Source organism: Artemia sp. Qi Xiang Cuo, unplaced genomic scaffold (genome assembly GCF_049724085.1).
Source record: "Artemia sp. Qi Xiang Cuo unplaced genomic scaffold, ASM4972408v1 HiC_scaffold_23, whole genome shotgun sequence".
Classification (NCBI taxonomy): domain Eukaryota; kingdom Metazoa; phylum Arthropoda; class Branchiopoda; order Anostraca; family Artemiidae; genus Artemia; species Artemia sp. Qi Xiang Cuo.
Genome location: NW_028297432.1, coordinates 1,795,882 through 1,867,970, shown reverse-complemented (window position 1 = coordinate 1,867,970; position 72,089 = coordinate 1,795,882).

The following is a 72,089-nucleotide window of genomic DNA, read 5'->3' as shown; positions in this document are numbered from 1 at the left end:
CCATATTCCAGTTTTTTGAAAGCCACTCATGATGTTATCTATGCAGAACAATAGAGGAAGAGTTCATCTAACAAGAGAAGCAATGACATATTGTCAAGGTCTTCCCAGGATTATACAACATCCATTTATCTGCAGCTTTGTTATATTAGCACTTGAAGGCTAAGCACACACTGACATCTCACAGCTTCAGCTTGTGGTTGATTTGTAGCTTGATGCCTGAATCTTTTGCAAACTGGACAACTTTTAAGGAGATGTGAAATTCATGGTTATCTAAGGTTAGAAGCTTGGGGCTCTCTTGAGATACATGTGAATATTTCATTGATGTGATGAATATATTTCAAAAATAGATCATGATTGATTCGATTTGATGGTGAGTCTTCAACTGCTGAGTTAGCATGTGAAGCTTAAAATCCTTCCTTGGTAATATAAGGTAATGAGGTAAATACTGACTGATTGCAGAAACAGCTTCGACCAGTGCCACAAGGAGACCCCTCTCTGAAGATGTTGCCTTGTGCACTCATCTGACCCCTCTCCCTAAACACTTTAGGAGGAACATGAACTGGGGTCACAGAATTTTCGTCACAGTTGTATATATTTCCCTTGCAGTCCAAAGAAGCTCTTCTAGAACCGGCTTCATGTTTGAGAAGAACTGTCCAATATTGGCCCTGTTAAAGTTCGTTGCTTGGCCCAAGCTTGTGCGTTCAGGCTTGCGTAGTGACAGTTGTAGATTTCGAACGCGAACGCCTATCAGCCAATCTATCCCGGCTTCTTTGGTATTGAGAGTCTTTTTCTTATAGCAAAGTAGTTGGAGCAGTCAAAGTCACATGCTCTGACCATTGTAGTTACACGTAGTTGGGATTGCAGTCGCAATCAGTCACAGTCACAAGTATTTGCAGTTGCAAGTAGTCAAAAATTCAAACAGTTAAAATCATCCACAGTTTGAAAAAGTCACAATAAGTAGTAGTACTAAATGCATAAGTAGTAGATGTAGTAGCCCTCAAAGGTTCAATTTATTGCTTTCAGCTGCTTCTCAGATATTATTCATATACCCTTTTGACAACCTGCATGCATAGAGTGCATTTTGAATTTGTTCAATATACACTGCAACGCCCCTAATAGACTCACTTTAATGCCCTGAGCTATCCCAGATATATTGCAGTTAGGCCATTTTAACATTCGTATTTAGTTATAAATACCCCTGAACAGGTCCTAAAGTTTCAACTTAATACCTTCATCTGTTCCGAAGATGTCGTAATATTCCCTTATGACAAAACATGGATGGACATAGTGTTTTTTGATTTAGTTCAACATCCCCAAAAATATTCTCTGAATGTTTCAACGTACCCCTCTATAGGGTGTATAGCTTTTTATTTCCTGTCAGTAAATTATATAATAAAAAGCTTTAATAAAAAATTTGAATAAAAGAATGTGTTCATCAAAGATTTCCGGGATAATAAAAGAGCAAAGAAGTTGAATATCCTCTTACTTTTGGCAACTGTTCCTAAATATAAAAAAATAAAAAAATAATTAAACAAATTTTATCTACTATTGTCGAAAGTCAAGAAGGTCCATATTTTCTATTGTAACTGCAGTAGTAAGCAAGTGGATTTTAATTAATAGACAGTGAGGTGTTTTTAATGAAAAATACTACTACTACTACTAACAACTCATCGCAGCACCAAGCCGCCTGAGGCCAACAAAGCTACGCACGCTCCTCCTCCACCCCAATCTATTCAAAGCCTCCCTTTTTACACCCGCCCACGAAGTTCCTATATCCTTTAAATCTTTCTTTATGACGTCCTCCCACCCCAGACGGGGACGAACTGCTTTCCGTTTAGCCCTAGACGGTTGGCCAAAAAGAACAATCTTCGGCAATCTCTCATCCTTCATCCTCACAACGTGACCTAAACACCTCAACCTTTCTTTCATTATAGACCTAGAGAGCAGAATTGAAACACATTTTTATTATAGCCTATTGTTTGAAATACGGTCAGTCAGCCGGGTACCCAGAACAATCCTTAAGCAATTTCTCTGGAAAACATCTAGCAAATCTTCATCCGCTTTTCGGAGCGTCCATGCTTCAGAGCCATATTTGACCACTGTCATCACTGTAGCTTCTAAGATTCTAATCTTGGTTTGCAGACTTATCTTCCTATTCTTCCAGACTTTTTTTAACTGTGAAAAAACACCCTGAGCCTTGGCTATTCTATTTTTAACATCTTCACTGCTCCCACCATCTTTACTAATAATACTACCAATGTAAGTGAAGCTGCCCACCTCTATGTTGCATTAATATATTAGAAACTACATTAATTATACTATAAATTATAAAATAAGTTATGCTGTAAAATAAATTATAACAGAGCATGGTAGTGGGCTGATGTCGAGAATCCCCCCCCCCTCTGTTTAAGATCATATCTAAGCTTTTACGACAGTGTCTATGATCTGATGTACTGTACACTATAACCAGCAATCAGTTTTATTTGTACACTTTCTGTATACGTATGGAATAACCCCTGCCAAGTGAGCTATAAACAGTCATTCGTATCAAAATATAGCCATATTTTTCATCCTTGTGCAGCAGCAGTTTCACAATTGAGGAACAATACACTGAATTACGATTGCATCCAGAGCCGTTCCTAGGGTTAGTGGTGCCTGAGTAAAAATCAACTATAGTGCCTCCCGCCCGACACAAATATAAGTAAAAAAATCCGATCAAAGTAAAAAATTTGATCATAGTGGGCAATTCCCCAGACCCCCCGAGCCGTGGTGCCCAGGGTAGCTGACCTAGTTGTCCCCCTTTGGAAACAGCATTGACTGCATCTGTTCACAAGGATCTCACACAACGAACATTACAATTTTTCTCATTGTCCTTGAGTGCCGTATAACTTGAAGTTTCTCTGGCTGATTGGACATGCTCCCCACCTCTCCTCACCAAAAGATATTGATTGTTGTGTCGCTCAGAAGGACCCTGTGAAACAGTTTAGGCCCCAATACAATTCTTTCATAGTTTTAGCCTACTCCCCTGCAAAAAAAAAAAAACAACCACCCCACTAATATTATGGTTCTGTGTACCCATGGCATGTCACTTTTTTGTGTCATTGAATAAAAAAAACAAGTTTTTTAAACTGAAACTAAGGAGCGACATTAAAACTTAAAACGAACAGAAATTATTCCGTATATGAAAGGGACTGTCCCCTCCTCAATGCCTCGCTCTTTACGCTAAAGTTTTTTATTGTTTTAAAAAATAAAGTCGTGAGACAGAGTCAAACTTTAGTGTAAAGAGCGAGGCGTTGAGGAGGGGACAGCCCTTTCATATACGGAATAATTTCTGTTCGTTTTAAGTTTTAATTTCGCTCCTTACTTTCAGTTTAAAAAACTTGTTTTTTTTTATTTAATTTCTGGTCGTTTTTTAGTTAATGCAGCTTTTATTTTGGCTAACCGTCATTGAATAAGTAAACAAAATGTGTATAAAAATTTTACTTTTCTTTTGCTAAATGGATGTCTTTACAAATTAACTTACGTAACTAACTTCTATATTCGTATATTTTTCTTCTGGCAAAAAATACAAAGTTGCAGATTTTTGCAGATATGAGCTTGAAACCTATGTAATAGGGTTTTCTGATGCGCTGAATCTGAAGGTGTGATATTCATTAAAATTCTTTCACTTGTAGAGGATGTTTCCCCCCTCTTTAAAAAATCGGGTAAATTTTCTCAGGGTCGTAGCCTTTGATGAGTAATACTAAACTTAATAAAATTTATATATTTAGAATCAGCATTATAAACACATTCTTTTGATACATTTATTGACTTCAAAATTCTGTTTTTAAAAGTTTCGATTACTATTGAGCCGTATCGCTTGTTTTTTTTTATTACGTATATGTTATTATATATGAGGGGGTTCTCCCCTTAGTCAATATCACGCTCTTTAAGTTAAAAGTTAAAAAAAAATTTGATTAACAAACCCCTGAATCACAAAGGCCATTGAATTAGAATAGATAGCTCTTTTGAAAGCACTAAAAAAAAACTGTAGCGTAAAGAGCGATGTATTAACTTGGGGGAGAACCCTCACATACGTTATAATTTCTGTTCGTTTTAAGTTCTAATGTTGCTTCTTACTTTCAGTTGAAAAAACTTGGTTTTTTTTTATTTAATTTCTGATCGTTTTTTAAATAATGCTTGGAAATCCGGCGCGCCCATCAAAGAAATGTCCCTTACCCCAAAGAAACATCCTCCACGGAATTATTCTCCAGAGTAACCCCCTCCTCTAGCCCCCCTCCAGAAAAAAATCCTTCCTGAAAATGTCTGTATACTTCCCCATAACCAATAAATAATGCTGGCAAGTCCGGCGCCCCCTTCATGGCAATTTCCCTTCCCCCATGAAAACTTCCTTCATGGACAGATCCTCCAACATAACCCCCGACCCACCCTTCCCTCCTACTACCAGAAAAAAACCCTCCTGAAAACTTATGTATACTTCCCAATAACCAATACTATATATTAACATTGGGTAAAGTTCATAACTTTTAGCCCTCCCCTTGGAGACTTCAGGGGATTAAGTCATCCTAAAAGACATATTTATCATATTTTCGACCATGCTGAACAAAATGGTTATCTCAAAATTTTGATCGGGTGACTTTGGGAAAAATATAAGCGTGGGAGGGGGCCTAGTTGCCCTCCATTTTTTTTGGTCACTTAAAAAGGGCACTAGAACTTTTAATTTTCGTTCCAATGAGCTCTCTCACAATATTTTAGGACCACTGGATTGATACTATCACCCCTGGGAAAAAAAAAAACAAAAAAACAAATAAACACGCATCCGTGATCTTTCTTCTGGCAAAAAATACAAAATTCCACATTTTTGTAGATAGGAGCTTGAAAGCTCTATAGTAGGGTTCTCTGATATGCTGAATATGATGGTGTGATTTTCATTAAGGTTCTATAACTTTTAGGGGGTCTTTCCCCCTTTTTTTGAAAATCAGCCAAATTTTCTCAGGTGCGTAACTTTTGATGGGTAGCACTAAACTTGATGAAAGTTATATAGAGTTTTCTAGAGTTTCAGTTACCATTGAGCCGGGTCTCTCCTTACTTACAGTTCGTTACCCCGAACTGTTTGATAAACCAGACAGTTTACAACGTAATAAAAAATTCTATAAATCCAATAATACCCTAGAATAGTCACTTTTGATAATATTTTTGTGATAGCCTATTAATTAAATTTCTTTAATTTTCAACAGACAAAATTAGATTAAATTTCCAGTTGTACCTAATATTATCATACCCAAAAATATTCAAAAAGCTAAAAAAAAATTAATGCCATCTGATTGTTATATTAATTGCACATTCATATCCAATTTTTTAATAAAAAGTGATGATAATGACCGAACGTGATTTGTTTAGTCTGAAAGTGACCTTATTTAAAATTCCAAGGATAAATGAATTCATTTGTATTCGTACATGTCAAAAACAGTAAACGTAAGCAATAATTGAAACATGATTCTTCCACCATATTTGAAAAAGCGCGTGACTTAAAATTTGAGAAACAAAAAAATAAGTGTCATGTTCAAAAACAAGGGTAGTCGCAGACAGTTCCCTTGTGACCACCGACGCCAATTCACCAATGTGTAGGGGGGAGGGGCATGGATGTTTTTAATGAGGATACAATAGCAGGGTATATTTCAAAATCTAGTCCCCCACCTCCCTGCCTGTGAGAGGCAAGATTGCAGATTTTTCAAGGTTTTGAAAAAGATTTTTGCCAGAAAAATTAAAATAAAAATATGTAGTGGTATTAGGGGTAAGGCTGGAGCCCTCTGCTTTCTTCTGTGAGTCCCCTTACTAAGATATATTAAAGATAAATCATAGTAATCGACTATATAGGGGCGAAAATAGCAGGATCAAAACCAGAAATGTCGTCAAGTGAATTTCTAGATACCATGTGAACTGAAGCCTGCAGGGGCCAATGTTTCTCAAGAGAATCGCAAAACATAAATAAATTTTCGAGGCATTTAATAAGTTTTTTTCTAAGAGAATGTTCTTATCTAACAATCACTCATTCTTACCTGACACATACACGGGAATTTATTTTAGAAGAACAAAAGAATGGGGGATAATCCCCGAGAAAAAAAAAACAAGGGGAAAATGGGTATAATATTTAAAAAAATAAAAAAAGAGAAAATCATTGGAATAAAGATTAATCGAGGTCGTTTGTTAAATATTTTTCAGATGTTAAAACTCGATCAAGCAGAACTAATAGTAAAGTGGTCTAACTTAAGACTGCGAAAAATATGCGCTATCAAAACTACACTGTACGAACAAAATAAAATGTCAATGTCAAAGGAAAAATAAAACAACTAATTAAATGTCAACCAACAGAAAAACCAACATACATGTCAACCAATAGAAAAACATGTCAGCCTGTCACCGTTACCCAAAACGTCAATAGACTGTAATTACTTCTTCTACTTACCGGGAAACTGTATTATTCACGTGAAGACATGGTGATACCACTATTTTGAAGATGGTGTCGTTCGAAGATTATTTTGTTTATTATACATGTAGCTTTGAGTACCAAACAGGCACGCACATTTTTTGGGGGTGTAGTGGAATGATAAACATTTCATAATTTGAATAAGAAGTGCTCAAAATTAGGATTTGGCGGGGGGACTGGCCCCGATACCACCCTCCTGCACACTCTTCTGTTGATAGGGATCTTATCAGGACAGTTGAGAAATCTGGATCCTAGGGATATTACAGGATATTTTACCTGGGTCACAACACCAACTAAATTCGGTCCTCCCAAACCATTCAAAATTTATAATCCAGGTTCACTTTTTAAGCGTCAAAAGATATTGGAGGGTAACCAGTTCACTTTTTAAGCGTCAAAAGATATTGGAGGGTAACCGGCTTCCCCCCCCCCCCAAACCTTTTTTCCCAAATGCATTTAATAAACATTTTAAGATAGCTATTTTTTTTAAAAATAGTTCAAAGATCATGTAACAAAATTCCGATGTCGACACAACCCACCAGGGCCGTATCCAGGATTTTTGTTCGGGGGTGGGGGGGGGGTTACCTCATTTTTTACCGTGGACTTTGTGTAAAAACCACGAGCAACATTACATTATCACGATACCGGTATTCCGCCCCATGCGAACGAGGACGCGTCCACTAGGCATACTTTCGTATCTATAAGGGACATTTTTTTTTTTTTTTTTTTTTTTTTTTTTTTTAGTAGCGCAAAAACAAGACAAGTATTTACATACGGTTAAATACTACAAGCTATTTTTTTGTGCAAAAAGAAGCCAAATAGTAGGCTGGAAGTAGTCCATATAATTTTTTGTTTTTTTTTAGCTAAAAGTAAGGGCGAATATCTATAAAACGAAATCCAGGCGACGATTTTTCTTCCCTGCAAAAATGTCGCTGACCATGTCAGGGCAGATGTCAACGTCCCTATGGACTGCAAGGAGGGATAAGCCACTCAATCGTTCTTCTCCTGTTGAATTTCGCAGCCAGGTTTTGAGCCTTCTGAGCGTTGAGAAACTTCTTTCCGGAGTAGCAGTGCTAACAGGTATTGTCGCAAGAACAGCCAGAAGAAGAAAAACATTTGGAAAAAAGGTAGCGTCGCATGCCTGAAGCGAAGAAACAGCACAAGTAGACCTCTCTGATACCGGAACATTCTCCCACTTGATGCGCCATAGCTCAATTTCTTGCTTCAGACAGTCTGGCTAGGGAAGAATAACGCCATACAATTCAACAAATGACTCCAGCTTTAATGCCTTCAAATCGACATAAACAATTTTGGCAGGAGAAAGGACGCTGAGATTTGACAGCAGTTTCTGGTAAAGCACAAATCGTTAAGCACAAAGTTAACTGAAACTTCAGCTTCCGTTTTTCGGATACTGGAAAAATGTAGGAGACATCTGGAGTCCAAGGGCTCTTCAGCAAACGAATTTTATAATTTGAATCGAGACTGGTTGATTGGTTGAAAAAATGACCGATGTCATTTGCAAACCACGACTGGATTGGTGCAAGTGCGTGTTGCGTCGTGGTTGGTTCCAGTGTGCGTGATTCAGAAGCTTCAACGATGGCTCCAGTGCCCTTCAGATCCACAGGTGTAGATGAATGCTCTGCAGACGTCCCGCTAATGCCACTGTCAGAAACATCCCTGGTCTGCTTGGGTGCGAAAAATGACGTAATGTCACACTTCCTCTTCATGTTGAAAATCGCTCTTCTCTTAGCCAAGTTCGAAATTGGACTGAACTAAACTGACAATCTTGCACTCTCTTATACCATACCTCGAGCGCCCATTAATCCTAATTTACTATGCAAGGTCAGGTGAACATGGGGTTACCTAATTGCGTAAGCTGATCAGAGCGCATATTATTAACCCTAATTTACTATGCAAGGTCAGGTGAACATGGGGTTACCTAATTGAGTAAGCTGATCAGAGCGCATATTATTAACCCTAATTTACTATGCAAGGTCAGGTAAACATGGGGTTACCTACGGTTACCTAATTGCGTAAGCTGATCAGAACCGTTAACCCACAAAATGCAATATGATTAAGTGTGGGAGCATATTTTTTTTCTGGTAAGGTTTTGTCTTTACGGGTATTTTTTAGACTAATTTTCGACTCGGTCAAAAATTTCGGGGGGGGGGGGTCAAACCAGGTAACCCCCCCACCAGGATACGGCCTTGCCACCCACTAGGGCCCGGGGGCAGGCATTGGAAGATATGCCCTGGGAGCATATATGGATCTTATGGAAGGAATGCTCGTATTAACTTCAAAGAGGGATCATTTGATTGGAAATTGAAAGTTCTAGTTCACTTTTTAAGAGTCAAAATAGATTGGAGGGCATCTAGCCCCCTCTTTCACGCCCTTTTTTCCTCAAACCCATCTGATAAGAATTTTGAGATAGCTTTTTTTTAAAATAGTTCAAAGACCATATAACGAAAACTCAGGGGTCGAAACCGCCCCCCAGGGCCCGAGGGCAAGTTATGCCCGGGGGGAATATATGGTTCTTATGAAGGGATGCTCGTAAAAAATTCAGAGATGGCTCATTTGATTGGAAATTGAAAGTTCTAGTTCAGTTTATTAGAGTCAAAAGAGATTGGAGGGCAATTAGCCCCTCCCCCTCTCACTCCCCTTTTTCCCCAAATGCATCCAATAAAAATTTTGAGATAGCCATTAAGTTAAAAATTGCTCAAAAGTCAGATAACAAAAACTCAGGTGTCATCACAACCCCCCATCGCCCGGGGGCAGGCGTTGTAAGTTATGCCCTGGGGTATATATTGTTCTTATGAAAGGGATGCTCGTATAAACTTTACAGAAAGCTCATTTGATTGGATTTTAGAAGAACAAAACAATGGGGGATAATCCCCGAGAAAAAAAACAAGGGGAAAATGGGTATATTATTTCAAAAAATAAAAAAAGAGAAAATCATTGGAATAAAGATTAATCGAGGTCGTTTGTTAAACATTTTTCAGATGTTAAAACTCGATCAAGCAGAACTAATAGTAAAGTGGTCTAACTTAAGACTACGAAAAATATGCGCTATCAAAACTACACTGTAGTTTTTGCAGAACTATTAGTTCAAGCAGAACTAATAGTAAAGTGGTCTAACTTAAGACTACGAAAAATATGCGCTATCAAAACTACACTGTAGGAACAAAATAAAATGTCAATGTCAAAGGAAAAATAAAACAACCAATTAAATGTCAACCAACATACATGTCAACCAATGGAAAAACATGTCAGCCTGTCACCGTTACCCAAAACGTCAAGAGACTGTAATTACTTCTTCTACTTACCGGGAAACTGTTTTATTCACGTGAAGACATAGTGATACCACTATTTTGAAGATGGTGTCGTTCAAAGATTATTTTGTTTATTATACATGTAGCTTTGAATACCAAACAGGCACGCACATTTTTTGGGGGCGTAGAGGAATGATAAACATTTCATAATTTGAATAAGAAGTGCTCAAAATTAGGATTTGGTGGGGGGACTGGCCCCGAGACCGCCCTCCTGCACACTCTTCTGTTGGTAGGGATCTTATCAAGACAGTTGAGAAATCTGGATCCTAGGTATATTACAGGATATTTCACCTGGGTCACAACACCAACTAAATTCGGTCCTCCCAACCCATTCAAAATTTATAATCCAAGCCTATCTCAGTAGAGGAAACTCGGTCTAAGGACACTAAAAATATTCAGCTTATTGTGACAGAGATTTATGATTCAATCACGTTAGAATACAGTGGTAAATTTAAGCAATTTGAAAAAGTCCTAGTAGGCCTTAAAGGGCAAATTGAGTCTCTTGAATTTCGTGTTGAAAACCTTGAAGAAAAGCTGGACGATTTCGAGCAGGAGAAGCTGCTGGTTTCATTAGTATTTTCTGGACTAAAGCAAACACCAGGAGTTGAGTTAAATGTGGCTGTATTTGATACTATTGTGAACAAGATGGGCCTGTCAACTATAACTCAGTCTCAAGCGTTAAAGGCTGCCAGATTCAGACTTATGAGCCCCGCTGCCCCAAGCAATTCTATTAACACTGTGGCTCCTGTCCTTGTGAAGGTCGTGAATAAAGAAATTGCTTATGGTATATTTAGAGCAAAGTCAAAGCTAGCTAAGTCAGGAATTTTCGTTAGTGAATATCTGACAAAAAGGAAAAAGTCAATCCTAGACGGTGCACGTGAATTTGGTCAGATCGTGAGCGCATTTTTATGCGCCAGTAAGGCGATATGAACCCAAAAAGAGTGAAGTCACTTGCTGACACATTGAGTGGTTGTTTGTTAATTGTATTAGATATAATTTTGTTTGTTGTTTTCATGTACCCTCCCCCCCCCCTTAGTGTCTTTTTTTCTTTTCTTTTTTTTTCTCTTTCTTCCGTATGTGTTTTGCTGTTGTTTTTTTTTTTTTTTTTTTTTTTTTAGTGTCTGTTTGTGTTTTTGATGGTAATTATATTCCATGATGGATAATGATTCAAATAATGCTTTGGAAAGATATATAGAAAATAAGTTCCTGATAGAGGATCATGTTGAAATTCCTGTTGGACGTGATGATTTTATGCCTAATCAGTTTAAAACTCTAAGGCGAAGTACGTTTGTCAAGCCGTCAGAGAATGGTTGTAGTTCAGATAAAGATGAACGAATGCTTCGTGTTTGCACATGGAATTGCCACGTTACGACTGGTTATTTGGATATTTTACAGTTGATTGAGGATTCGCATTGCGAACTTGATACAATTGGAATTTGTGAAACGTTCTTGAGTAAGAATCAGTCTCTCTCGGCTTATTCTTTTCCAGGTTACCAGCAAGAAGTAATTTCTTGGGCTACAATGAATCGTGGTGGCCTTGGGTTTTTGGTAAGGATGAATTTGAGTTTTAAGATAAGGAATGATTTAATAATTTGGATTGAAGGTTAGATGGAAAGTTTTATATTAGAATTAGTAATGAATAATAAGAAGTTGTTAGCTGCTGTGGTATATAGGCCGCCTAGTGCTCGCTTGGAGGAGTTTTCTGATGGTTGTGAGAAACTGATGAGGGGAGTGTCAGCTAAAGGCTTAGATTTTACTTGTATGGGAGATTTTAATTTTAACCTTTTAAATTTTAGAACAGATAATTTCAATTTTTTTAATTTCATGATTTCATATTATCTTTACCCTTTTGTGAGTTTTAAAGTACCTGAATCATAGTTACGCTGATGTTATAATTTACCCTGGTTCGGACCATTTACCGGTTGTTGGAAAGATTACTTGTGTAAAGAAAAAGTATATACAATAAAAAGAAATAAAGTGCGACAGCTGAAAAAGGGAATATGGAAAAGTTTGCAGAGGAGTTGAGCAGTCTTATTTGGCAGCCAGTTCTTGAAATCGAAGGTGAAGCGTCAAAGGCTTTTGATATAATGAGTTCTATTGTCCAACCGATTTCTGATAGAACATGCCCAGTTAGAACAGTGAAGCGAAAAAAACAAGAACCACGTAAACCATTGAAACATAAAGATATTTTAAATGAAATTGAGAATCGGAATTCTTAGTATGAACAATATCTGAATTCAGAAAATGATGAGGATTTTGAGTTATTCAGACTATCAAGAAATAAAGTGAACTATCTGAGAAGGAAAGCTACGAAACTGTTTTATGAGCAAAAATTACTTGAGAATCATGGTAACATCGAAGAAACATGGGGAGTTATTAATGATATTATGGGAAGTAAGAAAAATTCTGAACTTCATGCACTTGAAATTGATGGTTTGGAAATTACAGGCAAACATACAACTGCAGATCAGTTTGGTAAGTATTTTTCAGAGATTGGGGAAACTATCCCACAAATAGGTAGAGTACATAAGGATCAGTTCCAGAAGGAGGAATTTTTTGACAATAGAGGAGAGGGCCTGAATTTTTAATTTGAGCCATGTACTATTGATGAATTAGAAAAGGTGATCAAGTCAATTAAATCTAACTCAGCTAGCATTGATGGATTGATTTTCGTGCATTCAGAGCAATTTTGACTTACCTTCTACCCTGTTTGCTTCATATCATAAACGTCTCACTACAAACTGGAACATTCCCGGACGCCTTAAAAGAAGCGAAAGTAATCCCACTGCATAAAAGAGGTGTGAAGTCGAACATACAGAATTGGAAACCTATTCAATTTTACCGTTATACTCTAAGACAATAGAGAAAATTGTGCACCGTCATTTGTAAGATTTTCAGAGGCAACGCTATAGCATTGCCTATAATAAAGGCCATACGGCTCCAACGTTTTATTATTATTTTTTTTTCCCAGAGGCCCTTCATATGGAAAGGATTGTCGTAGAAACTACAAAGGGGGCTCATTCGAATGGAAATCGAGAGTTCTAGTGCCCTTTTTAAGGGTCAAAAGTGATTGGAGTGCAACTAGCCCCGCCCCCACGCCCATCATTCCTCGAAACACCTCCAATTAAAATTTTGACATAGCCATTTTGTTCAGCGTAGTTGATTTCTCGATGGAAAATATTTTTTTGAGGAGGACACTCCCCCACAACCCTCGGGCAAGGGTTGTAAGTTATGCCCTGGGGGCATATAATTTTTTTATAGAAGGCGTTGTCGTAGAACTTCAAAAAAGGCTCATTCGATTGGAAATTCAAAGGGCTAGTGTCTTTTTGATATTCGAAAGTGATTGGAGGGAAACTAGTGCCCCCCACCCCCCCACGCCCATCATTCCCCCAAAGACATCCAATCAAAATTTTGAGATATACATTTTTTTCAGCGTAGTTGATTTCCAGATAGAAAATATGTTTTTGAGGAGGACACTCCCCCACAACCCTCAGGGCAAGGGTTTTAAGTTATGTCCTGGGGCATATAAGGTTTTATAGAAGGCATTGTCGTAGAAACTTAAAAAAAGGCTCATTCGATTGGAAATTGAAAGGGCTAGTGCCCTTTGTAATAGTCGAAAGTGATTGGTGAGGCGACTATCCCCCCCCCCCCCAGGCCCATCAATTCCCTGAACACATCCAATCAAAATTTGAGATAGCCATTCTGTTCAGCGTAGTTGATTTCCAGATAGAAAATATGTTTTTGAGGAGGACACTCCCCAACAACCCTCAAGGCAAGTGTTTTAAGTTATGCCCTGGGGGCATATAAGGTTTTTATAGAAGGCGTTGTCGTAGAAACTTCAAAAAAGGCTCATTCGATTGGAAATTCAAAGGGCTAGTGCCCTTTTTAATATTCAAAAGTGATTTGAGGGCAGCTAACCCCCCTCTCATGCCCACCTTTTCCCCAAACACATCCAATCAAAATTTTTAGACAGCTATTTTATTTAACAATTTCTGGAAATTAGTTATTTGAGGATGACAACGCCCCCAAAGCCCTCTGGGCAAGGGGTCTAAGTTATGCCTTGGGAGCATATAAGGTTTTGTATAGACAAGGTTGTCGTAGAAACTTAAGAAAGGGCTCAGTTGATTGGAAATTTAAATGTCTTGGTCCATTTTTAATAGTCGAAAGTGATTCTAAGGCAACTGACATCCGTTCCACACGCACTATTTCCCCAAAGACATCCAATCAAAATTTTGATATAGCCATTTTGTTCAATGTAGTTGAAAATTATGGAAGTTATATGTTTCAGTAGGACACTCCCCCCACAGTCTTCAGGGCAAGGGTTATAAGTTATGCCCTGGAGGCATATATGGTTCTTATGGAAGGAATGCTCGTATTAACTTCAGAGAGGGTTCATTTGACTGAAAATTGAAATTTCTAGTTCACTTTTTAAGCGTCAGCATAAAGATATTGGAAGGTAACCAGCTCCCCCCCCCAAACCTTTTTTCTCAAATGCATTTAATAAACATTTTAAGATAGCTATTTTGTTAAAAATAGTTCAAAGATCATGTAACAAAATTCCGATGTCGACACAACCCACTAGGGCCCGGGGGCAGGCATTGGAAGTTATGCCCTGGGAGCATATATGGATCTTACGGAAGGAATGCTCGTATTAACTTCAAAGAGGGATCATTTGATTGGAAATTGAAAGTTCTAGTTCACTTTTTAAGAGTCAAAAGAGATTGGAGGGCACTTAGCCCCCCCCCCCGTCCATGCCCTTTTTTCCTCAAACCCATCCGATAAGAACTTTGAGATAGCTTTTTTTTAAATAGTTCAAAGACCATATAATGAAAACTCAGGGGTCAACACAGCCCCCCAGGGCCCGAGTGCAAGTTATGCCCGGGGGGAATATATGGTTCTTAGGAAGGGATGCTCGTAAAAAATTCAGAGATGGCTCACTTGATTGGAAATTGAAAGTTCTAGTTAAGTTTATTAGAGTCAAAAGAGATTGGAGGGCAACTAGCCCCCCCCCCCCCTACTCCCTTTTTCCCCAAATGCATCCAATAAAAATTTTGAGATAGCCATTAAGTTAAAAATTTATCAAAAGTCAGATAACCAAAACCCAGGTGTTTTCACAACCCCCCATCGCCCGGGGGCAGGCGTTGTAAGTTATGCCCTGGGGTATATATTGTTCTTATGAAAGGGATGCTCGTATAAACTTTAGAGAAAGCTCTTTTGATTGGATAGTAAAAGTTTGAGCTCACTTTTTATTAGTCAAAAGAGATCCGAGGGCAGCTAGCACCCCCCCCCGCCTTCTTTTTCAAAACCCATCTGATGAAAATTTTGAGAAGATATCTTTTTAAAAATCGTTCAAAGGTCGGATAAAAAAAAATCCGATGTCAATAGAACCCCCAGGGCACAGGGGAAGGCGTTCTAAGTTATGCCCTAAGGGCATGTATGATTCTTATGAAAGGGATGCTCGGATAAACTTCATTTGATTGGAAATTGAAAGTTCTAGTTCACTTTTTAAGATTCAAGAGAGTTAAACTAGCCCCCCCCCCACGCTCTTTTTCCCAAATTCGCCCACTACAAATTTTGAGATAGCCAGTGTTTTGGAAAATGTTCAAAAATTAGATAACAAAAACACCCCCCCGAGCCTGGGGGATAGGCGTTGTAAGTGTTGTCCTGGGGGCGTATATGGTTTTATGAAAGGGATGCTCGTATAAACTTCAGAGGGGGCTCATTTGATTGGAAATTGAAAGTTCTAGTTCAATTTTAAGAGTAAAAATATATCAAAGGGCAAATAGCCCCCCCCCCCGCACACACCCTTATTTCCCCAAGCCCATCTGATAAAATTTTTATAATAGCCATTTCATTAAAAATAGCTCAAAGGTCAAATAACAAAAAATCCTGTGTCGACGGAACCCGCCAGGGCCCGGAGGCGGGCGTTATGAGTAATGCTCTAGGGGCATATATAGCTCTTATGGAAGGGATGCTAGTATAAACTTCGGAGAGGGCTCATTTGCTTTGTGATTGAAAGTTCTTGTTCACTTTTTAAGAGTCAATAGACATCAGGGGGCAAGTAGTCCCTCTCCTCCGCGTCCTAAATACATCAGATATAAATTTTGAGACAGATATTTTGTTAAAAATAGTTCAAAGTTCAGATAACAAAAAACTTCGGTGTCGAAACAGCCCCCCAGGGCCCGTGGGTAGGCGTTGTAAGTTATGCCCTGGGGGCATATATGGTTGTTATGGAAGGGATGCTCGTATAAACTTCATAGAGGGCTAATTTGATTGGAAATTGAAAGTTGTAATTCACTTTTTATGAGTCAAAAGTGATTGGAGGGCAGATATCCTCCCCCCACACTCCATTTATTTTTTTCCCAGAGGCACTTCATATAGAAGGGGTCGTCGTATAAACTTCAAAGGGTGCTCATTCGCTTGAAAATCGAGAGTTTTAGTGCCCTTTTTAAGAGTCAGAAGTGATCAGAGGGCAACTGGCCCCCCAAGCCCTTTTTTCCCAAATACATCTGATAAAAATTTGAGGTAGCCATTTCGTTAAAATAGTTCAAATATCAGATACGAAAAACTCCTGTGTCAACAAAACCCCCCCCCCCCCCAGGCAGGCGTTGTAAGTATTGCTCTGGGGGCACATATGGTTCTTATGGAAGGTATGCTCGTATTAACTTCAGATACGGTTCATTTGAATGGAAATTGAAATATGTAGTTCATTTTATTAGAGTAAAAAAAAGATCAGAGGGCAACTAGCCCCTCCCGCCCTCCACGCCCTTGGGTGTATCGGCTGGATAAACTCATCCGATAAAAAATTCAGGGGACCATTTTGATAAAAATAGTTCAACCATCAGATATTGAAAATCCAGGGTCGAAAAAAAAAACCCAGGGCCCAGGGATAGGCGTTGTAAGTTATACTCAGGGGATATATTTGGTTCTTATAGAAGGGATACTATAATAAACCAGAGAGGGCTCATATGATTGAAAATAGAAAGTTCTAGTTCACTTTTAAAGAGTCAGAAGAGACCGAAGCTTAATCTATTCCCTCGCGCCCTTTTTCCCCAAACCCATCCGATTAAAATTTCGAGATAGCAATTTTGTTAAAAATGGTTCAAACAGCAGATAATAAAAACTCCGAGGTTGACATAAACCCATTTTTTCACTTTGATATTGTTACTTTGATATCAGTTTTGATACTTTGATAAATATTTGATTTTTTTTCAAGTTTGATTTTGAAATTAGGACTTTTTTAAAACTTGAAATTTTTGCAATGAAAAACGAACAAAAATTAATTTAAAAAACTTTCCGAAAAATAAGTTTTTTAAAGAAAAGTAAAGGTCATTTCAAACTTAAGCTCAGCAGATACAAATACCTTTTAAAATTCAAACTCAAAACGGCCAGGAATTACTATTAAAGAATAAATGAAGCCCAAAACGCACAGAAATTAAATAAACAATCATAGCAAAAACATACAACAAGTAATAATAGAAATGAATAAATAGATCTTAAAGCGAGTAATGATTAGATTGAATATGAATATCAAGCTTAAAACGAAAAAAAATACTTTCCTATTGAAGTATAAATGAAACTTAAAACGAACAGAAATTAAATAAACTATCAATGCAAACAAACATACAATAGATATTTACTTAAATTGATAAATTAATCTGAAAACGAGTGAAACTTAAATTGAACATGCAAATCAAGCTAAAAACGAATAAAAATTACCACAAACAAGAGTTCGGGTATGACCTCCTTCTCTCAATGTAAAAGTCTAAAACCTACTGCGTCATTGGCGCTTCACTGAAAACTATATGCGTCTTGAACAGTCTTTTGAAAGTATAAACAACATCAAATTGAATATTTGATGTATAATGATATTAATAGTTGAAAGATCCATCAGTTCAAGAATACTGTAAGAACTGGAAAAGAAAATATTTGCAATATAATCCGTTTTCAGTTAAGCGCCAATGACGCAGTAGGCTATTGGTTTTTATTTACAGTTAGGAGAGGAGGCAGTAACCAAACACTTGTTTGTAGGGAAACTATATTCGTCTTTAACAACTTTAAAAAGAGCTAATAAATTGACAAACGAAACTCAGAGAGGAGAGAAAGTAACAAAATGAAAAATAAAATCAAAAAGGGTGAAAAAACGAGGATTGCAAGACGAAAGATCCTTGCACAATCATCTTGGTAAATTCATTTTCATTGATTCCTGCCTGGTTTTTTATTCAGTGTCTGTTCTGTCTTTGTACAGTAAGCTTCGAAAGGTTAGATTTTCGTTTTTTTTCTTTTTCTTTTTTTGTTTAGCACTGAGGACGATTTGGCGGAGGTACTTGTCGAAATATTTTATTATATTTTTTCATCTTAAGTGTTAGCAGGCTGACAAAATCCTAGTTTTTTAACACTTTTTGATTTTATTTTTCATTTTGTTACTTTCTCTCCTCTCTGAGTTTCGTTTGTCATGTATAGCCAGTGTGGTCTAAGAATGTATTTGAGCTAATAAATTAAACTGAATATTTGATGTATAATGATATTAATTGTTGAAAGCTTATCAGTTCAAAATATTACTATAATTTTAATTTTTATTTTCAATATTAAGTACAAAAGAAAATATTTTTCATAGAATTGGTTTCAAAATTCGTCAAGTAATATTGGTCAGTAAAGCGCCAATGACGCAGTAGGTTTTAGACTTTTACAGTGAGAGAAGGAGGTCATACCCAAACTCTTGTTTGTAGTGATTTTAGTTCGTTTCAAGCTTAATTTGCATATTCAATTTAAGGTTCACTCGTTTTAAGATTAATTTCCAAAGTTACATTAGTATATATTGCAAGACTGCTCGGATTGATTGGTTATTTAAGTTCTTTTCGTTTTAAATTTCATTTATACTTCAATAGGAAAATATTTTTTTTCGATTTAAGCTTGATATTCATATTCAATCTAAGCATTACTCGCTTTAAGATCTATTTATTCGTTTATATTGTTACTTGCTGTATGTTTTTGCTATGATTGTTTATTTAATTTCTGTTCGTTTTGGGCTTCATTTATTCTTTAATAGTAATTCCTGGCCGTTTTGAGTTTGAATTTTAAAAGGTATTTGTATCTGTTGAGCTTAAGTTTAATAAAATGGCCTTTACTTTTCTTTGAAAAAATTATTTTTCGGAAAGTTTTTAAAAATTAATTTAAAAAAAGGACTTCTTTCCGAAACACAATTTGGATTCAGGCACTCGAATCGACGTCCCATGCTGTGCAGTACCTGTCGGATTTAGTGAATATTCATTTTGAAAAAGTTGAACTTGGTCTTACAGTATTTGTGGATTTTAAAAAGGCACTTGATACAATGGATTTATAATAATAACAAGTAAATTAAAAACAAACAAATAATAACAAATAATAAAAACAAAACATAACAAGTAAATTAAATATGAAAAATCAATCTCTCTCGTATATATATATATATATATATATATATATATATATATATATATATATATATATATATATATATATATATATATATATATATATATATATATATATATATATATATATATATATATATTGACGAGAGAGATTGATTTTTCATATTTAATTTACTTGTTATTATTATATGTGTATATATGTGTATACACGTGTATGTGTATGTATATGTATTATATACTGAGTTATTTAGATGAAATTATTGATATTGGTTGTTGTAGTCGTTCGTCCCCAGAGCTTTGCTTCTTCTTGAACGGCTACTTGTCAAATGATTAAATTGTGTTGTTTTTTTTTGTTTTTTTTTGTTTAATAAAGTTTAATCCAATAAAAAAAAAATGCAAATATCTTCTTTTGATACTGTTCTGTTACCTGTAAGACACGCGATATTTCATATAGCGAAGATAATAAAAGAAACTAGTCAAACAGGTTCTTTTAACAAAGAATTCATGCCGAGCATTGCAAACAATGGTTTATCTCTCCGTTTACAATATTTAAACTTTAGTTTTTTGGGGTTTAGGGGGGAAAAGTACCTAGGTTAGGTTACGGATTTAATATATGCTATGCTTAACCCCCCACCGCCCTAATTTGCAAATATATAGCCGACATTTGTTTTTAAACTATTATATTTTCATCATATTTTTTTTTATTTTATTAGCATTAACTAAACTTGACAGGTTTTTATCCTATCAGATCTTCTACGCATTATCGCGTGTCTTACAGCTAATAGGACAGTACCCTTCTTTATTTATCCTTCTTCTTGTATGTGGACCGTAGATTGTACTTTTTTACGCCTAAGCTTTGGTTCTAATTAGTTAATAATGATTAATACAATTAATTAATTCATTAAAGCATTCCAGGTCCATAGACGAAGCACTGGTTTTTTTTGGAAGACCAGAAAACTACACCAAGTTCTGACGCATTTAAATTTTTACCACTTTCCTTATTCTACGCAATTCTATTTTTTTTTTTTATGTGCCATAGGTCAATGACTCTTAAACATACTCTTAGAAGCTGGGAAATAATCAGCCTCCTCACAGGTGTATCTCGACTGCGTATGTATAAATGGCGTCAGAGCAACTATGTACCTGGCTAGACATTTACAGCAGACGCATGGCTGACAATAATAGTATTGATAATAAATTTATTTTTATTGCTCTAGAGGTCACGAGAATAAAAAATCCAAAACTCCGTTCTAAGTAACTCACACCACATAAACCAAAAACGTTCAACAAATTACAGAAATTTATCTCTTATCTCAGTTGCTAGCCTGATAAATTTCCTCAGTATTCTGATCAGCCTTTTCTCGCCAAACCTCTCTCCGTCCACGTCCTTTCATAGCTTACTTATTTGTTCGCACTTACACTTCATATGACCTGCATTCTCTTCCTTAACTCCACATATAGGGCAAAATAAACGGCTAACCTTCCCTTGCCTCCTTCCTGAATATTTTATTTTTGCCCCAAGTTGAAAACTGTTCACTCTCAATTCAATAGCATTTTTAACTCTTCCTTTATTAAATGCAGCTTAAAAGATATCCTTTCAACTACGTCTCCTTTACCTCCACGTAGAGGCGTGGGGACTCAGAAAGGCTTCTTTCATGCTGTCAAACCTGTACTTCTTGACTTTGCAAAATACATCTAGAGTCAATGCAATTTCATTATCTAAATCTAATCCATTGTTTCATATTCCACCCCCTCCACAATCTTGGAAAACCCCTTTTACCTGGTACGACCACCAGGAAGACGTGCATCGAGCTTCGAAATAAGCTGATTTAAGTAGTCGCACTCTTGACATCTTAACAACACAATCCAAAAACCTAAACATACTCATTAGCCAGCGACTTTTTAACAAAAAAATCCTATATCTACAACTAAACTATTAAAATTTTTAATTACACTCTTATCCGAACTCTAATCTAAGCTTTCTAAGCTTTCTTATCCGAACTCTAATCTAAGCTTTCAGCCACCAGTTTCTCCTCTTTTTTTACTTCAAGTTTTAATTGAAAGTCACTAATTGAACTTTATTGAATCTACAGAGTACACAAACCATCAACTTTTAACAAAGATTGACAAGCTTGATGTAGTTCGATTAAAAAGCAATTTCCCATCCGTAATCTTCTTTTGGATTTGTACTCACGCATTAGGACTTACAATATCTAGAGGAACCATGCATGAGATGCCAATAACAATCCTTAGAGCAAAAGCAGGGAAGTCTAATAAACCAGGAAATGAAAGCAAGATAACTTGGTAGTAGAGTTTATTTTAGAGTATTAATACCAGGGAACCAGCTTCGCTCGGTAAAAAAAGACAGTATTTTTCAATCTCTTTCGCAAAACAACTTTGATTAATTTTTTTTTGTTACAATGCACAAAGTTTGATGCGAAGAAATTAAAAATACGAAGCTCACTTTACAGCTAGCAAACGGGATTGTCTTTATCTGAAAACTCGGAAAAACTTATTTGTCGACAAATACATTGCGTTTTATTGTCCCCATAAAATTTTTAAAATACCTTTCTTTTGGTATTTTCATCAAAAAAGCAAAATTACCCACCCCCTAGATTCTGAAAAAGTTCCTTGATTTTAAAAGTCTCCCCCCATAGATTTTTGTAAATTGGGGTCCCTCGAGGAGAGAACCCTGGAAAAGACTTGGTTATAAGGTTCAAAAAGGTAAAGTCTTACACTCTCTTCTTCTTAAAAAAAAAAGGCTAGACTAGAAATCCTTGAGTACATGAGATTTACGTTCCGTTTCCTTTTCTTTTAAAAAAAATGTGGATATTGCGGATAAAACGTAGCCTAAATAAATATAACCAGAGATCAAAAGTGATTAAATATCAATTTCTAACCTCCTGCCTCCTCAAACCCTCTTCTATATTTATCTGAAGGCTCTCGGAGAGATACAAAAATTCGGGTAAAAAGCATATTTTTTTGGCTTTAGTTTCACCCCCTCCACCTACCCAAATATCCACTGGCCCATCTCCATAATGGCCGATGTGCAACTATACACCCCTGTGTGAGTTTTGTCAGGCCTAAAATGAATAGGTTTAGTTAAATGAAGCTTTAAAAGAAATGTTGGGTCGTTCATTTTGTATGGACTATATGCAAATTTAGGGACGAATGCGGCACCGTGCTGCATTACGTGCAGCAAGTGCAACGTGCGCCACGGAATGCGCCACCGTGCAACGTGCTGCATCTCTAAGCTTAATATTTACGAACTGAGTTTTTTAATTAAGGTCCGTTTGATCATAAGTACACAAAGAATGATAATTTTAAAAAAAGTAAATTTATTTTCAAAAAGTACATACTTTACTTTATTTAAAAGCATACTTGCCATGTTCGTTGTAACACTTATCATACCTCTCAACCATTTTAAAGTAACCTCTGTATAAAAACTTGCCGCCTGTTGTGCTAACCAGGAATTCACTTCCGTTCTTACGTCTTCATTATCATTGTAACGTTTGCCATTGAGGTGTTGCTTGAGGTGAAGAAACGGATGGTAATTACTCGCCGCAACGTCAGGACTGCATTGTGGGTTATCTAAAACTTCCCAGACAAAACTGTCCAACAAATTACGGGTCTGACCAGCAGAGTGTGAGTAGATTGCTTCATTTGAATTTGCCAAGGCCCCTGTACCAAACAGGTTTTTCTAGTAGTTACAGGTCATCACACTCTTTGCCAGAAGAATGACGGGGTTTCAAAGTTCACTGTCTTTTTGGTGATAAGCCCAAAAAACCAGCACGTCTTGTTTCATAGTTATGCAATTATTTTTGTATATATTTAGATTCCATATTTGATTCTCCATCAGTTTCGAGTCGTTTATACTCGAGATAGCATTTTTTGTAAAAAGCATTTACATAGAAAAATGGATAATTCTATGCAATTTTTGGTGAGTAAAAAATATTCTCATTATTAAAAAGAAATTGTCATTAAGTTAAGGAAGAAATTCTTTCCTTACACTAGAACTAAGGGATACTTATACATTTAGAAGCCTGTTGTTTTTAGGAGTTGAAAAAACCTCTAATTCTCTTATAGGTTGAAATTTACGGTGTGATTTTTTTATCGTGATCAATGGGTCTTTTATATGTTTTTTTGAAAAAAGTTCTTAGATTTATTTTCGTAAATTTGGGAATAATAAAAAAAATTTTATTTTTAATGTTGTATTTTTTAAAATATCTTACTTTTTTATAAATATAATTGGTTTTTTTTTTATTGGCAAGGTTTTGTAAAAACATAAATGACCTTATGCATTTAAGGTGTGTTTTTTTTTTATCGTGATCAACGGGTCTTTTAGATACTTTTTTGAAAAAAGTGCTTAGCTTTTATATTGGTAATTTGGGATTATAATAAAATGTTTATTTTTTAATTTATTATTTTTTAAAAAATCTTACTTTTTTATCAATATAATTTGCATTTTTTTTTTTTTTTTATCAAGATCATGGTTTTTTTTTTAGGGATGTTTTTTAAAATAATTAAAGGCCAGTCTGAATTTATTGTGTTATTTTTTATCAAGTTAACCTGCCTTTTTAAGTATGTTTTTGAAAAAAAAAAAGTGCTTAGATTTCAATCGTTAAATTTGTATTATAATAAAATTTTTATTATTTTAATGTATTAATTTTTAAAAAATATTCCTTTTTTTTACATTGCTATTTTTTTTTTATCACGATCATTTGTTTTTTTAGGTATGTTTTTTTTTTTTTGAAAATATTTACTTGAAATTCTGCATTTTATAATAAATTAATTAAATTTATTTAATTCAAAACCCACACCCCCCGTTTCATCAAAAATAAAATTTGTTAACTTATAACACTATTTAATAAATAACATTGTTAGCTATCCTTTTTATTTAACTGACATAATTATCTCATAAGAGGGATTGACTGAGCCATGCTAATTAACTTTTCCACTTCTTAAAGTTATATTTATTTCTACATTTGATTGAAATCTGATAGTTTTACTTGACTGTCATATGCAATTCTTCTCCATATTGTTTAATAAGGAACACAAATACTGCTTTTTAAGTTTGAATTTACAAATACAGTCACGGAAGCATGGACATAGGAGGAGAGGGGGGAGGAGCAGTTTAGAAAAGGGCCTCCATCCCAATAAATAAACCACGTATTTTTAAATAAATATGTCTAAAAGAAAAAAAATTAATGTCCCAAAAATCAAAAATGCATGTTTTCGAACTTATAAATTTTTTTTTTTTTTTTTTTAAGGAATTGTATAAATTAAAAAAAAATCATGCCTAGAAGAAATAAAGATTTGATTAAACATAGTTAATAAATACTACAAGGGCGGCTGTTATAAAATTCGCGGGAAAAGTTACTCGCGAGCCGGACCATCCATCGAACACTCAACTTATAGCGACAGAACCCTCTGACCCCCGCGTTGGCTCCATGGCAAACCTCTCTCAAGTATTACAAATGAGTTCAGATATAGAAGTCCAATCAGAATTTGTAATTAAATACATATTTTTTTTTTCTATCCATATTTCCAAAAAAAAAGACAAGATTTTAAAATGAGAATATCTTTTTAAAAAATTAAAAATTTTTTTTAATATATTTAATTTTATTTATTTATAAAAATTATAGATATATAAAGTAGTGATTAACATGCATTTCTATAAAAAAAAAAAAACCTTACATCGTAACTTATAACTAAGATGCGTTCTAATACAATATTCCTTTTATACAAAAAAAACTAACTATTTGAAAAAAAAACGAAAAGCGAAAACAATTGCTGATATACAGTTAACACGCACTTTTAGACTGGTATTTTTGTCCCTAATGCATTTGAATACATCCACTATACTTATCAGATCTAGCCTCGCCTTTTAATCAGATTTGAATTCTAAGTAGGGTCGCATGCAAATCGGACTTTAAATATCAAGATGTTTATCTTCAATAAGCAATTTACACAGGGAAAAAGGTTTTTTGATAATTTCCAAATATGTCTTCGCAGCAATGTTAAGAAACATTATTTGAATGAAGGTGTTTTTGGCCATTTCATTGAAACACTTAGGTGTTTTCAAGAAAAGAATTTGAGACTATTCTATTTGAACAGTGTTGTGAAATCCGATACCCCTCCAACTCGGAAAGGGTATCGATCCTCTTACCTCGAAGGAAGCCCCCCGGTTCCCAAGGGTTCTCCCTGGGAGGGCTTTGGGGGGGGGAGGAGGGCTCTAAAAAAAAAAAAGGGGGGGGGCCATCCAACATTTTAATTGTTGATATGGATGGAGAAAAAAGTTCTTCTCTCTTACCATTATTTATTTAGACCAGTTAGAAAAAATCCGTTGGTAAAATACAGAGGAAGATATGGATTATTTAGAAAGTAACAACAACACCACTAAGCTCCGACATATGGAGTTCGTTTCCTTTAACTGAAGCCGAGGAGCAACTACTCGTACAACATACTGCATCAGTCGAACAGTGGTCAAGTTTCATCGACAGTTACAATGAATATGTTAAAAGAATATAATTGGAATAATATTTTTCGTTTTTATTTAAAAAAAAAAAAAAATTTGGAATAAAAAAATTAATTTTTTCTATCAGTATATTTTTCGAAATTACCATTATAATAATAATAATAAATTTTACCGACAAAAAAATATTTTTTTTTTAACATGTTCAGTTGACATTATGAATGACATAAGACAATTTAACTTTTTTTCTTCTTTTAATTGGTAATAGGGTGTTAAAATGACTATGATAAATTTAAAAAATTTTATTAACTATAAAAAAAAAAATAATGATTATTTTAAATAAAAAATAAAAAAACTTTTTTTTTCTGAATTTTAAAAATAAATAAATACCAACGGCAGCACCAGGGAGGGAGGATGCACCTATATTTCCAGAACAAATTATGTCACCACCAGCAGAGTTCAGGGATGAACCTATACTGGTTCTAGAGAATATAGAGTGGCATGAGGGGTTCCTTAATGATGTTTTTGGGGAAATGGCCAGCCTGGAGGACTTAACTTGTGATATTGACATGCTTGAGGACCCAGAGTGGGCAGATAGTTTCATGCGCGAATATTTAGATGATGATGCTACAAGTAAATCTGAACTGGGTTCTCATAATGAAATACCATCAGAGGACAATACAGGCTGGCTTGACCAATTGTCCCCAAACACCTTAGAACATGTGCTAGGGGATCTCATGTCACAACCCCCCAATATGATTGAACAAACTGGGTCGGGACATGCAAACAGTGCTACGTCCCTGAACTTGACTGATTTTTATCTGTTAGAATCTGCTCTATGTCATTTGAAAACGTAAAGATTAAATTTTAGCCGTCCCGAGGAAAACTCTTTAATTATTTTAACTGACACCGTGAAAAATATACATAGCTATATCAACACACTTCGAGCGCTTTATGATATCCAGATCCAGAAATGGGGGAGTCGGGAGGGTCTTAAAGAATAATTGAACCAAAAAGTTTCTTTACAAAAGTTGACATCTGTAGACATTTTTATTTTCATTTTTCGACAGGCACCCAGATTTTCTACCCAGGTCTAAACGAATTTGAAGACAACTTTTTTAACTGTTTAAATAAAATAATTTCAACTTTGAATACATTTAGCGAGAAAGGAAGTGGTTCCACAATTTTATACATTTAACTCATGGATCTGAATCTAATTAGATTTAAAAAAAAACTTTAGTTTAAGGGGAGTGAGGGATAACGAAATAAAATGTCACTCGGATTTTTCGATTACAGGGAGAGTTCTGATTTTTTAATTTGACACTTGACTTCAATTCTTCTAATATTGGTTTTTAGCAGCGGCTCATAGGAGAGGAAAACATGAGTCAAAAATGAAAAATCTCGACAAACGTGATTTCAACTAGTGAAAAAATTTCACTACAGAAAATTTTGAGTGTTTAGAGTGCCAATATCCGGAGTCCTTTAAAGAAATAAGCATATTCGAGAAATCAAATTAAAATGTTTGGGTGGGGGTGGTCGTTCTCCAGTATGGCACAGAATTTGTAGATGGGGGGAAAAAACCAAATAAAAAAGGGGTTTTGTACTCAGAGAGGACACCGATGGTGGAACATGTTAAATATTTTGTATTGGTTATTTACGAACCCCCCAAAGATGTAAATTCTTATGGTAATTTTTTTCCTGTTGCGGCAATAAGTCGGATCTTCTGGCGAGGCAGAAAATATCGTGACTGCTTTTATTGTCCCATGTGCCTCTCCCCATTGAGATCTGAGCGAAGTTTCTCAGATCACATGGGGCATTGCAAAATTCATGGAAATCAAAGAATTGAACTGCCGATAGAAGGCAAAGACATTTTACCATTTAAAATTTTCAAAATTATCTTTTACAATTTGATAAAGTGTCTCTAGATTGTGACAAAAGACTTGTTTAGGTATCGGACCCATCAAAGCAGAATATATTCCAGTGAAAGACCATAGATGTATGTTCCTATGTGCATGACCGTCGTGAAATTACACCTCCCAGGCACGGTTACGAGTTTTTTTTGACCATGAACGAGGAGAGCCGAATGGACCAGTTCGTTGTTTCCTTCATAAATACGACAAACAAAGCAATATCACGATTACGTCATATCAAGTATCCGATGATAGTGTTGGATAAAGAGCAGTTGGCGTTGGAAAGGGAGCCAATTTGTTGGGGGCGTAGGGATACCCGTGCCCTAAAAGACGTGGTGCAGGACCACCCTAAACTTAGTGACTCCAATTCAGCATCGCAAAGTAAGTTTCGTGGTTGGGATCTCAAGTCATGTAAGTTAAAAATGAAACAACAACATTTTCTGCCGGTTTTATACATAACTCTAACTATGATCTGCATGGTGTGCTACCCTCATTGGCACATCTTCAAAGAAATCGAATAGTAGATGATTATTCAGGGGTGATAGACAGCTTTACGTACAAAATCATATCTAAATCCGCGGAACATGTTCGTGTTTTTTTATTTATGTTGAAAATTGTTGAAGGCAGCTTTGAGTACTATAAAGAAGGTTGCTTTTTAGGGTCCTTCTGTTTTTTCCCCAATACGTTTTTTGACTTAAATCATTAGAAGATTCACGTTTAAGGTAACACCGCGTTACAACTTCTCAAACACAGATGATAACATTATTTATATGAGTTGTTGACTATCCAAGGCCTCTCTCCTTATGACTTTTATTGTTCCATGTCGAGATTCGCCGAGGAGGCTATTCCTTCAATTGAATCGTTATACGACAGTCTTCATGATCGTAGTTGAACCCTCGATGAATACAGTTTTTCTTAAAAAGTGTGGGTAGCGTGAGGGTGTAAAAATTGATTTGACTACTGCCCGCTATATTTGTCAAGGGACGTGTTAACTTTTTTAGATATTATGTGTAAAAATACGGATAAAATATACGAGGAGTTTATTATTGATTTGTGTTATTATTTTTCTTAGATTCATCTAGTTTTTGACCTCATACTTAAAAGTAGTTGTGAAAAAATCGGGCTGAGCACTGACATGGATCAGCATCGGGTCAGTGAAAGGTCCCTGAGGGGGGGTTTTGTTTGTCACGGAGACCGGATCTTGGACACTGAGCCTACGGGGGAGAAGACAGGGAAAAAATCAAATTTAGTTGTCCTCGATATGAAGTCTCTCTACCCCTCAGCCAGGTGCCATTATGCACGACCTGGCGGTAACTATAAATGGCTCAGTGACCCTCAAGCGCCCCAGGTCCCTACCATTGACAATGGTGTTGAATAAACTGGACTGGGGGGATGGTTTTTTGAAAGTGATGTAAAGATACCAGACGAGCGTCATGATTCAGTAAAATATTTTTTTGTCACATGTATAAAGATAAATGTGACTAAGTACTCTTTGAGCCCCCTCAATAGGCGTATAGTCGAGTTGGACTGCCTACAGAGGCTGCTTAAAAAACAAAAACTTATGGCTTAAATACTGCCGAAAAAAAAAACATAGATGTAAATCATTTATAGTTAAAAATTAAGTTCAACAATTTTTTCAACTTCACAAAGGTTCACCGAGCACTAGAATTGAGTCAAAAGCCTTATTTAAACTCATTTGCTGATACTTTTGTCAGCAGACGTTCCGCAGCACAGACGAAAGTTGAAAAATAAATTTATAAACTCATTTTAATTTCGGTTATCGGCCCAATGGGTGAGATTTTTCTTAATAGGAATCGTTGTGAAGTTGTGACCGATCCAGAACACTGTGCTCGAATTATTGCCGATCCCAATTACACTTCCCGTACAATCATTGGTCCGGACATGGTACTTTTGAATCGGAAAAAAAGACGCAGTGTCCTAAATAAAAATAGTGCAGCAGGCAGTGCTCTCTTAGAGATCTAAAAAAAGCTCAAGTTGGAGTTTTACTACAATGTTGCCAGGGTACAGTGGCCAGACCAGCGGCAAGTAGAGGTCTGCTACGGTGACATGGAGTCTCTTCTGCAGAAAGTAAGAGCCCCAAATCTACTGGACGATTTGGCGCAAGGTGAAATTATCAGCTCACGGATGGACTACACCAATTGGAATGTTGGTCTTTGCCCTGAGCTAGTAAAACGTCGGGCGCCCAATCAACTTTTATTTTTAAAATCTGAAACGGGTAGCGACTTGATTTCCCGTGGTATGTTTGTAGGTCCGAAGGCGTACTTTATACAGACACACGACGAGGAAATCAAGAAACGTTGCAAAGGAGTACCCACGCGCTATGTGGACAAGAATTTCAATATGGACATTTATAGGAATTGTATTACTCAAAATGCAAGTCCACGATTCAAATTGTTGTAAAGAAGTTCATTGAAGTACAAGAACTGTACTGTAAATGTAGAGAAAAGAGACATGAGTAACAGTTCAGACAATGTCTAGGTTTTTCAAGAGGGTGTGACAATCCTCCGCATGGGTCACTATTTAACTTCAGACCATTTCTAAAGTTCTGCCCACAGGGAATCTCTCGGTTTACATAAGGTCCTGTAAATAATGTCCTAAAAAACCTTTGGGGGGGGGGGGGGGCCTCGCGGCCCGGGGGGGGGGCGGCCGCCGCCAGCGCGGGAGGCGCTCTGTCACCCAAGTTATCTCTTTTTTTTTTGGTCTTAGAGAAGATTTTTTTTTTTCAAGTGCCATCTCTAATTTAATATTTTTTTCTCTGTAAAAAAAAAAAAAGTTTTTTCTCTCTGTACCCATTTAATTGTTGTTGTTGTATTATTATTATAAATAAATTAAAAAAAAAAAAATTTATTTTTTCAATTGCTCTCTCTCTAATTTAATGTTTTTTTTTTCTCTGTAAACAAATTGTTTTTTATCTGTTTTTTAATTTGTTCATGTTGTTGTTGTTGTTGTATTTTTTTTATTATGATATAATTTAAAAAAAAAAAGTGTATTTTTTCAATGTATTGTTACTTTTTTATCTGAATTTCAAAAAAGAAAAAATATGTTTCTTTGTCTTTTTGTCTTCGTCTTCTTTAGTAACATATGATTAGGGAAAAAAAAATTATTTAGTAAATATACAATGATAGTATACAGTTAGTTGTTCTCCATTTTACATGTGGTATTGAAAATTTATCAATTTAAAACCCAGTTCAGATCGTTTCTGTGTGGGCCCTCAATGTCGGGCAAAACAACACTCTTAACTAAAATAATAAAAAATTGTGATAATATGTTTGTAGAAAAGCAAAAAAAAATATACGATTGCTATAGTATTTGGCAGGAGTCGTACAATAAAATAAATACACTAGCTGCCATGGGATCGGTGCAGATACAGTTCATGCAAGGACATGACGTTTTCAACATTATTGAACCAAACTCTTGGCTGATCATTTACAATCTGGCTGAATCCATTGAACATTGGTCTCAGCAAATGTTGCAATTGTTCTCTGTTCGTTCTCACCATGAACAGATTTCCATTACTCTGGTTGTACACAATCTCTTTCATCCGAGCAAATGTATGCGAACACTTGCTTTGAACTGTACGTACTATGTCATCTACAGAGTTGTTCGCTATTCTCGCTCGCTAATAACTCTCAATAAAAAAATATATCCAGGTGCCCCTAAAGTCCTGCTCTCAGCATACAATCAGGCAACTAATAAACCCCCTGGTTATATCCTGTTGGATCTTAATCAAAATACATCCGAGGATCTGCGTGTTGTCACATATATTTTTGACAATGAAATTACAGTCTATCTCCCAGTGACCACTAAAAAGACCTATTAGTCGCTATCATGACACTGAAGAAACTAAATGAAAATAGACACTTGTTTTCAGTTCTAAGCACTTCAAAACCTCCGCTTAGAAAATCAATACTCAAACATTGTATTTACAATGATTTTATTAATCTAATATATGAAGTTTTTATAAATTTCACCGAGGATAATGTTCAACGATAATAATTAGTTAAAGAACAGGCAAAGCAACATCGTTCCAGTTTACGTACATGGTCATTTCACAAGAAAGGAAAGAATTTTAAAAAGAAACGACTTCTTCAGGCAGGCGGTAGCTTTTTCACGCTTATACTGCCAATAATTGCAGGACGTGTAAACGGTTTTCTCTAGTGAGAATGGCAAAACCCTATAAATTGACTCCAATAGAACTTGCTCTCTCACCCGTCGAACACTTTGAGGACAATCTGAGTAAATTCCTCGACAATGAAACTATTGATGATGATAAAAAACTGCTTTTACTTCAAGATGCACTTCGTCGAGTGGACAAACACTATCGATCAAAGCCCACTGCTGCTGCTGCTGACCCCAAGAAAGAATCATCTCCTCAAGAGTCTCCTGCTGCTGCTGGTTCTGGAAAGCATTAAAAGAAGGATTTTTTTTTTACAATTGTTTTTAATATTGTAAATATAAGGCCCAAATATTATGTTGAGAAAATAACACGACTCCTACTCTATATCTTTGTATGTGGTCAAATTAAATTTCAGATCAATGGATAAATGATTATAATTCAGGGCAATATCTGAGATATTATTTTTTTATCGAATGTCTGTTTTAAAAAAATTAAATTTCTATGAACATACGACTCACAAATACACTAAATTATAATTACATTAATAGACAAAAAAATAAATTTTTTCAATTTAAAAATTCTAAAAAAATTAAATGACCGTGCATCATCATCATCATCATCATTAAAATATGAGCTTGAAGAAGAATAAGCTTTTCATACAATATTTTTCCATAATAGACAAACCCTGTTAGATAGAAGATAGCGACTGAGAAAAAAGACAACGTCTCAACCTCCAGCAGCAGCAGCAGCAGCAGCCAGTATACAACATGGTACCGGACGTTACACAACGTGTTTACATTAGAAATGGCTAAAGTTCTGATAGATGTTTATGAAAATATTGGAGAGGCAGGGAGCTTAATTTCCCCCACAAGCCTTTCCAGAGTCAAATGTGTTTGCATTAACAGTGTAAAAGACTATCTACACAATGAGCCGAGTTACACTTTGCACAGAAATCACATACTTTATACCAATAAATACCGAAAAACTAAAGACTTTTACCCACTGGATATAATGCAAACAGATCTCTTGACTCTAGATGAGCTTCAAAGACGTCGCAATACACAGTAACAGTACATTCTAATTTTAATCAGTGTTTTTCGTCGCTATGCATATGTACGTCCATTACGATCAAAAAGAGGTGTTGAAGTTGCTCAGGTAATTGAAAGTATTCTCGAAAAGCATTCATATAAAAAAAATTCAAACGGATCACGGTTGTGAATTTGTTAATCCTAATGTTGAAAAAGCACTAGATAAATATATTAATCTGCTCCATTATAGTCACAGTCCTATAAAGTCCGCATTGACTGAAAGATTGATAAGAACTATTCGACTTTTAATTTAAACATATTGTACATTAAAAAATAAACCAGCTTTTATTCATGATCTAGATAAAATCATGTTTATTTATAATCACCGGCCTCATCACTCATTGTCCAACTCTTTACCAACGGAAGTTCATCATTCGGATCATAATACAATTGACACCTTTCTTAAACAATATTCCAATGAATCAAAGGCCAAGAAGAAAAATAAATTCACGGTTGGTGATACTGTTCGAATTAATAGAACAACTAATGTTTTTGAAAAGGGGACTTACTTGTGGTCCACTGAACTTTTTAAAGTGGCAAAAATCCTAGACACTAAACCCATAACTTATCGCCTGCGTGATACCAAAGATGAAGAGATTCTCGGCGGCTTTTATGACTATGAATTGATCAAAGTTAAAAATGCTAGTGAAATCTATCAAATTGAAAAGATATTAAAAAGACGTACTCGCGGGGGTAAGAAACAGTTACTTATTCGCTGGCTAGGATACAACTCTGATTTTGATTCTAGGATTTGTGTTGAAGATATTGACAATGCTCAATGATTTATATTTAAATTTAATGTCAAACGTTTCAGATCCTCTCTACAATGACTTGAATAAAACAAGTGATTTTTGTACAAAACTCTCATCCGCCATCAAATTTGACGGTGCATATGAAGTGGCTCTTGTCGACTGTATTCTCAAAAATACCTATGACATCCTGAGAAAGGATCTTAAATATTAAATAAAAATACGACCGTTTGAATTCGGTGATGAAGGTGCAATGGCAACTTTTGACTCTAATCAATACCCTAATGCTAAAATCCCCTACAGGGAATACAATAACATGCATGAACTATGTCGAGTTATCAACAAAAAAATTGCAAGTCGAAAAAAGGTGGTTTCACTTTCAATTACTCTACTGAACAAAGTATAATTCATGTTAACAAGACATTTGATTATGTAATTATTGTAATAAATTATTCTTTACTTTAGTTTCTTTTTTTTAAAAACATTTTTGTTAAGACAGAAAATGTCAGTGGTATGGAACAAGTTATCTATGCAGACTATGCACCCAGCTTCTCCATGGACACTTGTATATTTCTCTAATCTTCATTTGTGGAAACATATCGGGATGTTAATTCAAAATTTCCCCTCCTACGAGTTCTTGAACGAAAAACCAATCAAGAACATGTTCACCACTCCAATATAAAGCATCTTCAGTATGGTCCCGTACGCACGACCTCTTTTGAACTCGGTCAGTTAACACTAAGAGGCGAATTAGGTGATCCAATATAACTTTCACAGGTCCTAGTAGTCAGTACATGTCATGGTCGAACCCTTGTCAACGACAACGACGATACACCCGCCTAAGAAAATGAACAATAGAAGAATTCTATGTGTTTGTACCGATTTCGACTGTTATCTCGGTACTTTGAGTCCACGTCAAATAGTCAATGTAATGTACTATTACAAGGGGCGTACTAAACTGTCTTGTAATGGTCTTGGTAGCTGATTTGTTAAGATATTTCATTCTGCACTACCCCTTGCCAAAAAATATCTTCTACCTGCTGCATCAAATTTTGCTGCCTCAACACTACATGTCTGTGGGTCGGGCAAGAATTTCAATGAGATTGTTAAAAAAAATATTAGATTTTCAGCAAGATCCGTTGGTGAACACTTAAAATCCCGACAAAATGGGGAGGGGTTGAAAAGGATGCGCTCGCATCATTCACTCATCAGTCTCCACCCAGGCATGAATCAAATGACATAAACAAGGTCTTTTATAAATAAAACCACACAGATCAAGAAGCAACAGAAGAAGAAGAAGAAGAAGAAGATTCTTAGATTAAAGAAGGAGGACTTATCTTAAGGTGACTTATCTCCCCCACAAGGACTCATATCCATCACTCAGGTCCTCATTGAATCTATTTAATGCTGAAAATGTTGTTGTCAGCGTTAAGTATGGCTACTATGAACAATTTCACCCTCAACAACCCCTCTTGGACAATATACCCTTTCAAATATTTTCAAATTAATACTATTTCATTGATTGATTTAAATGATTTTCAACATTTATTGATCTAAATGTTGTGGTGAAGAAAAAAGTCAGATAATACAACTCCAAATGCCGGCGATGGTCTCTCCTATGAAAACTGTATTATGCACAACCTATTCAAATCAATTAATATATTTATTAATGGGACATTGATGAGTACTAGAGAGAATTTATCCAACTATGCAGGCTCCATAAAATTTAGTATGATGACGCCAAAGCCTTCCAAGGAGATGATAGGACAATCATTGGGCTATAAATATCAAAAAAGTGTTAATACTGACAGTGAGTTGACTCCTTCAGTGACCCAGAAGTATCATCTAGTTGTGAAATGAAATCCTGAGATAATCAATATATCCCAATGGTTTCCCCGTAATATTAAGATTGACATAAAGCGACAGAGGTCTCCATCGAATTTCATTCTCAGAAAAACACTTCCTGCAGCATCTGATGTAAATTTCATTATCAAATTGGCAATTCTCCACGTCCGAAAACAACAAGGGATGAGCTCTGGTGCTTGGGCTGTTGAAAATCTAAGAGCATCCTTTAGAACTACCACTAGTAGTGGCCCCCATCAACCAAAAACGACCAGAAACAGTTAAATTTTCGCTATGCTATCTAGCTATATATAATGTATCGAATTAGAACTACATTAACAAGTGTCGTTGGCCTTTGCGACTTGATTCCGTTTAGTTGACTCCTGTCCTGGCTCCCCCCATTAATTTATTTTTTCGATCGATCTGATTTCGTGTGTAAAGCTTGCATGATTTCACTATACGCTCTTTCTTTTCACAAAAAATCCTATAGAAGTTCGCACGTGCTGGCCATGTAATTCATAGATCAGAACTCAACTATTTGAAAATGGAATAACCGAATCAATGTGTTCAAAAAAACATGGGGTTATTGTTTTGGACTTGTCAGGCACACAGGATATGAGCATAGTACGAACAGGGAATGTACGTTTAGAGTGTACATTTGCCGATGCTCTGACTGAGAGTATCACGCTAATATCTCTGAGCCAATTCGAAACCTATTGGGAAATCACACCCGACGGCAGTGTTCTACTAGACATTGCTCCATTAACACATATCGAAGAATCTATTTATTGAGTATGGATCCATACATTTCTAAATACATGTCCAAGTGCCTACCCTCGGAATACATATTAAAAATTCAAAGTGTTAAAAATCTTATGCACCTTTTTTTTAGCAGTCAGTAAAGTAAGACTTTTTGCATTGGGCTAAGCATCTTCATCACAGCGAATAACATATAATTTTTTTTCACTCTTTGTATATTTTATAAATTATATGTTCCATACATCAGCTCCTTTATTGAAAGCAGGAGGACCAATATTATTCAAAATGAACAAAGAGTACAGGATTTAACAACTAAGACATGCGGCTTTCATGCACTACTCTTTTTCATGTTTAAATGTCTTGGCTACACCTGCAAGCAGTTTCTCAACATCTATGTTGACTTACCTCAATTGAACGAATTTATAGTGTATAATATAATTAAAACTTTATTTAATTTTTATTTTAGTGCCCTAATAATAAAATGTTATAAAGATGTATGTTAAATTGTTTATTAATAAAAAAAAAAATTATATACATCATAAAACGACTTTTCTACTCTTTAGATTTCATAAACTACTAGGTATTTGTCAACGACAACTAGCCCAGTTAGATTGGCTGAAGTTACGGGAGGCTGTTTCTTCTTACCTGCAAATTCAGTGTCTCATGTTCTACTGTTGAGAGTGACTTAACGAGGTAACGCCATAGGTTTAGTTACTGAGATTATCTGCGACTTATGTATCGGTAATACACATGCTTCATTTTTCGTCCTTTAAGATCTGGAAAGCAAAGTGTAATCAATAGTCGACTCACAATCTGTCACAGACCACTAAAAATCAGTGGGCTTATAATCAAAACACCCATTGTCTTCACACCAATGACGTAGAAACCATATTCTTTTGTTGTTCCAACAGTTGAATCGTTGACCTGGGTCCTCCTCCCAGAATAATATAACACCACGACTATACCAATCTCGTAGCAATAAACTAAAATCCCGGTTAGGATTCTTTCCAATCATACCGGGATATGTAGTCTCCCACTGCTTACATTTATCATAATGACAATTGGAGCATAGGCGACCTCTAGGATGAGAGTCACACACCTCTTCAAGACAGGAATTACAACCTTTAATTTGTACAGCATATCCTCTATGCAATTTACACGGGTTGCATAATCTACACTTTTCATCATACTCCTCAATCATTTTGCAATTTTCACATGATGACCAGCTACCCTGTGTGTATATACAAAGTGGACCTGTATGAAACATTTTGTCATGTGTTGACACTCTCACTACCACAATGAAACTGAGCTAGCAACGTCAAAAAATTGTCTGAGATAGAGAGAGAGAGAGGAGTAAATCATCCTTGAGCACCATCTTTATCGTGAAAAAAAAAGTCCTAAATTTTTAAGAAAAAGCGTTTAAAAGCTTATTCACAATATCGTTTTGCTGCGTAATGATAAATATATAAATAAATTGTGTAAATGCATTTGGACCACGATGTAGAAGCTTCATACACTAGTCTAATGATGAAGAATAAGTTTTCATTATATCAACAAGCATTCCCCGAGAAAATATCTTCCTTTGAATAGACAACTCTAGAAAATCATCATCTAGAATCAAATGTTTGTCCATAAGACTTAGATTCTTCATGATTCGATCTTTCTCGAATCTATCCATTTTTTTTTTTAGAGTCCTAACTCTCTAAAAACAAACTACAGACTAATCATAATCTCTTTTTGTACACAAAATATAAGCTTTAATAATATAGAGAAGAAAAAAGAAAAAATACCATTGATTTAGAAACATTTTTATTGAACATAATTACAATAATAATAATATTCACTTATGCATTTTGTTTTTATCAATATATTTCGACAAGACATATACTTCTCACCGAAGTTTATTTATATACCCGACATTCACTTTTAATGAAAAATACAGTTGCTCCTCCGGTTTAAACTTGCTTCATGATATCAAGTATCTAGCATACATATTGTCACATTCAAGACATAGTCTACAACCAGCGGCTATTTCCACAGCCATATTGGGTACTCGTACATCGTTGCTGCTGCTGCTGTCAGTTCCATCATTAATCTCCAAGAATGTAAATGCACCACTCATTTTTTTTCTCCACTAATATCCTTTCAAAAAAAGCTATTCTCTTTGAATATAATTCTCTTACTAATATGAATTTTATAGAAAACTATTACTTTTATTCAAATCCTAATCACCAATCAAGTTATACACGTTCCTCTTGGCAAAGAGTGTGATGACCTGTAACTACTAGAAAAACCTGTTTGTACGGGGGCCTTGTAGAATTCAATAGACCTATTCTACTAGTGTGAGGTCCTGCATTGCCAAGAAGAAGGACAATTTTCTTTGTCAGCCAAGTTTTTTCTTCTTTTTTTTTTTAATCGTTCTGCGGAGCCTTCTGAGGGTTAGGCAGTATGCTTCTGCATTGATAGTGGTTCCTCCGTTACATGAAGTCGACAAAAAAAACATCATGCCTATTCCCAAACACCGAAGCCATGATTTTGCGCTGGGAGAGAGGATGTTCGGGCCTTCAATTTTCAGGGGGGTGTTTGTGTGTTTTCATTGCATGCTCTGTTGCCTCGATCTGGGAGTGATATGCGAAACCCATATTTCGTCTCCAGTTCGCCCGGTTACCACATGAGTGGCAACCGCTAAAAAGATGACGACGACATAAAAACAGCAATGAACTCTTGGTTATTAGAGCCGGCGGCAAGTTCTTATAAAGACTTTATTTTAAAATTAGTTGAGAGGTAAGACAAGTGTTTCAAAAAACTTTGTTTCAAAAAGTGTTCAAAAAATGGAGTAAAGTATGCACTTTCTGAAAATGAATTTACTTTTTCGAAATAGTCTTTCGTTGTGCACTTAGGTTCAAACGGACCTTAATTAAAACATACGCCTCGTAGTTGTTCGGTAAATTCAAAATTTATATTTTTCATTCGATTTATTTTTGGAACCCTTTGGACGAGAAATGCTGTCGATTATACCACAAATGGCAGAAAATGCTACTTTCTTTCGGTACAGTCTATTCTTCTAATCAAAAGGATCAGCAAAACGTTAAATTTTCTTTTTTGTGGGCCTTCTTACAAATTTCTAGTGCCACTGTTCGATATGATTACCCCCACGGAAAAAAATAAACACGTACCCGTGACCATCCTTCTTGGAAAAATATAAAATTTCATATTTTTTTAGATAATGAATTGAAACCCCTGCAAATAAGTTCTCGTATGTCCTAAACTTCATGGTAATTCAACAAGATCGTTCGTCTTCTTAAGAGTATTGTCCCCCGTAAGATGGGGCAAATTTCCTGCTCGTAACTTATGGTGGGTAACTTTATATTTAATGAATTCTATATATCTAGAAAGTCCATAAAGAGCTAGTTCTTTTAGTGCATATCCGAGTATCTTTAACAAACCTTCTTTTTTAGTGTTTTGAATAGCATTAGCATGGGTTTGCAAAACTAAGTTCCTGGTGTTACTTGCCTCCCCTCCTGGTAAATTTGTTGACGGTGCTCATGAATTGCTCCCTCCCTCAAATCTCTCTACCATTTGTGCTTATAAGCATATGAATGAATGCTTTTATGGTAGAAAAGAAAACTTTTTCTGCAGTAAGAAGGGAGCTACAATTTACAGCACTTACCCTACAGCACCCTTATGCAGACTTAATTTAAGCAAAGAGAGATCTAGATATTAGTTTTTACCTTCCCCCAGACCTTTTTGTATATTCATCTGAAGGTTCAAGGAGAGCTAAGACCTTTTGGGCATAAAAATGCACGGTAATTGTTCACCATCTGGTACCCACCGCTATAACTGTATCAAGGGAACGAGACACGAAACCCGCCAAACGGGTATTTGCAATAAAGAAATGGAATGCAATGCCTGGTTTTCATTGCGTTTACGATATTTAAATTGTTGTTTTTCGGAGTTTATAGGGAGGAAGGTACCTAGGTTAGGTTAGGTTACGTTCTTAATATATGCTATCCCCCACCCCCACCCCACCCCCCTAATGTGCAAATATAAAGCTCAAATTTGTTTCTAAACTATTATATATTAATCCTATTTTATTTTTGTTTTTATTAGCATTAACCAAACTTGACTTCTTTTGTGGGTACCATATTATGTACAAGTACCAAATGCACTTTCTGAGGCATCAGGGACCCCCCCCCTTTTCGCAAAGACCCACCGTCCCTCCACCATAATATCTGATTCGCTATTCATAATATATGGTTTTATCAAAGAGTAATTGAATCAACTCAGTTAAATTAATTTAAAATAAAATAAATGTTTTGATTAATTTATTTAATTAATTAATTTGATTTATTTAATTGGATTAATTAGTTTATTTAAAATAAATGTTGAGATTAACCCTTTATCTCCAATGGACTGTCTTACTTTTAGCAACGAACGCCCCACCACACGGATTTACTGCCTCCCCCCTTTCACCACGCTGCTTTACGTTTTACCCCCTTTCCAAAAATTGAGCCAATTTTCCCAGGCTCGTATCATTTGATACGAGCTTGATGATATCTTTTAAAGGTAATCGTTTGATGGCAACTTTAAACTTAACGAATTTTATATAATTCAAATCAGCTTAAAAAGCAAATTCTTAAAGAAAATGCCCCCTCTAGACTTTGAAAGTCATCTTCTTATCGTATTTTCAGTGAAAAAATTACTCTTCCTAAATTAAAAAAAAAATACATTTTGCCTCCCCCTATATAATTTTGTGAATGTCCCTGAAGGGATTTAGTGGTTTTGAAGACTTCACCAATCGATGTAATAGGATGGGTGACCTTGGATCAAGAATTTGCATTGAAACCAGTTTTTGCCAGGAATTTTGCATGATTATGGACGGCCAGACTAGCCAGTACAAAAGTTGAAGAAATTGCATAATTATAATTACTTCAAAATTACAGCTAGACAAGTCGAAATTTTGAAAAATACGTGAAACTTCCATCAAAATTATAATCAGTTTTTATGTAAGAATAAAAATTTGTTCATTCATTTGTTCAAATTACTTCAACAGAGCATGCACTCACATTTTTCGCGTTACTTAATATTTGTCTTACTGAATATGCAAATTTTATCTTTCTGAAGCAAATATTTACTCCCACTTCGTAAATCCCAGGGCAAAAGATCATATTTAAACTGTTCATCTTATGTCATTATGTTGCCTGGAAACTGAAATTCAAAATCCGATAAATCTACTTCTTCTTTATATAGTGGGATAAATTTACATGAAAGTGAAGAGAGCCTTTCCTAGGCGGGGAGGGGGGGGGCAATTAGGTCGGCTGCTCCAGGCGCTGCAGCTGGGGGGGTCGTCTTTGATTAAATTTTTCACTTTGATCCGGCTTTTTGGCATATATTTGAGTCGAGGCGGAATTGCAATTCCGCCTCTGTGCACCATCTACTCTATAGGAACGGCTCTTAAGTATATTTGAAGCCAAAGCACCTTAGCACAAATACACAATCAGATAATAAAATAAAATGCATTCAACATTAAAGTATAAAGCACTAGTTGGATTCTTTTATGAATTCAGGCTTCATTGATAAATGCTCCTGTCTGTTTAATCATATGGGGATTTGTAGATTGCAACGGTTGCCATATCGTCACTGTTACACCTAAAAGTCATATCTGATATTTTAAACTTCTGAAATAACTGTTAAAAACCGTTTGTTAAGCTGTTCTCAAGAATAAATCATTAATCTCATTTTGACCATCCTGATGTACATTTTCTCCTGATTGTCACCTTGAAAATAGTCTAGCAAAGGGTTTTGAGTAATTAACTCAGACGTGTGAAAATGTCAGATACGACGTTTTTCTGGCGTATTTGTTTTCACAGTTCAATATGGCAGCATTCAGAAAACAGGGCTCGACCCAAAAATTTCATAGTTGTTGAAACGTCCACAAGAAAAACCTTAAAAAATCGCGATCTTCAGGTTGGACCAGGGGCGTAGCTCCAGCATTTCTATAGGGGGCAAGAGGGGTGCAACTATTGAAATTATGGGGGGGTCAACTGCCCCCCTTTCACCCCCTAAAAGAATGACGCTACTGGGTATGACTGAACCTAAGATAGGCCAAGGGGGGAGGGGGGGTGCTCTTGGGTCTTGAAAATTTAAGCTCTATTAAAATTTAGGGTCTATGATGAAATAGAAGACTCAAACTTAAGGTATAAAAAAATGGAAATAAAAAAGGAATATATAACAAATGATGCTTTGCAAAGACTTTGCAAGGTCGATCCTAGGTGTGATCTTAGAGATTAATTTCACGAGTAATACTGAGCTTGGGTGTAATAAAAAAAATATTGTTTGCTTTTGTTTCAGAAATTAACAAAATAAAAATTTGCTAGCAGTCGATGTGCTAGTAATACGTCATTAACACTGCACCTCTCCTTATTGGTGCAAAGTAAGAGAGCGTAGTTGAATGGATGACTAGGAAATTGATATGGATTGTCTAGGTTCGTGACTCCCAACGTGGGGCGCAGGCCCCATTGGTGGGGTATGACAATATTTCGGTGGGTTATGCGCAGGATGCGCATCCTTCGGCTGACTATACTTTGGAGCCTTATGCCCGTGCCACATCATAGTCATATCTGTCGATAAAGAAAGCCAAATATCACGAATGGCAAGACAATTTTCTTGATTTTAGCGTCACACTTGTATTTAAAAAGCAAAAAATTGAAATTGCAAGAAATTAGTTTAAAGAGTTTGCACCAACAGTAGCTTGTGTCCAACTCTTCTCTGCTAATACTAAGTCTTCTTAACTTTTGTCAGATTCCTCTCCCAGATAGAATAACCGCTGTTCTAAGTTTTCATTTCTTCTAGTTTTAAAAATTATGCTTTAAGCCTTGACTCTGATTGGTCAGTCAAGAAATTTATGTTTGAAAGTTGAACAATGTTCAACTCGAGAAATTACGAACAGCGAACGTAATTGGCGCTGTAGTCGTGCGTAATTTTGATTTTATCGACAAGTGTGACCATAATGTGGCACGGGCGTTAATTTTGAAGAAGAACAATTTTCATGCAAATGACGGTACATTCAAATGCTTTTAAAGAGAAAAAAAGATACAAGATAGTATCAATGACGTTATACATTATATAAAAGGTATTGTATTCAGACAATATTTTTCATTAGCATAAATTACGCCTAGAGGACGACCCACAAAAGATGCCGAATTAAAGGCCTTTCAAGCTTTCTTCAGTTGAAAACACGTAAAATTTTGAATAACAAACTTTACATGTCATGAGGGCATCAGGATTTTAGAAATGCTTTAAGTGTGGCATGATCCAAGATCGGTTGGGACCCACAGGTCTAGGTGAAAAATATCAACACTCACTGAAATGCTTAGTAAAATCCTCAGTCGAAAGGTCCAGCTTTTCCTTTACCGATCCTATGATTACCCCGTTCAACCCAGCACCGAAAAATATTCTGCTATCAGAGTACCATATTCGTTAATATAAGGCGAATAAAATTGTTCCTTAATTTCTACATAAATATATGTACTTATATTGTTTTGTCATAGTATATTAATAAGTGAAACTTAAATTTCAGCCAGTTAAAGGAATGAAAGTTAAATTTAATGTGATTGGTTCTCCTCTGTGAAATTAAACCAGTAAAAAACCACGAAAAGTTTTTGTCATTCGATGTTTTATGAGTATTCCTTCTTTTTCTTTGGTGTTTTACGTCCTAAAAGGTCAATGTTTCTCGAAATATATTTTATTTTCAAACAATTTTAAGATACCTAATTTTGTGTTTTATATTAAACTGCAGAAAACACTGTATTAGTATATGACGGCAGGGTTGCCACCCCTAGTGATTTATTACTATTTCTAGCATAAACGAAAACTTACTAAGTCAGCGCATAAATTACTAAATTATTGAAAAAAAATCACTAAATCAACCAAAAAAAAACACTAAAATCTAGTGATTTTTTCTCATCAGGTGGCAACCCTGTATGACGGAGTCTTTTGTAAATAGCCAAAAATCTGTTTGTGTGACATCAAAATATATATTTGTGGATGCTAATGGTTAACAAAATCGTAATGGAAACAATCTATATACCTTTTCCGTTAGTTTCTTCTTTTCATTTTTCTTCTTAAATATGCACCTCCAATTGAAACACTGCCCCACTTTCTTGTTGACTTTATTAGGTTTAAGTAACGGCCTACCTGTTATACTAGTCAACGTTAACTGATTTTCAGAATTTTCAGTAGAAATGTCAGTTTCGGCTGATGAATTCCTTTTCAAAAATTCCTTTTTTGCTTTTGGTTTTTCAGAGTCGACTTCATTTTCTTCAATATTTTTCCTATTTTCTATTTTTTCAATTACTGTTTCTTCTATATCGGAAGAGTTGCAAATAATATCGTAAGGTTCTCCTTCATGAAGTTTCTCCAGTACGTCTTTCTCCGTGGAAATAGGGATCGATATTGTTTGCTCCATAGTAAACTGGAAAAGAATCAGTTTTGTATACTTTTATTTATATAAAAGAATTTCAACTTACAAAAATTAAATATAAAAAAAAATCAATAGAAGTTGTGAGCTAAAATAAACAAGTTGATACAATTAAGTTTGGTATATCAATTAATGTTAAATTATAAATTTAACATTAAATGTTACTGAATTTTTACATTAGATTAATTACATTGAAAAAAGGAAAATTTTTAATTTAAAATTAAATTATAGTACAAATTTCCAATTCTTTAAGAATGACCCCTGAATCACAAAGGCCATTTAATTGGAATAAACAGCTCTTTTGAAAGCGCTAAAAAAAATTTAAGTGTAAAGAGTGAGGTAGTGATGAGGGGGCGAAAAACCTCATATACATAAAAATTTCTGTTCGTTTTAAGTTTTAATGTTGCTCCTTACTTTCAGTTTGAAAAACTTGTTTTTGTATTTAATTCCCGAGCGTTTTTTAAAAAGTGCAGGGAAATCCGGCGCCCCCTTCATGGAAAATTCCCTTCCCCATGATAAATTTCTCCGTGGAAAAATCCTCTCACGTAACTCCCTCTCCCCGACCCTCGTCCCCACCAGAAAAAAAATCCTTCCTGAAAGCGTCTATATCTAACAGTTCGTGGTAACAAACTGTAAGTAAGGAGCGACCCGGCTCAATAGTAAACCGAAACGCTAAAAAACGGAGTCTTGATACCCAATAGATATGTCAAAAGAATTGGCTTATTATGCTGATTTTAAATATAAAAGTTTCATCAAGTTTAGTCTTACCGATTAAAGGCTACGAGCCTGAAAAAATGTGCCTATTTTTTTTTAAAAAGGGGGAACACCTCCTAAAATTATTAGAATCTTAATGGAAATCACCATCAGATTCAGCGTATCAGAAAGCCCTACAGTAGTGGTTTCAAACTCCTATCTGCAAAAATGTGGAATTTTGTATTTTTTGCCAGAAGAAACATTATGGATGCGTGTTTATTTGTTTTTGTTTGTTTTTTTTCCAGGGGTGATCGTATCAACTCTGTGGTAATTCGAACGGGAATTAAAAGTTCTAGTTCCTTTTTAAGTGACCAAAAAGATTGGAGGGCAACCTGGCCCCCTCCCCGCCCTTTTTTTCCCAAAGCCGCCCCGATCAAAATTTTGAGATAGCCTTTTTGCTCATCATAGTCGAAAGACCCAATAATTATGCCTCTGGAAATAATATAACTCCCCCACAGCCCCAGGGAAAAGGGCTTTATGTTATAAAAATTGCTTATTTTTTACGCATAGCATTTGTTATTGTCAAGTATGTATACATTTTCGGCTGGGGGGGGGGGGGTGTGAATTTTGTACAAGGGGTCTTTCCAGAGGTGAATTTTCTATAGGGAGGGAAGTTTCCAGGGATGAACTTGTAATTAAGTGTAAATTATACATTGGGGGAATTTGCCAGAATTCCTATACAAAATTCTTTTTAAATGTCTTGCGTTCTCTTTTCTGTCTCAATTTTACTCGTGGAGCTGTAAAGGGTAATTTTCCAGGGTAAATTTTCACCGGGATTGAACTGTCTATAGGATATTTCCGTGGGGAGGGGGATCTCTCCATAGAGGTGGAGCCAGATTTCCTGGCATTACTTAAAAACGATCATAAATTAAATTTAAAAAAAAGTTTTTTAAACTAAAAGTAAGGAGCCACACTAAAACTTAAAACGAACAGAAATTATTACGTATATGAAGGGGATTGCCCCCTCCTCAATACCCCGCTCATTACACTAAAATTTGAATTTTGTCCCCATTCCTTAAGAACGACTCCTGAAACACAAGGGCCGCTTAATTATAACAATAGGAAGCTTTTAAAAATACTAAAAAACTTTATCGTAAGGAGCGAGGTGTTGAGGAGGGAACAATCCCGAACGTAATAATTTCCGTTCGTTTTAAATTTTAGTATTGCTCCTTACTTTCAGTTGTAAAACTTGTTTTTTTAATTTAATACACCCCAATAACCAATACTATATGTAAACAATGGGCAAAGCTCATAGCTTGGAACCCTTCCCCCGGATACTTTAGGGGATTGAGTCATCATAAAGACATAGTTATTAGATTTGTTTTACCATGCTGCACAAAATGGCTATCTTAAAATTTTGACCGGGTGACTCTGGAAGAAATGAGTGCGGGAGGGGGCCTAGTTACCCTCTTTGTCACTCTTGGTCACTTTAAAATGGCACTAGAACTTTTAATTTCCGTTCGAATGAGCCCTTTCGCGATATTCTAGGACCACTGGTTCGATAAGATCACCCCTGGGGAAAAAATAAACAAACAAAAACAATATAAACACGCATCCGTGATCTTTCTTCTGGCGAAAAAAAATACAAAATTCCACATTTTGCAGGAAGGAGCTTGAAGCCTCTACAGTAGGGTTATCTGATATGCTAAATCTGATGGTGTAATTTTCTTTAAGATTATATTACTTTTAGGGATTGTTTCCCCTTTTTTTGAAAATAGGGAATATTTTCTCAGACTCGTAACTTTTGATGGGTAAGACTAAAGTTGATGAAACTTATATATTTGAAATCAACATAAAAATTCGATTCTTTCGGTGTCTCTATTGGTATAAAAATTCCGTTTATTAAGATTTTGGCTACTTTTCAGCCGAGTCCCTCTTTACTTACAATTACCATGAACTGTTAGATAAAGAGAAGTAAGAATATTTAGTTTTCAATTCTAAGTCTGTTTTTAAAAGCTTGAATTGTGGCCTTTGTTTCTATTTGTTTTGTTTCACATAGGTGGCTGGGAATTCATGTATGTACAAGTATACCAGCCCTGTGTTCACAGCTTACGGAAAGCTTAAAGTCGGCTACACTAAGATAGTTCCATACCGCGGGCGGTACTCTGGAAGGCTCTTGCTAAACTATATTCAAGCTTTTGTGATAATTCTGTTTCGTTTTTTACGGGACTTTACTCACTTCCGAAAAAAAAGCCCGCGAGAAGTTGGCATACTTTATATTAGATATTGAATTTTTTTTTTATTTACCTTCCTTGATGGTATTGTAACACTGCTATTATCCAAAGATATAAGAAGATAAAAAAAAAATATAAATGTTTTTACTTTTATAACTTTAATAAATCAAATAATATTAACATTTTGATTACTAAATATCAGTATATGTATATTAACTGGACAATGCACATTCATTTTATTTTTTCAGTAAAGTGCAAATTATGTTCTGGCCTTGGGAAGGCATAGGGGTTTTGAGCCCAACTTATGTTAATTTCTGCTCGTTTTGAGTTTGACTCGGTTATTTATTGCAATTTCTGTCCATTTTGGGTTTCATTTATTCATCGATGCTGATTTGTGATAGTTTCACGCTTGGTAGATTATTTTATTTTATTTTTCCTCATTTTTTGTTTAATGGAGTTCTTTAATTTTCTTTGAAAAACTTATTTTGTGAAAAAGTTTATTTTAATTAATTTCTGTTCGTTTTATATTGACAAAGTCTTTTCAGAGAAAAAGAAAATAATACTTTAAATATTTTCATTTTTTAAGACTTTATAGTTTGGCGTGCTATTTGTATGCTGGAGAAACATTTTCAGCAATTTTTAACAACATACACCCTTTTAAAATTCTGGATACAAAGTACTGTTTAATTTAGTTTCATACCTCCTCTAGTTGACCTGAAACGGAAAACTTGATACCATACACAAAAAAATCTGTATACTTTATTTGATAGCCTGAGAGCACTTGCGCTTCTTTTATTTAGTTAAATCTTAAGAACAGGAGTATCCCCGAAAGTTTGATCATAATATCGTCAATTTCTGTTGGTATATGGCTAAAGTGTCTAACTTAGAATTTGGGGTAACACACCGCATCTTGATTTAATCATATTGCAACATTTAGTTTTTAAACATAAAGGCAAATGGAAGAGTGGGCGTGGAAGGGGGATTAGTTTCCCTCCAATCACTTTAGAATATTAAAAAGGGCATCAGCCCTTTCTATTTTCAATCGAATGAGCCCTTTTTGAAGTTCCTACGACAACACTTTCTATAAAGACTTTATAAACCCTGGTCTAAACAACAACAGCAACAACAAAATAATACATTATACCCACCTCGATCTTTACTATAAAAATGTCGAGCCTTCCAATAACTTTCGACTATTAAAAAGGGCACAAGGCCTTTCGATTTCCAATCGAAGGAGCCCTTTTTTAGTTTCTACGACAATGCTTTCTATAAACACCTTATATGCCCCAGGTCATAAATTACAACCTTTACCCTAAGGGCTGTGAGGGTGGTTGTCATCCTCTAAGACCTAATTTCCAGAACTTTCAACTACGTTAAACAAAATGGCTATCTCAAAATTTTGATTGGATGTGTCTGGGAAAATGGTGTTCATGAGAGGGGCGTTAGTCACTCTTGCATCACTTTCAACTATTAAAAAGGCACTAGCCCTTTCAATTGCCAATCAAATGAGCCCTTTTGAAGTTTCTACGACAACGCATTCAATAAAAACCTTATACAAGGTATAACTTACAAACCTTGCCCCGAGGGCTGGGGGGAGGGTGTCATCCTCAAAGACATAATTTCCAGAACTTTCTGTACCGTTGAACAAAATGAATATCGGAAAATTTTGATCGGAGGTGTTTGGGGATATAGTGGGGGTGAGAGGGGGGCTAGTTACGCTCCAATCACTTTCAACTATTAAAAAGGGCACTAGCCCTCTCAATTTCCAATTGAATGAGCCCCTTTTGAAGTTTTTACGACAACTCTCTCTATAAAAACCCGATATGCCCCCAGGGCATAACTTACAACCTTTACTCTTGGGGCTCTGGGGTGTTTGTCATCCCTAAATACATAATTTCCAGAACTTTCAACTACGTTGAAGAAATTGGCTATCTCTGAACTTTGATTGAATGTGTTTGGGGAAATGGTGATCGAGAGAGGGGGGCTAATTACTCTAAAGTCACTTTCGACTATTAAAAAGGGCAATTTCAATTTCCAATCCAATGAGCCCTTTTTGAATTTCTACAACAACTTTCTATATAAGCCTTATATGTCCCCAGGGCATAACTTACAACCCTTGCACTGAGGGTTCTGATGGCGTTATCATCCTAAAAGACCTAATTTCCAGAACTTTCGACTACGTTGAACAAAATGGATATCTCAAAATTTTGATTTGATGTGTTTGGGGAAATGGTGGGTGTGAGGGGGGGTTAGTTGCCCTTTAATCACTTTCGACTATTAAAAGGGCACTAGACCTTTCAATTTCCAATTGAATGAGCCCTTTTTGAAGTTTCTACAACATCACTTTCTATAAAATACCTTATATACCCCCAGGGCATAACTTACGACCCTTACCCTGACGGCTGTAGGGGTGGAGGTGTTGTCATCCTTTTCCAAGACTTTCAACTACGTTGAATAAAATGGGTATACAAAAATTATGATTAGATGTGTTTGAGGAAAATGTGGGCGAGAGAGGGGGGTTAGTTGCCCTCAAATCAGTTTCGATACTTATAAAAAGGGCACTAGCCCTTTGAATTTCCAATTGAATGAGCCCTTCTTCAAGTTTCTACAACAAAGATTTCAATAAAAATTTATATGCCCCCAGTACATAGCTTATAACCCTTGCCCTGATGACTTTGGGTGGAGAGCTCTGATCAAAGGTATAATTTCCTGAACTTTAAACTGCGTGGAAAAAAAATGGCTATCCCAAAATTTCAATTGGATGTTTTTGGGGAAATAGTAGGCGTGGAATGGGTGTTAGTTGCCTTCCAATTACTTTTGACAATTAAAAGGACACTAGCTATTCCAATTTCCAATCGATTGAGCCCTTCTTGAAGTTTCTACGACAACACGTTCTATAGAAACCTTATATGCCCCAAGGGCATAACTTACAACCCTCGCTTTGAGGGCTGTGGGGGGGGGGGGGTTGTCTCCTCAAGGACCTAATTTCCAGAACTTTCAACTACGTTGAACAAAATAGCTATCTTAAAATTTTGATTGGACGTGTTTTGGGGGAAACATGTGGGATGTGTTGGGGGAAAAGGTGGGCGTGAGAGGGGGGTTAGTTGCCCTCCAATCACTTTCGACTATTAAAAAGGGCAGCAGCCCTTTCAATTTCCAATCTAATGAACCTTTTTTGAAGTTTCTACGATAACAGTGTATATAAAAATCTCATGTGCCACGAGGGCATAACCGACCACCCTGGCCCTGAGGACTGTGGGGGAGTGTCCTCCTCAGAAATGTAAATTTTTTCTGGCAATTAATTATGTTCAACAAAATGACACTCTCGAAATTTTAATAGAGTATGTTTGGGGAAAAGGTGGGCGAAAGAAGGGGGTTGATTGCCCTCAAATCCCTTTCGACTATTAAAAAGGGCACCAGCCCTTTGAATTTGCAATCGAATGAGCCCTTTTCCAAGTTTCTAGGACAAAGATTTCAATCAAAACTTATATTCCCCCAGGGCATAACTTTTAACCCTTGTCCTGAAGACTGTAGGGGGATTGTCCTGCTCAAAGGTATAAATTTCTAAACTTTAAACTGTGTGGAACAACAAGGATATCTCAAAATTTTGATTAGATGAGTTTTGGGAAATGGTGGGCATGGAAGGGGTGCTATTTGCCTTTAAATCCTTTCGACTATTAAAAATGGCATTAGCCATTTCAATTCCCAGTCGAATGAGCCTATTTTGAAGTTTCTACGACAACGCGTTCAATAAAAACCTTATATGCCCCCAGGGCATAACTTACAACCATTACCTTGAGGGCTGTGAGGGGTTGTCATCCTCAAAGACCTTATTTCTAGAAATTTTAACTACTTTCAACAGAATGGCTATCTTTACATTTTGATTGGATGTGCTTGCGGAAATGGTGGGCGTGAAAGGGGGGGGGAGGGAGTTTGTTGCCCTCCAATCACTTTTGACTATTAAAAAGGGCACTAGCCCTTTGAATTTCCAATCAAATGAGGCTTTTTTAAAGTTCCTGCGACAAAGCCTTCTATAAAAACCTTATAAGCCCCCAGGACATAACTTACAACCCTTGCCCTGAGGGCTGTGGGGGAGTGTCCTCCTCAAAAACATAATTTCTATCTGAAAATCAACTACGATGAACAAAATGGCTATCTCAAAATTTTGATTGGATGTGATTCGGGAAATCGTGGGCGTGTAAGTGGTGTTAGTTGCCATCCAATCACTTTCGACTATTAAAAAGGGCACAAGCCACTCCGATTTCCAACTGAATGAGCCCTTTTCGAAGTTTCTACGACAACTTCTTGGATACAAAGTGCCCTGGTCTAAAGAAAAAAAATACATTGTGCCAACATCGTTCTTATATGCCCCCAGGGCATAACTTAAAACCCTTGCCCTGAGGGTTGTGGGAGAGTGACCTCCTCAAAAACATATTTTCTATCTGGAAATCAACTACGCTGAATAAAATGGCCATCTCAAAATTTTGATTGGATGTGTTTCGGGAAATGGTGGGCGTGGAAGGGGTGTTAGTTACCTTCCAATCACTTTCGACTATTCAAATTGGCACAAGTCACTCCAATTTCCAATTGAATGAGGCCTTTTTCGAAGTTTCTGCGGCAACATCTTTGATGCGAAGGGTCCTGCTCTAAAGAAAAAAATAATAAATAATACATTTTGCCGAAATCGCTCTTATATGCCTACAGGGTATAAGTCAAAACCATTGCCCTGAGGGCTGTGGGGGATTGAAAAATATATTTTCTATCTGGAAATCAACTACGCTGAACAAAACGGCTATCTCAAAATTTTGATTGGATGTGTTTGGGGGAATGATGGGCGTGGTGGGGGGGGGCTATTTACCCTCCTATCACTTTCGACTATTAAAAAGGGCACAAGTCACTCCAATTTCCAATTGAATGAGCCTTTTTCGAAGTTTCTACGACAACTTCTTCGATACGAAGTGCCCTGGTCTAAAGAAAAAAATAATAAATAATACATTGTGCCGACATCGTTCTTATATGCCCCCAGGGCATAACTTAAAACCCTTGCCCTGAGGGTTGTGGGAGATTGAAAAATATATTTTCCATCTGGAAATCAACTATGCTGAACAAAATGGCTGTCTCAAAATTTTGATTGGATGTGTTTGGGGGAATGATGGGCGTGGTGGGGGGGGGCTATTTACCCTCCTATCACTTTCGACTATTAAAAAGGGCACAAGCCACTCCAATTTCCAATTGAATGAGCCATTTTCAAAGTTTCTACGACAACTTCTTCGATACGAAGTGCCCTGGTCTAAAGAAAAAAATAATAAATAATACACTGTGCCAACATCGTTCTTATATGCTCCCAGGGCATAGCTTAAAACCCTTGCCCTGAGGGTTGTGGGGGATTGAAAAATATATTTTCTATCTGGAAATCAACTACGCTGAACAAAACGGCTATCTCAAAATTTTGATTGGATGTGTTTGGGGGAATGATGGGCATGGTGGGGGGGGGCTAGTTACCCTCCAATCACTTTGGACTGTTAAAAAGGGCACTAGCCACTCCAATTTCCAATCGAATGAGCCCTTTTTGAAGTTTTTACGACAACTCCTTCGATACGAAGTGCCCTGGTCTAAGCCCAAGAAATAAACAATACATTGTGCCCACATCGTTCTTTACTTAGGGAACGCCTATCATATGGTGAGACTGATATACTTTCATTTTTTGAGTCTCTAAGTACCAAGCTGAATGAAAATGGGGTTTTTCCTTCGGTCCTTTCAACCATTTAATCCGTATGCTCTACTAGTAAGTGCGATTTTTTTGGCAATTCTTGCTTTTGTTATATTACTCCACTTGTAATGTTATTTAGTGGACGAGAAATTAATTTTTATTGTTAACTTATCTAAAAACCCAGCAGAAAAATTTCACCTACTGCATCAAACCGTTCATGCCAATGAATGGTAAGTAAAAAGCTGCCCTTGTCAATACATACCTAAGCTCTAAAAAAATCTTAAACAAAATAAACGCTTCCTTCCCAGAACAAACTCCTGGCTGCATCCCTGGCGATAGCATTTTATATACAAATGGTTATGTCATGCCTACCAATCATATTTTAATGAAGGGGGGTTGCATCCCCCCTAATGTTGAAATAAGAGATTGAAAGCATAGTTAGTGGATAAAAGTATAATTTTTCTCGATTTTTGCTCTCCTAGAACTTCAATGTCGGTTCTCCAAGAAAAGAATTAGATAACATCTTTGATGCCTACTTACTGAGAGGGGGAATCAGACCTTACCCAGGAATATTAGAATTCATAAGATTTTTCCTATAAACTCTTATATTTTTCACTAGGCTGCGCCCTGCTAAAATTGTGCGTCTGTAAAAACCGGTTTCTGTTCTTTTGCATGAGGGGCTATTCGTCTTGTGGTTTGAGACCTTGCAAAAGGTCATCTTAACATACCCTACTCTGCCCCTCCAGCAGAAAAATAAAAATTTGAGTGCATAAATAATTTACTGCTTACTGCAACCACTGTGGGTAAACTAGTTTGTAGAAATAAACTATATTCATTTTAATTGACCATTATGTTGGATTTAAAAAAATAAGCTACTGATACCCCTTTAAGAGGGAGGAAGAAGACCTCCTGCTCAAGCAAGATACATTATCCTGAATTGGTATGACCACAATCACGCATATTGACAATAAAAGTGTCAAATCGAATATAAAATTTATTTTTTCTTGTCAATTTAAAAATTGAGTTGTCATTTGGCTTTTCGTATTGGTAATTACACAAGCGAAATCATTAAGGTTTGGTTCAATGCGTAATTCTTCATTACTCCAGGATAACTCTATGCAGCTGCTATTATCACTTCCATCGACTAAGTTTGAAGTTGGTGAACCTCCTCACTCAAATCTCAATAACTCAACTTCAAACCCCCTCGCTCAAACCTCCTAACTGGAATTAAACCAGATATCTTTGAGGACAGAACGAATGACTGGTACCTGTGTAAAGATTGTTGCTAGGCTTACGCAAGTTAGATATAAGTGTATTTCTCGTATTTAGTGTTTTATTACGTTAAGGGTATATTTTTGGTATTTAGTGCATGTTCCACTTCAAGGGTATAGTTGGGTATGTGTTGTTTTATGTACTTGTTTCTGCCTTCTTTTCTATTCAAGGCAGTGGATCAAATGACTAAAAACCTGCCAGCCAATTAGAGGCTACTTTGGGGGTCATGGAACCAGAATTGTATGCTTGGTCCTTGGAAGATAAGAAGGGGGAAAAGACAACTTGTGGACAGTTCAGCTTTGAGAACCAACAGTGACAAGTGGTTAGAGGAACACCGCTGGGAGAGTTCGAGCAACCTCCACCTTTCTATAAAATACGGTGCGCTGGGAGAGTTTAACAAAAACCTCCACATCACTGCCGTCGGAGAGTTCCAGTAACCTCCACTAGCCAACTATAGACGGTGAGCTTGGAAAGTGCAGCAGCCACCTCCAAATCAACTGTGCCAGCCGGTGCAGTTGACTATAGCTCGGATTCTCTACGGCTTCAAGAAGACTGTTCACGAGTGTACTCTAGTATTGTATTTTGTTTATTTGTTTATTAAAGTAGTTTTAGCAACATCTTGAGTAGATACGAATCCTGCCTACCACGCTACCCAAGGTCTTGTCCTCGTGGAGGCTTGATCACCCCCCCACTGGGGACCAAAAAGACGGTATTTCTCTAGAGAAATACACCATACTTCCCATTGATGGCAGCTACTCACGGTGTTGTTGACTACTCTTTAGAAACTCCTTTCTAATATTTCGTTAAGCAGTCTCTATTTCCTAGCCTTAAATTTAAAACCATGCCGGCCGACTTAGGGGCCCATGTTAAAGACCTCGAAGCTAGACTAGCAGATGCAGAGGCTCGTCTGACTTAGCAGAGAGTTAGTTCTGATATTTACCAACCAACTCCTCCTATGCCTGTTAATTTTTATATAGAACAATGTCTACCAATTCCTATACTTTCGCATCCAGCCGATATTCATTCCTGGATCTTAACTCTAAAACAAATACAAAAGAGTCAGTCCAAGGGGAACGTCTCAATGGGGTCTGAGGCTATCTGTTACACTGAGGGGGAGATTCAGAGATTTCTGTATAATGTTGAACAAGACAGTATCAAAATCTTTCAGATCTTGAAAGAACCCTTAAAATAGCTTTTTGACAATAAAAAAGTGTAGTAAAAAAACTACAAGAAATAGTCATTTAAACACATTAATAGACCGACTTGTTCTCTAAATTTTCTTATAGAATTGTTTTTAAGGAACAGTATTATTGCAAGTCAGCCAACCAAAACGACAACATTAGTAGCATATCAAATATTTTTAAAGTGGCTTAAAAAATAACATCGTGCGCCAAGTAATGGAACCAACATCACCAGATTGCAATAATGACGAACTACTAGACGTAGCTAGGGAATTTGAAACAATAGCTTTAACATTTTGTAGTCCTAGTGAAGTTTTAACTGCAGCAGTCAAAACATTAACCATGATATGTAACAAAGCCGAACTCCCTCTATGTCAAGATCAACTAGAGGTAATTATTTCAGGAATGATTTTAGTGGTAGAAATAATGCTCGCATAAAATTTTGGAATTTAGGGGTCCACACAAACAATCTGAATGTAAGAACCCTACAATGTGTATTCGCTGTGGTGAGATAGGGCATAAGTCAAACTTGTGTTTAGCCTCAACTCTTAGAACTCTACCACAAGCACCCCGAAAAAACGAAATAATTCGACTGTACCGGAGGCCGAGTCTAACAGTATGCGAAGTCCTTTAACAAATAACATTTCTTCTGTGAACCGTTCTGATTCACACATTTGTTATTTGAGTATACCAGAATCAACCAACTGTGTCTCATTTCCATTTATGTATTATGTAATATTGTGCGAATCTATTAAAATTTTAGCATTTATTGACACCGGTTGTCAAAGGTCACTATTATCGGAAAATTTATTCTACAGCCTTCCGGAGCAGATATAAAAGAAAATTAAAACGTCATTTTCAGCTGTAAAATCCTTGAGTGGAAATATTTTGCATGTTTTGGGGAAAATCAAAATTCTTGTTGCTATATCTGACGGGATGAAACAAGGAAAAAATTCATTGGGAATTTCTCGTTATTAGTGAACTTAAGTTTCCTCTAATAGTAGGCAATGATTTCTTAAATTGCTTAGACATGTCTCTTGATACCTGTCGAAACCGAATCAGTCTAGGCTCCAATAGTCCATATCAAGAACACTTTTTCGCATTTTTTGCCGAAAACACCGGCAACACTTGTACAGGAACTGTATATGTAGCTAAACAGATAACCATTTCACCAAACTCTTTTAGAATAATCAAAGTGATACCGCAATCTATCAACCAAAGTCCTGCATCTCATGGAGTATGCCCGATGTTCAAGCCTGCACCAAAGTGAACAATTTGTATCTCCAAGTCAATCAGTCAAGTGTCTAATTACTCATTCCACTTAGTGTTTTTTAACACCACCCAAGATAAATTAACCTTATTAAGAGATAAATTAATGGGACATTTTGAGCTTCTCCCAGACGACTTAGCCTCAAGCTCTGGGTTAATTGCAGCCTGTGAAAATTCAGGACAAAAATAGTAGTGTTTAATTTAGTTCCATACCTCCTCTAGTTGACCTGAAATGGAAAACTTGAAATCATTCGCAAAAGAATCTGTTTACTTTCTTTGATAGCTTGGAAACTCTTACGCTATTTTGATTTGGTTAATTTTAAGAGCAGACTTGTATTTTAATTTTTTTTTTAATGTCAAGCGTTCCAATCACTTTCGGCTATTAAAAAGGGCACTAGGCCTTTCGATTTCCAATCGAATGAGCCCTTTTTTGAGTTTCTACGACAACACTTCTTATAAACACCTTATATGCCCTCAGGTCATAAATTACAACTCTTGCCCTAAGGGCTGTGAGGGTGGTTGTCATCCTTTAAGACCTAATTCCCAGAACTTTCAACTACGTTAAACAAAATCGCTATCTTAAAATTTTTATTGGATGTGTCTGGAAAAATGGTGGGCGTGAGGGGGGCGTTAGTCTTTCTCCAATCACTTTCAATTATTAAAAAAGGCACTAGCCCTTACAATTTCCAATCAAATGAGCCCTTTTGAAGTTTCTACGACAACGCTTTCAATAAAAACCTTATAGGCCCCCCGGGGATAACGTACACCCCTCCCCCTGAGGGAGGGGGGGTGTCATCCTCAAAGACTTAATTTCCAGAACTTTCTACTACGTTAAATAAAATGGCTATCTGATAATTTTGATTGGGTGTGTTTGGGAGAATGGTGGGCACAGTTTATATAATTATCCAGTAAGTTTACCGCAATTGATTTCTGGCTCTTCATTCTCGGTGCGAACAAAAAGCTCCTCCCACTTATTTCTGCACTTCCTGTCCACTTATTGGTTGAGCTGGCCAAGAGGTTTTATCAGTACTTGTTCCTTGTTCCGTATTCTTTGTCTACCCGTGAAAAGATCTAATGCCGCTTATGTTTATATCTGCAAAAACGTTCTCTGGAGCACTCGCACCTCGGTCCAAGTTTTTATAATGGGTGAGATAGGGAAAGATCATACTGGATAATTATATAAACTGTGATGGTGGGCGTGAGAGGGGGGTTAGTTACCCTCCAGTCACTTTCAACTATAAAAAAGGGCAATAGCCCTCTCAATATCCAATTGAATGAGCCCCAGTTGAAGTTTTTACGACAACTCTATCATTAAAAACCTTATATGCCCCCAGGGCATAACTTAAAACCTTTGGCCTGGGGACTAGGGAGTTTGTCATCCTTAAATACATAATTTCCTGAACTTTCAACTACGTTGAACAAACAGGCTGTCTCTAAACTTTGATTGAATGTGTTTGGGGAAATGGTGGGCGTGGGAGGGGGGTTATTTACTCCCCACTCACTTTCAACTATTAAAAAGGGCAATTTGAATTTCCAATCAAATAAGCACCTTTTGAAATTTCTAAAACAACTTTCTATATAAGCCTTATATGGTCCTAGGGCATAACTTACAACCCTTGCACTGAGGGCTCTGATGAGGTTATCATCCTAAAAGACCTAATTTCCAGAACTTTCGACTACGTTGAACAAACTGGATTTTTCAAAATTTTAGCTGGATGTGTTTAGGGAAATGGTGGGCGTGAGAGGGGGGTTAGTTGCCGTTCAATCACTTTCGCCTATTAAAAGGGCACTAGCTCTTTCAATTTACTATTGAATGAGCCCTTTTCGATGTTTTTACAACATCCCTTTCGATAAGAACTTTACATTCTCCCAGGGCATAACTTACAGCCCTTGACCTGAGGGGTGTGGGGGGGGGGAAGATGTATTGCCATTCTTAAAGACCGAATTTCCAAAACTTTCAACTAAGATGAACTAAATTGCTATTTAAAAATTTTGGTTTGATGGATTTGGGGAAAACATGGACATGTGAGGGGGGTTAGTTGCCGTCCAGTTACTGGTAACCATTAAAAAGGGCTCTCTCCAATTGCATTTCAGATCGAATGGGTCCTGTTTGAGGGTTCTACGATAAAGCTTTCATTAAAAACGTTATGTGCCCCAGGGCATAACTTATAATCCTTGTCCTGAAGACTGTGGGAGGAGTGTCCTGCTCAAAGGTATATTTTCCTGAAGTATCAACTGCGTGGAACAAAATGGCTATCTAAAATTTTTTATTGGGTATGTCTGGGAAATGGTGGGCTTGGAAGGGGTGTTAGTTGCCTTCCAATCACTTTCGACTATTAAAAAGGGCACTAGCCATTCCAATTTCCAATCCAATCAGCCCTTTTTGAAGTTTCTACGACGACGCGTTCTATAAAAAAACCTTATATGCCCCCAGGGCATAACTTACAACCCTTGTCCTGAGGGCTGTGAGGGGGGTGTCATCCTCAAAGATCAACTTTACAGAACTTAAACCTACGTTGAATAAAATGGCTATCTCAAAATTTTGATTGGTTGTGTTTGGGGAAAAGGTGGCCACGAGAGGGGGGTTAGTTGCCCTCCAATCACTTTCGACTATCAAAAAAGGGCACTAGCCCTTTGAATTTCCAATCGAATGATTCTTTTTTGAAGTTTCTATGACAATGCCTTCTATAAAAAAACTTATATGCCCCCAGGGCATAACTTAAAACCCTTGCCTGAGGGCTGTGGGGGAGTGTCCTCCTCAAAAAAATAATTTATATTTGGAAATCAACTACGCGTAACAAAATGGCCATCTCAAAATTTGGCTGGGATGGGTTGGGGGACTGCCGGCCGGGGGGGGGGGGCAAATTGCCCTCCAATCCCTTTCGACTATTAAAAAGGGACCTAGCCCTTTGAATTTCCAATCAAATGATTCTTTTTTGGGGAATTTCTTTTTTGGAGAAAAGGTGGCCACGAGAGGGGGGTTAGTTGCCCTCCAATCACTTTCGACTATAAAAAAAGGCACTAGCCCTTTGAATTTCCAATCGAATGATTCTTTTTTGAAGTTTCTACGACAATGCCTTCTATAAAAATCTTATATACCCCCAGGGCATAACATAAAACCCTTACCCTGAGGGTTTTAGAGGAGTACCCTCCTCAAAAATATAATTTCTATCTGGAAATTAACTACGCTGAACAACATGGCCATCTCACAATTTTGATTGTATGTGTTTCGGGAAATGGTGGGCGTGGATGAGGGCGTGGAAGGGGTATTAGCTGCCTTCCAATCACTTTCGACTATTAAAAAGGCCACTCCAATTTCCAATTGAATGAGTCCTTTTCGAAGTTTCTACGACAACTTCTTCGATACGAAGTGCCCTGCTCTAAAGGAAAAAAATAAATGATATGTTGCGCCAACATCGTTCTTATATGCCCTCAGGGCATAACTTAAAACCCTTGCCCCGAGGGTTGTGGGGGAGTGTCCTCCTCAAAAAAAAATTTCTACCAGGAAAGTAGAAAGGCCTCAATTGATCCCATCCCTCACCCCCTGCTGCCACCTAAAACTTTTTTTTAACACCAAATATGGGCATAGAGTCCCTAGGGAGAACACGTGGTTAATGGGGTCAATGACCTCTTTTTCCAAGGTCGATTTGTTGATGTTGGTGTTTGAGAACACGTGGTTATAGGGGTCAATGACCTAAATTTCCAAAGGTGTTGATGTTGTTGTTGTTTTGGGCAAGTGCACGTTCAAGGTAAATGTTATGCCGTCATTGGGAATTCGGAACACCTGTGCTGTCGACCTCAATTCCCCTTTCGTGAATCAATAATTCTCCTTAGAAACAAAAAATTAATTCCCCTTTCGTGAATCAATAATTCCCCTTAGAAACAACAAATTAATTCCCCTTTCTTGACAGATCAATCAACCAATGACATCATCTGTCTGACCTTAAAAATTTTCGCCTAGAAACGATTCTCCAGGAATAGATCCAAGTCATTAATGTATTTGCCTCGGAAACAATTCTACTGGTCGACCTCCAAAAGATATTAATAAACATTGCCATGGAAACAATTCTCCAAGAAACATCTTAGCGATGAATAGATTAACACGGGAATCAGGTTTCTTAGTAATTTCAAATGTGACAGCGCAGAGATGCCAAAACAAAAGGAACACGCTGAAGTTACGATTAGGGATTATTTGGGCGAAACCGTTTTAGACATTTTAGGGAATTATTTCGGCGAAACAGTTAGAGACATTTTAAAAGATGATTTTAGAAAAGGTTATAGAAGAGAATTTGAGGGCGAAACTCTGTGGTCGTTATAATACACAAGTTGTATTTGAACAGTTTTGTGAGTTCCCCTACCCCAACCCCAAAGAGTCCGCATAACCAACCCCTAACCCAATGGTTCCGCTCCCCCAACCCCAACCCCCAAGGAAGCCCTCCGTCCCCCAAGGCCCCCCGGCTCCCCAAGGGCCACCCCGCCCCCACACCCCCAAAGGCCCTCCCCCGGACCCCCAAGAGTACCCTCCATATTTTTTAAAACTTTTTTTAAGGCTTTATTATATCTTTTCAGAACAAGTTATTTTCTTAATGTCCATCCTAAACCCATTTAACAAGTTGAAATGGACGAAAGAGGATGTGAGGGTGAAACTCTGTGGTCGTTATAATACACAAGTTCCATTTGAACAGTGTCGTGAGGTCCCCTACCCCACTCCCCACCGGCACCGGGCCCCCTACTGGCCCTCGAGCCCCCCAAGACCACCGGAACCCCATTCCCCCCATTTTTTAAAAATAATTTTTGAATTTTTTTAACATGATATTTTTTTAACTTTTTTACGTATCTTAAAATGACATGAAATATGCTTACGGCTCTACCAATCGTACACTGTGCTTGTTCATAGACACGACGCGGCTTTCCCACTGGTACTCTATGGCAGGTTATCGACACTACCTAGTTTATTGCATGCATTAAATCAGTATTTTTCACGCAGTGGAAGGATAAACACAAAATTCATATCTGTAAAAAAGTGAAGATGAATTATTCGAAGAAAGTATGTGCACATGAAAAAATCATCGTCGTGTTGAATGCTGACAAGGAGAAATACCTGAACTATGAAACGAGTGCAAGTGGTAACACTATTGGAAATGTATGCATGCGTTGTCATGACAGCGAGAAGTTAGATTTCTTTGGAGTACCCAAGAATTTTAGTCGTGTAAACGGTGGATATGCGAGAGTAACATTACCAGAGAAATTAGTGCTCAAAGAGAATGCAAACTTAAAAATAATTGTCGATGATCGGGGACAACTCCTCGCTACTGTTGCTGGTAACACATTACCTGTTGATACATCCTATCATCATCTTTCCGGTATTAGCATTTTAAAGAGAACAAGAAGAAGACAAGCATACTCCTGCAATAATGTCATTAGTCATATCTTGTCAATGTGTCAAAACTGCTATCTTTGTAAAAATAAGGTGACAATAGACAGTGAAATCGCAGGCAGAATAAAAAGGACATTAACAGACAATATCATCAATGAATATAAAGATGAATTGACGGAAAGTTAAGTGCAAGTGTACTAATAATGTATAATAATGTATTTAACGTATTTTTATATTAATATTCTACATGTCGTTATTTCATTAAAAATATCTTATGCATTGATTTGTTAAGTGTTCATTATTTTTAGGGTATGCTAGAACGTCAAACATTCAGAATATCTATAAAAAAGGTCGTAGATGTCAGAAAAAGAATTTTAGGTCAGAAAAGGATACTACTAGCAGGCTCAATTTTTTATAGAAGATAGAAAAGTTCAACATCTCTTCTGAATTTTACCAAAGAACACAATTCATTTCTAATTTCACCAGAGAAAATAAAAAGCTTCCACTTCAGTTTTAAGTTCACCAAGACATAAAAAATTCAAAGTTGATATTAAACGAACACAAAAAGAAATAAAAAATTTTTTTTGTTGAACCCTTTGATGCTTCAAAGGGCTCTCGAATATGTTCAAATTTTTAAACATTTTCGAAAAAGAAAAATATCCAAAGTAGTTAGAATAATGTAAAAATGTATTTTCAGTTCATTACCTGAGTGCATGACTTTTGTAGAGGTGTTTATACCCCCCCCCCTGTCACTCATATTTTAAATATTTTACTCTTCACTGGTTGAAATTATCCATATTTAGATATTCATTATAAGACGTATAAGAAATTAGTTAATAAACCGTTCCAGGTTCGCTGTTAATTTGTATTAAATTTGAATGAAAATTAAATACATATTAATAAATTAGTTAATAAACCGTTCCAGGTTCACTGTTAATTTGTATTAAATTTGAATTAAAATTAAATACATATTAAATTTAAATTAAAAACGTATTAAATTATAATTTCCATCACGAACGTACTCAATATGATCTTGAACGCTAACTGTAACTCCATTCCATGACACAGTGATCACTGTAAGACGTGAACAGAGTGATCGTCTTACAGTGAAACGTCAAACGTGGTCGCAAAAAATGATCAACGCCTCCTCAACGCCTCGCTCTTTACGCTAAAGTTTTTATTGTTTAAAAAAGAGTCCAGAAAGTCAAACTTTCAGAAAGAGTTCAGAGTTCAGAAAGGCCGTAGACCCTTACCCCTGGTGTCCCCCTTCCTCCCAATAGTAGCTTACGATGCTACAGAAAACATTGTTTCTATAATTTTAATAGTTTATTTTAATTTTGACATTGCTAAAAAAAACGAAAAAACTGATTTGGTCTAACGCGTATTAATTTTTCTGCGGAATCAAAAGTAAAACCAGCAATGAATATGAATTTTTCATTCTTGAAATTTGTTTCATAAAGAAAAATTAAAACCAGAAACCAGTGAAACCAGTTTCTGTAAAACCAGCTATAAACATGTATTTTTTATTGTTGAAATTGGTTTCATAAAGTAAAAGTAAAACAAGAAACCAGTGAAACCAGTTTCTGTAAAACCAGCGATAAACATGTATTTTTTATTGTTGAAATTGGTTTCATAAAGTAAAAGTAAAACTAGAAACCAGTGAAACCAGTTTCTGTAAAACCAGCGATAAACATGGATTTTTTATTGTTGAAATTGGTTTCATAAAGTAAAAGTAAACATGGATTTTTATTGTTGAAATTGGTTTAATAAAGTAAAAGTAAAACCAGAAACCAGTTTCTGTAAAACCAGCAATAAACATGGATTTTTTATTGTTGAAATTAGTTTCATAAAGTAAAAATGTATTACCGGTAAAATGTATAAAAATGTATTACCAGAAAAATGTATAAAAATGTATTACCAGTAAAAATGTATTTCATAAAGTAAAAATGTATTTTCAGTTCATTACCTGAGTGAATGACTTTTGTAGACGTGTTTATACCCCCCCCTCCCCTGTCACTCATATTTTTCATATTTTACTCTTCACTGGTTGAAATTATACATATTTAGATATTCATTATAAGACGTATAAGAAATTAGTTAATAAACCGTTCCAGGTTTGCTGTTAATTTGTATTAAATTTGAATTAAAATTAAATACATATTAAATTTAAATTAAAATTAAATACGTATTAAATTATAATTTCCATCACGAACGTACTCAATATGATCTTGAACGCTAACTGTAACTCCATTCCATGACACAGTGATCACTGTAAGACGTGAACAGAGTGATCGTCTTACAGTGAAACGTCAAACGTGTGAAACGTGGTCGCAAAAAATGATCAACGCCTCCTCAACGCCTCGCTCTTTACGCTAAAGTTTTTATTGTTTAAAAAAAGAGTTCAGAAAGTCAAACTTTCAGAAAGAGTTCAGAGTTCAGTAAGGCCGTGGGCCCTTACCCATGGTGTCCCCCTTCCTCCCAATAGTAGCTTACGATGCAACAGAAAACATTGATTCTTTAATTTTAATAGTTTATTTTAATTTTGACATTGCTAAAAAAAACGAAAAACTGATTTGGTCTAACGCGTATTAATTTTTCTGCGGAATCAAAAGTAAAACCAGCAATGAATATGAATTTTTCATTCTTGAAATTTGTTTCATAAAGTAAAATTAAAACCAGAAACCAGTTTCTGTAAAACCAGCGATAAACATGGATTTTTTATTGTTCAAATTAGTTTAATAAAGTAAAATTGAAACTAGAAACCAGTTAAAGCAGTTTATGTAAGAACAGTAATCAACATGGATTTTTATTGTTGAAATTAGTTTCATAAAGTAAAAGTAAAACTAGAAACAAGTGAAACCAGTTTCTGTAAAACCAGTGATAAACATGGATTTTTTATTGTTTAAATTGGTTTTCATAAAGTAAAAGTAAAACCAGAAACCAGTTTCTGTAAAACCAGCGATAAACATGGATTTTTTATTGTTGAAATTGGTTTCATAAAGTAAAAGTAAAACTAGAAACCAGAAACCAGTTTCTGTAAAACCAGCGATAAAAATTTATTTTTATTGTTGAAATTGGTTTTCATAAATTAAAAGTAACACCAGAAACCAGTTTATTTAAAAACAGCAATAAACATGTATTTTTTATTGTTGAAATTGGTTTCATAAAGTAAAAGTAAAAACAGAAACCAGTTTCTGTAAAAACAGCAATAAACATGTATTTTTTATTGTTGAAATTGGTTTCATTGTTGAATTTTCCGGGAATTTTTCTGGGAATCTGGTTGATAAACCCGCTTTTGTGTGTTCTTTTTTATGTTTACAGGTTTTCTTTTTTTATTTTAGTGCTTGTATAATATAGCCCCTACATAATATTCTTCTTCTATGTTTCTCTGACGCTCCATTCTAATGAAATATGCCTTTGTATGGTAAAATATAATACTTTAGAAACAAATTTGGGCTATATATATGCACATTAGGAAGGGGGGGGGGAGAATATAGCGGGTCTGCATGCCTTGTGTGTTAGGTGCAATTATGTTGCATATTATGAAGTAAGAATTGTTTTCTAACTTCGCATTGTTCAAATACTTTACCCCCTCCCTATCTGCAAATATGTAGCCCAAATAATATATTTTCCCTCTATTCAGTCACTTCTCTTTGCCTTGTCTCACGCTAAGCTGAAAGAAACGAACGAAAAAAACCGGTTCTATAATGCGTCAATGAATGAACAACTTGAGCGGTAGGGGCTATATCATATAAGTACCTTTATTTTTTGAATATTTTTTTTTAGACTGATTCTGATTCAGATACAGGGGAGTATAATAATGAAGCAAGTGAGGTTCTCAAAGAGATTCTGTGTAACATTGACAATTACAATCGGATAATGAAGCATGCTGGTCTCATTGAGATCGAAAATAACAACACGCCAGCTGCAAAAACTGCAATAGATTCTCGTTTATTAGAACTTGAAAAAGGAATTAGTATTTTTCGAAAAGAGGCAAATCGCATGACGAAGTCTAGAAAAGAAGCTGATGAATTGAAGTCAAGCTCAACTGAAGAAAAGAATAGGCTTGAAAAGCAAATGGAGAATGAAAAACGAAGATGGCAGCTGCAGATTGAAGAGTATAAAAATAAATTAAAGAGTTCAGAAAAGCGAGAAGATGAGACTTCAAAGATGACAGATGAAGTATTGGAGTTGAAAAATAAGGTATGTTAAAAAGGAACACAATATTGTATTTGAATACAAGTGGGGAATTACTTGGAAAATGGTTGAGCAGAAGAAATGATATTAAACGAACACAAACAGAAATAAAAAAAGTGTTTTGTTGAAAAAACCCTTTGATGCTTCAAAGGGCTCTCGAATATGTTCAAATTTTTAAACATTTTCGAAAAAGAAAAATATCCAAAGTAGTTAGATTAATGTAAAAATGTATTTTCAGTTCAATACCTGAGTGCATGACTTTTGTAGACGTGTTTATACCCCCCCTCCCCTGGCACTCATATTTTTCATATTTTACTCTTCACTGGTTGAAATTATCCATATTTAGATATTCATTATAAGACGTATAAGAAATTAGTTAATAAACCGTTCCAGGTTCGCTGTTAATTTGTATTAAATTTGAATCAAAATTAAATACATATTAAATTATAATTAAATACGTTTTAAAAAACAGGAAAAATTAAATACATATTAAATTTAAATTAAAATTAAATACGTATTAAATTATAATTTCCATCACATGTAAAAGAAACAATGTTTTACGCCTCCTCAACGCTCCTCAACGCCTCGCTCTTTACACTAAAGTTTTTATTGTTTAAAAAAAAAGAGTTTTATTGTTTGAGGCGTTGTTAAAAAAAAACTGTATGTTTTTTAGCGAACCTGGAACGGTTTATTGGATATACGTAATTAAAGTTTTAGAGGTGTTGAAGAGTAAAATATGAAAAATATAATCAAATGTATATTTTTACATGGTTTATAGTCTTACATTTTAGGGGGACGCTGGGAAAAGTGATCATTTTTTGCGACCGCGTTTCACACGTTTGACGTTTCACTGTAAGACGATCACTCTGTTCACGTCCTACAGTGATCACTGTGTCATGGAATGGAGTTACAGTTAGCGTTCAAGATCATATTGAGTACGTTCGTGATGGAAATTATAATTTAATACGTATTCAATTTTAATTTAATATGGAATAAAATTTAGTAATTAAATACGTATTAAACAGCACGGCTTTTTAATTCAAGTTTTACTCATTTTAACATTCATATTAGTACCTGTAGTCTCTTTGTTTGCTATTATTGTTTATTTAATTTCTTTTGAACTTCATTTATACTTCAATAGTAAAATATTTTTGTTTAGTTTTAATCTTAGTAGCATATTCAATTTGCGTTTTACTCATTTTAAGATTTATTTGTTCATTTATATTAGTACCTGCTGTATGTTCTGTTTTTGTGGTTGTTTATTTAATTTCTGATTGTTTTGAGTTTGAACTATCATAAGTTTTTATTTCTGCTGATCTAAGTTTAGTTAAATAATAATAATAATAAAAATCACCTGAAAGTAAGGATCAACATTAAAACTTAAAAAGAACAGAAATTATTACGTATATAAGGGGGATGCCCCTCCTCAATACCTCACTCTTTACGCTAAAGTTTGACTTTTTATTCCAATTATTTAAGAATAACTATTAGAATAATAAGCTTTTTCAAAAGTCCTAAAAAGCTTTAGCGTAAAGAATCCAAAAATCTGGCACAACTAAAACGTGTTTTTAGTTCTTTAGTCTTTTTTCGTTTGTCATTATTTCATAACTTAATTATAATTGTTTCTATTATATTTCACAATGTCTCTCAGAGTAAAGGCTAATAAGCCAGAGGTGGCCACATATGCCGAAGCTGACAACATCAAATAATAGAAAACTGTGAAACCAAAAATGAAAACTATATTCCTACACTTTCCATGTGGGCCAAGCTTTTTTCCGTTAGGTAAATGAAGGGTTAATACAGAATACACGACTCTTTACATTTTATTGCTAAACAAAATTTAATTTGCACAAAAAAGACAAATCATTTAGATAATATACATAAAGAAAGTTAAAACTATAAAATCACAAAAGGCAAACTGTCCAAACAGACACATTTCAAAGCTATTAGCATTTTTTGTTTCATTATGCTGTCATAATTACCACATCAGAATATCTGGCTGAAATAAGTCTCTTGTTAAATACCCGCCCTACCACAGTTTCTGTGGTAGGGCGCTACTACTTGGGCCACAGTCTGTTCTGTTTCATATTTGATTCAAGAAGAGCATCTAGCTGACTTGACAAAATAAGAAAGAATTAAACTAAACTAATAAGACAAGGTAATTTATTTTTCTAAGATGGAAACAACTGAATAGCTAATGTACTAGGTCGATTTGTAGGAATCAAAGGCTACTATGATCAGCATTGAAAAACATAAACAATTTTGATCACTTCACATTCATCAATGGATCTAAAGAAGCTAAGATATAATACACAGTGGTGAGACACAATCTGTAAGACTGGTTGCAGTCTTTGGATATAAATCATTTTAGAATAAGGATATGGACATGAATCTAAATTCAGTCGTATACATGACAAGCTGTTTTTACAACTTCTTATAGGAATTAACAGTTTACCAAGAATAACAAATTTATCTCTAATCCTTCAAGCATCATAATTACTAACGGTGCCTGGCTAATACCCATTGCGGAAACTTCCTTAGCAGACAATCATCACAAAAAATGCTTCCTACCCATAAAATTGATCAAAGAAAGGGATAGAAAGATAAATGACAAGAAAGAAGAAAAGATGGAATTCTGGAACATTATACCAACATATTAAAATGAAACAATTAAATGAAAAATAAATGAGAGATGGGACCTAGGAGTATACCTGACAGTCCTCACAAGGCCAGAGTCTTAAACTGAAATGTTTCTTTCTCCCTTAAACATTACGCCTTAGTTTTGCTTACCATTGCTTTGTCCTCCTGCTTGACCTCTTTAGACTCTTGCTTGACCTCTAGGCTACACACGAAAACTAGCGTTCTGAATAAACTAAAATAAAGACGTTTTTTTTTAAATTGCCCGTTACTTGAGGACAGCTTATAATCTAATTGAAGAACATTCATTCAATCTGCTTTTATTTCCTTTTCATATCTTAGAAATAATGGTTAGGCGCAATATATTATATCGTCAATACTGTATATTGTATTAACAATATTGTATACTGCATTAATAAAATAATATTGTATTAACAATAAAGAGTAAAACGCAATGAGGAAGTTTTAAAGCCAATAATCTTCAGAAAGTAGAATTTAAACATTTTGGCTATAGATCTAATAAATGGAGTATAGGGTAAGAACATTTTAGGGTAAGAACATTTAGGGTAAGAAAAGTTTAGTCATAGCGGGTTTTGTTTGGTTGAGGTGCAAATTTAAGTTCTGAGAAATATGTTTCTCATTGTAAAAGACTTGTATGGCTATTATCTTGTATGGGTTATTCAATGGCTGCTCAAATTCAAAGTAGCAGTGTGAAATCTCTGATGCCTATTTAAATGTGAAATGTTGATAAAGCTTCTATTGCAAATAATGCACTTTTGAGTTTTTTTCCCAGTGTGAATTCTTCGATGCACGTTTAAATTTGAAGTACAGGAAAAGCTTATGTCGCAAATATCACACTGAAAGGGTTTTTCCCCAGTGTGAATTCTCTGATGCACATTTAAACTTGAACCTTGGGAAAAGATTTTATGGCAAATATCACACCCGAAGGGCTTTCCCCCAATGAGAACTCTCTGATGCCTATTTAAATGTGAACAGTCGGAAAAGCCTTTGTTGCAAACATAACACTTGAAGGGTCTTTCCCCAGAGTGAATTCTTTTATGCACAGTTAAGGCTGCAGCCTGGTAAAAGCTTTTATGGCAAATATCTCACTTGAAGGGCTTTTCCCCAGTGGGAATTTTTTTTTTGCATATTTAAAGTCGCAGCCAGTGAAAAAATTTTATGTCTAATATCACACTCGAAAGGCTTTTCCCCAGTGTGAATTGACTGATGCCTATTTAAATTTGTAGTGACGGAAAAGATTTTGTTGCAATTAACACATTCAAAAGGCTTTTATCCAGTGTGAATTGCCTGATGCCTATTTAAATGTGAACTGTTGATAAAGCTTCTATTGCAAATAATACAGTTGCGAGGTTTTTCCCAGTGTGAATTGCCTGATGCACATTTAAATTTGAAGTGCAGGAAAAGCTTTTGTCGCAAATATCACACTTAAAGGGTTTTTTCCCAGTGTGAATTCTTTGATGCACAATTAAAATTGAAGCTCGAATAAAACACTTCTGGCAAGTATCGCATCTGCAGAGATTTTCAGCACAGTGAATTATTTGATGTCTCTTTGATTGTTCCGCTCTGGAATAGGTTATGCTATAAGAAACACACTTGAAAGGATTACTCTCAGTGATTATTTTTTTATCCTTCTTAATTTATCAGAAAAGCTCAGTGCCATGTAAGTTAGATGAAAAAAAAAATACAACAAATGAAATATGAAGTTTCAATGCTTAGATATTTCATGATATATTCTAGCAATAAATAATATAAAAAAAAATTCCATTGTAAGCGTACAAAGGGAGCTATTACATTTCAAATGGAATTAAAAGCAAACTAGCTGGCGGTATAATCAGAGTATAATGAATATATTTCAGAAATATAATGAGCATATTTCAAATGGATCAGAAGATGGATATGAAAGGGTTCAAAAGGAGGAACCTTATTTCATTTGAGTGCCCTTGAGTAAGTGAAAATTTTAAACAGCCACAAGCAGATTGGTGAAGATTTTATAGCTGGAACCCAGCTATAAAATGGCTTTGATCTGAGTACTTCCGTTTATTTGTACGATTTCACGTACTTGAAATCTTTTTCAGACACACGGTCTTGACTCAATAATTCAGTAGCAGAAACAAATACGATTATTAAATACTTTTTCAAACTATTTATTTTACTATATTCCTGCAAATATTTATAAAAGTAGGCAACATATTCTTACAAACTTGAGATTTGGCTTTTGTTTAAACACATATGGAAAATTAAGACATACGGAAAACGCTAACTTTTAGTTTAGAAAGACTCATTCTTTATCTCTAGATGATTCTGGTAAGACTAAATGGAAACTATATGAGCTCTTTGATGTCTAATGAAACTGCACTATTCAGTAAAACTATTCTAAAATTCATTACATTTATATGGTCTCTCACCTCTATGCACTAGTTGGTGTTTTTTCAAAGGGCCTGATTCAGTAAATCCCTTTTGATATACGTCGCACTTATATGATCTCTCCCCTGTGTGCAATCTTTGGTGACTATACAAAGTGCAAGAGACAGGACAACACTTCTGACATATATTACACTTATATGGTCTCTCACCTGTATGCACTCGTTTGTGCGTTTTCAAAGGGAATGATTCAGAAAAACACTTCTTAAATAAGTCACATTTGTATGGTATCTCACATGTATTCAGTCGTTTGTGAGTATACAAATGGAGTTTTTGAGAAAACCCCTACTGACATACAATTCAATTATATGCTCTCTCACCTCTATGCACTCTTTGGTGAGAATTCAAAGCGCATGGGTAAGAAAACCCCTTCTGACATAATTGACACTTATATGGTCTCTCACCTGTATG